This window comes from Amblyomma mixtum, chromosome 2 (assembly GCF_055824585.1).
Source record: "Amblyomma mixtum isolate Tamu chromosome 2, ASM5582458v1, whole genome shotgun sequence".
NCBI classification, from domain to species: domain Eukaryota; kingdom Metazoa; phylum Arthropoda; class Arachnida; order Ixodida; family Ixodidae; genus Amblyomma; species Amblyomma mixtum.
Genome location: NC_143013.1, coordinates 152673787 through 152735702, shown reverse-complemented (window position 1 = coordinate 152735702; position 61916 = coordinate 152673787). Strand labels below are relative to the sequence as shown.

General features: G+C 49.8%; 1 pseudogene; it reads left to right on the top strand.

Moving 5' to 3' along the window:
* Positions 1–4967: 4967 nt before the first annotated feature.
* Positions 4968–48482, top strand: LOC149361295 (uncharacterized; annotated as a pseudogene).
* Positions 48483–61916: the final 13434 nt, after the last annotated feature.

The window sequence follows — 61916 nt, the reverse complement described above, 5'->3', positions numbered from 1 at the left end:
CCAGCCAGACGAAGGTACTGTGCGTAGCGGTGTGCATCTATAAGTTCCTGTATAGTGTTATGCATTCCTAATTTTAAGAGCCTGTCCGTGCTAGTGCTCTTTGGTAGGTTGAGCTCTGCTTTTGTAGCCATGCGGATTAAAGCATTGATCGTGTCTTTATCCGCACAGGAGAGGTCCAGGTGAGGAGGGGCGTAAAGGATGCGACTGAGCACAAAGGCATGCAGCACGTTGAGATAGTCTGCTTCGTCTAGACCGGCTCGTGAATGTGAAACTCTTCTAAAAGATGGATGACGGAGTAAGGGGGCTGTTTTAGTGCTTTGAGGCTAAGTTTTTTTCCCCGTGTCCTGTAAATGCAGTCCAATAATGTGGCGGGTAAGTATTTGCGGTATGACAGTGCCATGCAGGTAAATCGTGATGGGGGAGGTAGGGATGCGCCGCGGGCGGATTATAACGAGTGCTGACTTTGTGGTGGAGCTTTCAAGCCCAATGTTTGCCGCGTGAGCAGCTATAGTTGTGGTGGCTTCCTGAAGGGTCGATTCTATGTCGCCATACGAGCCGTATGTGGTCCAAACCGTTATGACATCCGCGTAATGTGTGTCCTAAGCGTGGGATGCGGCTGAGAGCCTTGGCCAGGGGGATGAGGGTGAGGTTGAAGAGGGCGCGAGATAACAGCGCCCCTTGCGGGGTACCAATGTTACCAAGCGTGAAGGAGGGGGTCTGTATATCACATATATGCAGGGAGACGGTGCGACGTTTAAGAAGTCCCGAATATAGTTGTAGGTCTTAGGCCCAAACTGCAGCTCTTGAATACCCTGCATGATGGCGCTGTACGTAACTTTGTCGAATGCTTTGGTGAATTCGACTGTGTGCAACATGTCATTGAGGACAACGTGTGAAATATGAAGAAGGGCGTCCTGTGCCGAGAGATGGGCTCGAAATCCTACCATAGTATGGGGATATTGTCCATGGGATTCCATGTGTTACGTGAGACGGGTGAGGATGGCATGCTTAGTTTGCCCAGGCAGGAAGTCAACGAGGGCAGAGATTTTGGGCTTATATGGTTTAGGGATGAAATTTATTTTGCCGTGCTTCCATTCAGCAGGTAGCGCCCCAACTTCCCAGCACTCATTGAGGCAGTCGGTGCGGTCATCTACATTTCTGAGCATGACATTTGTGCTTTTGGTCCTCCCCAGGGGTTGAGTTTCGGAGCTTGATAAGGGCTGCTCTGACTTCAAACTCATAATGGGGGCCTAGAGGGAGGGCTGATCGGAGCCTACATAGTCGGGATATGATGCAGCTTGGCCCACACTGGTACAAGTTTATTGAAGTCGGCGTAACAGTGCTTGATGATTTTGTCGATTTTAATGGGTAAGTGTTTGAAGCGTAAGCCGAGTTCGCTTTTCGCTTCATGGGGGCTATCATATGTCGTAGAAGATGCCAGGCCCTGGTGGAGGAGAGATTACCGCTTAATCCATCACATAATTGGTGCCAGTTAGATTTACTGAGTGCGGCACTGTGCTCTTCCATTTGTTTTTGTAGCTGCGCTAATTTTAGCTTACGCTTCCGATTCTGTTTCTGGGTTTTCCAGCGTGTGATACTTTTTTGAGCTTGGAGTAGGTTCGCTAAGCGACTATCTGCAACAGGAGTCTTGAGGGTGGCGTGTAACGTTTCCGTGAATGACTTGACATCCTTTCTAGCTCTGTCATCCATGTGTGGAGGCTAAAGGGGGAATGTAATGTTTTGGCCTCTCTGTGCTTTCGAAGACTATCCTAGCTGGTAATTTGGACATGGTAGTTTTTAGCTTTTTTGGCGAAGTCAAGCTGTATATTTATGATACTGTCACGTAGTGGTGACTGCGTCTTCGTGTCTACGTGTCTACGCGTATCCCCAGTACGTGTGTGCAGTTGAAGTCACCTAATATAGTAGGGGGTCCTTTTTTGCAGCGTTGGAGGCAGTTTTAATTTGAGAGATTACATCTGAGACCAGTTGCCTCGGAAGGAGGTAAGAGTTGAGGATGAAGAGGGAATGAGATTTGTGAGTGGAAGGTCTTAATTCTAGGAATGTGTGAGCTACCGGTGAGGATAGTACATGACAAGTGTACGGTACAAAATGTTCGAGATACGTGGTAACCCTGGGGTTTGGAGTGGAGTCAGAGGGTATCAGAGCGTATACTGGCAGCGATAAGTTTGTGCCAGCATCCTGAAGTGCTACTATATCAGGCGATGTGGAGGAAGCAGAGAAGAGCTGCTGCAGCGGGTCTCGTTTGCGACGAAACCCCCTGCAGTTCCATTGTAGGATGCTTAATTGGAGATTATTGCCTGTCAGCTGGGCCATGCTGAAGGGTGGGGAGGCGAAGGATAGGAGCAGCTATGGGGTTGGTATCTGGGATATGTGAAGCCATTCCAACAATAATTTGTGTAATTTGTTGTAGAACGGCAGTGGTTACCTGACGGATAATCGTTTGTGTAAGCTTAGTGACGGCGGCTTCAATGTAATTTTGAGTCTGAGCCAAAATACTGGCTTCGAGCTGTTGGGTAAGATTTTTTAACTTACAATCCATGTCTGGAATGTCGTCTGGTCTGCGTTTCTTTTGAGGAAGGGGTGTAGAGGGTTCGGGTGTTGGTGAATAGGTTTGGGGCGTTCGTGAAGTAGTGAGTGGCGAAACGGTAGGAGGGATAGAATTAATGGCTGCCCGAAGATGCCTTACGTCTTCCCGCAGGAGAGCTATCTCTTCCTCCTGCTGTGAGGTTTGGGGTGTACTGGTTGGTTTGGTCCTGGCTCGCTGGCGATCTTGATGAGACACTAGCGGTGGAAAGTCGTTTGGCGTGGGCATTGGTTGCTTGGGTTTCGGCGCGGCCTGTCTTTGCACGAGCCTCTGCCGGTAAGGTGGGAGCCAGCACGAAGAATGCAGCTTGGCGTGCATGGGGTCTCTTGAGGGGTGTGCTTCTTGCCACCCAGCGGGCAGAATATAGCCTTCGGGACAGGGCACAAGTCTTACTTGTGTCCAGGTTTCCTGAAGTTAGTGGAGGCATCGCGGCTACCCTTGTATTTGGTGCAGCGGTGTACCATACACACATATTTAAGGGTGTGAGGCACGGGATCTGAGGCAAAGGTTATTTCAATGGAGGCTGGTTTTCCCATGCGGCGGTGCACTATAATGTTAGCCTCCAGGTTTCGGTACTTCAAGTCATTTAGGATTTGCTCTGGAGTCGTCTCATTCAAGTACGGCCGAGAAATAACACCCTTGACTGCCGCTGAAGGGGCCGCGATGTACGCGGCTACCGGATATTGCTGTCCATCTAAAGTAACTTCCTGAATTTTGACCAGTGCCAAAGCTGTTGCCTCCGCTACCGTCGCCACTGTGAAGGTGTTGTTAGTTGGATGGATTCTTGTGTGCAACTCGCCTATCACTGAACAGGTAAGCGCCGAGTGAAGTGCCTGCAGGATACTGGGAGCCGGGAACTTCTCCAGGGAGAGGCCTCCTCGCAGGCGAAAGACGACACTGATAGTTCCCGCCGGCAGTGGGCCGAGTTGCTTACTTCTATGGACGACGGCGCGCGTCATGGCGTCTCCTTGAACGCTTTCCGAAGATTCCAGATGCAGCGCCCGGTGTCGCGCCGGCGTTGCTGGCGCTCGGCTTATATTGAACGAAGGCCGATGCCGGGTGTTTTGGGGGCAAATTCAAATCTGTGGTCTGATTACGGTATGCATGGAGCACAGTTTTTCACTCAACAGGGTGGCTGTCCAACGTGTTAGAGGTCTTTCCATCCACGGCCTCCTCCATGGCTGTTGGGGAGTGAGGAACGCGGCGCGCCGGCGAGGGTCGCCTCGATGAGGCGAGGCTTAGCGCAGCGGCGTGGCTGCCAGACATTATCACCAGGTGGCTCACCGAAGTCATTGGGGCCATCCAAAAGATGGAAGCGATTGGGGCTCGTGAACCTTCCAGGATCTGTGAGGGCCTTTGTGGGTCCTAGAAAAGACTTAGCTGGGCAGAGGAACCGGAAGTTAGCGGAGCCGATAATAAACGCGTCCGCTCACTCGGGCCTCCTAGCGGCCATCCGGTAGGTGGAGTGATGGCAGATGTGGATTGCATGCGTTAGCGCTGATAACCTTGTTGCAGACAGGCGTCACTGCAGGAATAGGCCTCAGCGTTCATTGAGGGAGCAGACCGTCGCGACCGGCCGCCGCGGTGGCTCAGTGGCTATGGTGTTCGGCTGCTGGCCCGAAAGACGCGGGTTCGATCCCGGCCGCGGCGGTTGAATTTCTTTGGAGGAGAAATTCGAGGCCCGTGTACTGTGCGATGTCAGTGCACCTTAAAGAACCCCAGGTGGTCGAAATTTCCGGAGCCCTCCACTACGGCGTCTCTCATAGCCTCAGTCGCTTTGGGACGTTAAACCCCATAAACCGACCAACCAACCGTCGCGACCGCTGTGCAGACCGCTGTGCGATGTTTGTGCACAATAAAGATCCCCAGACAGTCGAAATTATGGCTGCGATCGCCGAGGTGAGCGGACGCGTTCACATCGGCTCTGTCTTCTACAGATGTTTTCGCAGCGATTTCAACAGCATTTTACCGCCAATATTTCACCAACGGATCCGTTAAGTCGAAATGCATCGACGGATATCCAGTTTTGAGGTGGGCCACCATTCTTCTCAGAGATATTGAATTATCCGCATTCCGACCACGCCGTAGCCTCGCTGGGCCTAGACGCGTTCGCCAGACGCCCGGCCTAGCCGGCACAACAGCTGCGCGCCGCCGACGAACGCGCCGCCAAGTGTACGGACTCTTTTGAACGAAGCGGCACAAGCCGACGAACGCCACCCATGAATGAACGTGCAAGTGATGGGGGAAGACATTTCCGCCGAAGAAATTACCGAAGAAGCCGGATGGAAGACCGCCGGAGAGCGGCGTTCGAAAACCCGAGACCGCAGTACGAATTCGACGCACGACATTGAGGCAAGAACGAACGCGCATGGCACCAGCCAGCAAGGTACGAAACCCAAGAATGTCAAGGGAAAGGTTATTAAAGCGGGACGCATGCCCAGACTACCGAAGGAGGAAATCAAAATCGTGGTTCGACCACAAGGCGGTCTCGACATCGTTAAGGCCGGCGCCTCGACGGTCACCGCCGCAATATTCGCAGCCGCTGGCATAAGGGGAGACGAAGGTGCAGAGGACACCGTCTGTCCCAACTCACACCAGAACATCGTCGTCGTCAGCACAGCGAAACGAACGAACGCGGACCGCTATGCCAAAATACGGCACATTGACATCCAAGGAAAATCACATGCAGTCAACGCGTATGAAACGGCACCCGATAATACAACCAAGGGAGTGATTCATGGCATCCCCATTGCGCACGAACCTCAGGCACTGGACGAGAACATCGTAAACCCGAGAAACCCACTTGCACTGGCGGCCAAACGCATAGGCACTGCGACCACGGTCGTTATTGCCTTTGACGGACTCAAGGTGCCCAACATCGTCAGGTACGGCGCAACACTCGTCCGTTGCACGTTGTATCGCAAGCAAATTGACATTTGTTACAAGTGCGGACGCCTCGGCCACCGCATAGACGTTTGCCCAAATCTCTCCAACCGCATTTGCGGGGGTGCGGAGACCGCGACCCCGACCAGGGACACCAGTGCTCGCCCAAGTGTAACCTGTGCGGCGGCGCTCACATGACGGCCGACAAGGCCTGCAAGGCAAGGTACAACACTCCGTACGTGATTCGCAGGCGACGATGGGAACGCCAAAACGCACATGCCCAACTGACACAGCAAGACTTCCCGCCCATCCAGCCGCCCAGACTGAGATCAAGGTCGAGTTCGCGTGACGGATCCCCCTGCCGCAGCCGGCAAAGGGACAGCCGCGATCAGAAAACATCGAGATCCAGGACACCAACTCGCGGAGACAAGGTGAGCTGGCCGGATACTGACCGGGACACCGCGCGGGAGGGGATCGTAACAACGCCTGTAGTCCCAGGGCAAAATCAGCAAAATCACAAAGCCGACAATGGCATTTTAGAGGCGCTCAAAAAGAGAACGCAGAAATACGGAAAGAGAACGCGGTAATGCGCGAACTAGTGCAACAGCTCATGCTGGAGATGCAAGAACTCAGACGCGAGCACGACGTGGTGGAACGAAACAAATAAATCGCACAACAGCAGGTGCCAACGAGCGTTCCGGACGCGAACGCGCCCGCCCTGAAGAAACGCGCGCTACAACAGCACGAGGGTGGTTTCGAGACCCAGCTTCCAGCCGAAATTACAGACATCAAGACAATGCTGTGCACTATGCAAAGTACCATTGAGACCCTTCACGAGTCCTCGGGCTAGCAAACAGGACCACTAACCTCGAAGGAAACATGCAGATAATAATGAATCACTCCGTATTCACGCAACACGGACACTTTCCGGCTATCTGTGATGCGGGACCGAGCCACCATATAGGGCAGGCAGACAACTCGCTTCAGCATCAACGTGGCCAATGATAACCAAGGGATAGTATTATGGCAGTGGAACTGCCGTGGCTTCGCCGGCAAAAAGGCGGTTCTACAGCAACACATCCGGCACGCAACACGTAAACCGGACGCAATATTACTCCAAGAAACACTCACCAATGCGGCTACTTTGTTTTGGCTACAAAACGCATGACAGCAAAATCAAGGGGAGGGGTGTATGCACGCTCGTTAGGAAGCGTCTCACATTCGTTGAACACGAACTAAGTGGCGTCCAGATGGAACACGCTTTCATCGAACTGATACCCACCAAGCAGAGGAAACAACGCGGCAGACACAGCATGGGGTTACGGATACATCACGACCAAGGGAAGACAACTCGGACAAGATGCGCATGAATCGACTTCATGTTACTTACGGACCCGGCGCGCCCGACAAGAATCGGTAACCCTACTACCAGAGACACGACCCCGGACCTTACGTTCGCCCGAATTACCGGGACGACGGCCACCACGTGGAAAAACACGTCGACCGACCTTGGGAGCGACCACATGATCGTCGAAATATACTTCCCGACGCCAGACAAGGAACAGGGCAGTAAGCGAAAGTTCCAATGGACCGACTGGGAAGACTTCAGAAAGAAACGAGACCAAAAAGAATCTGCAGGCGATACGATCACGGACATCGAAGCTTGGACCCGCTCGCTGGTTGCAGACGCCAAAGCGTCAACCAAGAGCGTCGAAACTGAGGTTGAAACTGACAAGATGGACAGCCGCCTGGCGCATCTCATCGAGGCGAAGAATTCGATCCTGGCCAGGTGGAAGGGTTAAAGACTCAATCGGAGACTTAGAAAGAAAATAGCGGAGATCAGCCGCAACATCGAGGAACACTGCCGAACGCTCAACCTCCAGCAATGGGACGAGTTGTGCAATGCAGTCGATGGACAACTGCACAACGGGAAATCGTGGAACCTGCTCAGGTATCTGTTGGACGAAACGAAGACCAAATCCCACCAGAGTGACTGCCTCGCACGTCTATTACACAGGGAGCTCGAGAAGTATGGTGAAGATGCAGTGACCGTCCAGTTGCGAGCCAAGTACTTGCCGCACACGTCGACTGCACAACACGGCCCTTATGATGGGGATCCGAATGTAGAATTGGATAAGGGCTTTTGTGCAGAAGAGATCAGGACGGCGCTGCACAACCTACACAGCAGATCGGCGCCAGGCCCTGACGGGGTGTCGAATCGCGCCCTGAAGAATCTTGACGACAAATCCGTGGAACAGTTAACGGCATTTATCAATGACTGCTGGCAGCGCGGCACCCACCCGCAACAATGTAAAACTGCGAAAATGATACTAATCTCGAAACTTCGCCAGAAACTTCGAGAAACTTCGCCAAAGGATGGATCTCACAGAGAGCGGAACGAGTCCTGAGGAACCGACAAGTCCAGCAGGAGGTAGAATTCCAAACCAGAATTCAATGGTTCCCGCCGCACATGGGAGAAGAATCGAGGACGTATCGCAACCGCAACGAGACGGCACACGCGAAGGCGCGCGAGCTCGCGAACCGCGCCGGCGACCGTCGTCCGTGGAATAGCACCAAAGACTGCTTGACCAGCTACAACGAAATTACCAAGGCCCTCTGCCTGGCCCGCCGAACCTTCCCTCCGCCCAGCGACAAGCTGGACAGGGCGCACGCGGTGGCCCTCAGACAACTGCAGACGCTCACGTACCCCAACCCGGAACTATAGCACAGGCTTTACCCCGGTACATACCCAACAAATATATGCAAGGTCTGCCACGCTAATGTAGCCACTTTAACTCACATGCTCTGGGACTGTAACAAAAACCTTCACGGTGCTAATTCCGGAACCCTCCCGCCGCGGTTGGCCGCTGCCTTGCGCAGCCCCAGCCTCGGGCACCAACTCTGGGCCGTCCAGCAGGCCCGCGAGGCGACGGCGAGGCAGCGCCTCGACGTCCCCACGTGGGAGACCTAAGGCCCCGTCGGCGAAAGATCTGCAGGACTATGAATAAAGTTGTTACCAACCAAAGTCGAAATTATTCCGAAACGCTCCACCATTGCACCTCTTCCTTCCTTTTTTCTTTCACTTCCTCCTTTATTTCTTTTGCCGCGTAGGTGGGGTGTACACCGAGAGATGCAAGACAATTACTGCGTGATCTCCTTTCCTAAAAAACATTTTCAATTTCTCTCCAGTGTCCGAGAACGCACTCAACGTCAGAGACGCCAAGCCGTTGTTAAGGACGAGGTAGCAGCGTCCCGCCGCTGCCACCAGTTTGTTAGGGACGAGGTAGCAGCATCCCACCGCAGCCACCAGTTTGTTACAGACGAGGTAGCATGGTCGTGCGCCGGAGTGGGAATGAGGGACGTCTGAGACGAGGCTGCTGGGAAAAGACAATGAAAGAGGACTTTATACAGCAATTTTCATATTTACAAGTGAGCTGCAGGAACGCTGCATCACGACAGCTCATCAGGAGATCATTCAAAGACAAAGAGTTCCCCGGCCGTGCCGCTGCCGGGGTTTTAAAGAGTTCCCTTCCCTAGGTTCCCTAGATGGGGGCCGGGCCTGTAGGGGAAAGAAGTTCTCACTGGCACCAATCACAGACACACACGCACTCACTCACTCCCGAGAGATCACACCGCCGTCACGCGCTGGGAGAGGGGGGAACGATGTCATCCACGTAGCGCAGACGCCAGAATGTCCATGAGCGGCGTTCACGTGCATTTCGAACGCGCGTTCACACTCGGTGTAAGCGAAACGCTCGCTCAACCGGGCAGACGGACGCGGCTTCCGTGGCAATCCAGGCGCTCACCCAACGCGCGTCTCGGGGTTTGTCGCGTTTCGCTGTGGCCATGTCGTCTTCCCAGGACGAAGGCGAGACGTAACACCGTGTATCGTTGCCCGATATGCTACAACTTTCGCTCTCTAACTAGTTCAGCAATAGTTGAACCGAGGAGGGGTCAAAATGTTTTAGTGCTGCCGGGCACATCATGTATTGGTGAGAAGGCGGAGAAGGAGCCGCTCTTTACATGGGCGAGGGTAAAGGCGATGACTATCTTGATAGTTGATTGTAACATCTTTGATGGAATAGATCGGATTAGGATCGGCTTCGTGATCGGGGGAGGAGAAGGCAGCCAGATGAGAGAGCGCGCGGGTGGCTGCATCTGCTTCCTCGTTTCCTGCAAGCCCCTGATGAGCAGGGGCGCATATAAGGTAATGGTGTACGAAGTCTGTATCCCGTATGCAATTTTGGTACATTCGATAGTCTAAGAAAGTACTGCAGCCTTGTTCGACGCCCCGACAGGCCCCTTGGGAGTCGGTAATTAAGCATTTTGAATCGGAATGTGAGGCTGCGAGAGCAATCACGACCTCTTCTGTTTGTGTTGGACTGCAGGTTCTGAAGGTGAGGCGTTAACTGTGTTGCTGTTGTGAACTATCACGGCCGTGTACCATCCCCCGTAGTGAGGACCGGAGGCGACCACGTAGCAAAACACGTGTTCTGTTGCCATATAGCCCAGCTAGGGCTTCCGCCTGTCCCAGGAGCCGGCCACTATGGTCTAAGTGTGAAATAGTTGGCTGGAAGAGGTGGCAGATTGAGGGCGCGTCTCCACAGCTCTGGGATGTGAAACCTGTCTTCCATGGGAGTGCTGTGTTGGATATGGATTCGGGCAAGAAGGCAGCGACCCGACTCCGTTAGCGACAGGCGGATGTACTGGTTTGTGAGGTGCGCCTCCCTGAGCTTCCGGAAAGTTCCGAAAGATGACCTCAAGCGCATCCTCCTCCTACTTTCGTGGGGGGAGATAAGGAGTCGAATAGAGAATTAGACTGGCTACAAAGGCGTCTGCCAGCCGCAAGTCATCCTTACTTCGTGACAACCAACGGTTGTTGGAAACCTGGCGGACCATGCGGCCCCCCTGGTCCTCCGCCTTACGGAGTTTAGCCAACGTAGTGTTTGGCCGTCTGTGTTTGTGAGTGTATATTACGAGTACCCGTATCTCTTCAGTTTCGCGTATAGGACCAGTCTCAAGAGAAAGAGGGGTTTTAGCTGTGCATTTTTGTGGGCGGCAGAGGTGGAGAAATTCCGATTTTGGAGGGGAACATTAAAGACCGCAGCAGTGGTCATAGCAGTTTACTATCGTCGCCGCTGTTTGCAGGCTAGTTTCAATGTCCCCTGTGCTGCCCTGCGTGGCCCACTGGGTGATGTCATCGGCGTGCAGCACGCCTTGTACCCAGATGGACCCAGCTGTACCCAGCTGGATTGGCAGGGGCATCATAGCAAGAGTGAAAAGCAGCGGGGAAAGTACCGCCCCTCGGAGGTTGCCCGCGTGCGGAGTAGGTAATGACAATGCTCTCTACCTTAGATGCAGATGTGGGATTCACGATATATTAGAAATTGGCATATGTATCAGAATATGTTAAGGCCACTGTTGGCCTGGCTTAGGTTAGTGAGTATGATCACGTGTGTTCAATTGTCAAATGCCCCATTAAGATCCAAGGCGAGTGCTACCCGGTCATTATGGGGGCAGCATCGATGAAGTAGCGTGTGCCAGTTGTTAAAATCGTCGGTTATAGTCGACAGGGCATGTAATGCAACAGATTGGTTGCCAACAGAAGTGAAGAATGGCAGGAGGTGGGAGAAATGTACGTATTTAGGCGGGTCAAGCTTCGGAATTTTGCGAGAATAAGGTGGATGCAGCTGGCACAGGAGAAGGTTATTAGGGGAGGTATGCGAACGGCGTTGTCCTTCAGGGGGCGTCGTTAGCTGATCCTAATAATTATATTGGTCGCACCCCTGAGATAAACAAGTGAATATTTACGCATTTCTAATCCTTGCTTGTCTGCATATAGCCTATACAGGATAGTAGTCCTTGCTGTGGAGATAATTATATGATTGGACACATTATAACTAGCTGTTATATATTAATAAATTGAAAGCCTATGTATGTCATATTCACCGACTAGACCAACTTCAATGACGAAATCAACACTGAGTGCCGGCAGTGCAATTTTAACATGCAGCCGAGATGGCGTGACACGGTACATACTCCTATCTCGTAAATTACCGTTTTCTGATTTGTAGACATTTTGTAGTGAGAGCTACACCAAGCTAGCCGCTTCGCGAAGTCAGGGTGGGTGCGCACTGAGCCGTGGCACCACGGGCAGGTCGTCGCGCCGAGCGGCATTTGGCGTTCCTTCGTAAAATTGAAAATTGGTTTTCAATTTTAGCCGCCCCACATATCTCTATGGACACCCGATCCGCGCCATAGAGGAAGGGATAAACAATGGGACCAAAGAAATGGTTCATGGTCTATGAGTGTTTAACGTCTCAAAGCTACTCGGCCTATGAGGAACGTCGTTGAGAAGGGCTCCAGAAAATTGCACCACCTGGGGGTTCTTATTGTGCACCCACATCGCGCAGTACACGGTGCTCTATTATTTAGACTCCGTCGAAATTCTAGGCGCCCGCCTTGTCCGTTGTGCGCATGCGCGGAGTGTTGTCACAAATGGGGCGGGTATATATATCACAACGATACCGAGCCTCTGGTAGAGGTTGAAATTATGTTGGGATATGAGTATCTCTTGTTTCAGCCAGCGTGTTCGCTTCGGCGGACATAGTTGTTGCGAACCGCGTCTCTTCTTTCCCTCTTTCCTCATCTTTTAACTCTCCTCTATGTGCACGTAGCAGCGGTGGTGGCTCGGCTCGAGTCAGTCGACAGGCCCGTGCACTTTCCTTTTCATTCTTCTCTCAGCCGCAACAACAACAACAGCGTGTGGTAGAAATGGACAGCTCGGGGGAAGCTGCAGGCTGCGGCCGCTTATCTGTTTTTGTCATCCAGCGTGCGCTTCGGCGGACACGGTTGTTGAAACGCACGTCTTTTCTTTTTCTGTCTACCGTTATCTTTTAACTCTCTTACAACAGTATTAAGGTTACCTGAAGCAATGGCTGCAGGATCTAATTTAGAATCGCAACGTCCACTTGACGTAAGGTTTCAATATGCAGCGGTGCGGAAAAAATTGGGGGCGCCGAATGCCAGCCTTTAAGAGTATAACAAGACAGGATTCTCGTGTCTTGTTTGCTCTCTTCCTCAGTTACTTAATTTATCACTAGCGAACTTATAAACAGTTGCGTACATATCACGACATGCCTCTAAGGCACTTCGCTCCGTCAAAACTACAACGCAGTCACTGGGCTCACGTTTATTCCGCTTCAATCAACGTGCATTCATGCTCTGGTATCCAAGTATTGCAGTAAGGTATTTGCCTGGGCTAGTCGGTACATTGTTAAAACTGAAGGGACAACGCACGAAGGACATGTCTAAAGCAGAGACGAACCCAGCGCTCTGTTTCTATCTCCCTTAGTCCTGCCCTTCGTGCGCTGCGCCTTCAGTTTAATCTGGTATCCAAGTATCCGAAGGTCCTGGGTTCAACTTGCACCCAAACACCTCGCCTAGTGGTTATGGTGCTCGGCTGCTGACGGGAAAGACGCGGTTTAGATCCCGTCGGCGTCGGTCTGATTTCTATGGAGGCAACATTCAAGAGGAACGTGCATTGTGTGATGTGAGCGCACGTTAAAAAACCCCAGGTGGTAGAAATTTCCGGAGCCCTCCACTACAGCGTCCCTCATAGCGTGAGCCGCTTTGTGACTCAGAAGGGGCTGTAATCAAACGAGTGGCTGTAATGGGCACGGTGTGGGCACGGCGAGGCCTTCAGAATGAAGCCAGCTGAACCTTTTGTCCTGTTCTTACAGGCCTTCCTGTGCCATGCTTCAACATCGGATCACGCCTGAAGTACGTGCTTTGTTGCCGACAGCTACGACGGTCATCTTTTGCGGCTGCCTGCGTGGAAAGCTACCGCATGGAACGGACTGGCGCATGCGCTCCCTGGGACGACAACTTCGTCGATGATAACGGACAGCACCGGCTATTTAAGCTCAGTCTTCATCGAGCCTTCGTGTGGGCACGGCGAGACCTTCAGAATGAAGCCAGCTGAACCTTTTGTCCTGTTCTTACAGGCCTTCCTGTGCCATGCTTCAACATCGGATCACGCCTCAAGTACGTGCTTTGTTGCCGACAGCTACGACGGTCATCTTTTGCGGCTGCCTGCGTGGAAAGCTACCGCATGGAACGGACTGGCGCATGCGCTTCCCTGGGACGACAACTTCGTCGATGATAACGGACAGCACCGGCTATTTAAGCTCAGTCTTCATCGAGCCTTCGTGTGGGCACGGCGAGGCCTTCAGAATGAAGCCAGCTGAACCTTTTGTCCTGTTCTTACAGGCCTTCCTGTGCCATGCTTCAACATCGGATCACGCCTCAAGTACGTGGTTTGTTGCCGACAGCTACAACGGTCATCTTTTGCGGCTGCCTGCGTGGAAAGCTACCGCATGGAACGGATTGGCGCATGCGCTCCCTGTACGACAACTTCGTCGATGATAACGGACAGCACCGGCTATTTAAGCTCAGTCTTCATCGAGCCTTCGTGTGGGCACGGCGAGGCCTTCAAAATGAAGCCAGCTGAACCTTTTGTCCTGTTCTTACGGGTTAGTAAACAACAAATATGTTTTAGAAGTGATGATAGGTTCATTATTGTTCTGCCGTGCCCCACAGTGTGTGTTGATCTTGTACTGGAATGCATCTCATTGTTGTTGATACTTGCTGGTGATGTTGAGCAAAATCCTGGGCCTGATACTGTCGAAAAAATGTTCAGTGACGTCTTGAAAGGACAGAAAGCGCTCATTGAGGATATGAGGCAAGTTAAAGAAAACCAGAATTTGCTTTCCCAGCAATTTGATAAAGTGAATGAGAAGATGCTAGAAATTGAGAGCAATTTATTGAATATGCGCAAAAAAGAGAGAGAGAGAAAGGAATTTTAATGAGGGGAAGGTGGAGAGGCGCAAAAAAGAAGAAAAACCTGAAGCATTGGTGCATGACCTGGGAGTAACTATCCGTTCACAGCAAGAGAAAATAGTCGAGATGGAAGACCGAGGCCGACGAAACAATCTTCTCGTATTCGGAGTATCGGAAACTGATAGTGAAACTAGCGTCGAACTTAAGAAGAAAGTATTGGACGATGTGTTCCACGAACGCCTTGGTGTCAGAGTTAACACGGTAGAACGGATACACATGCTCGGAAAGAAGGGCGTGGACAAGGTGCGCCCAATGATCGTTCGTTGCTTCGACTACAATGAAAAAATGAATTTATTTAGGAACTGCAAGAAACTAAAGGGCAGCAATACTTCTTTATCACATGATTATTCCCAGGCGACTTTACATAAGCGTAAGAAACTGTGGGCAAGTGCACAGCATGAGAAGGACAATGGCGCAAAGATTTGGCTTCAGCATGACAGGCTTTTTATTGATAAAGAGGAATTTGTCTGGGATGACGACAACCACTGCCGCTTGAGGGTAGAACGCACGCTTGCTACTGATAATAAAAACGAATGACAGTTTGGGACAGAAGAAAGAAATTTTACATTGATAAATTTGAATGCACGCAGTCTCCTGAATAAAACTACTGACCTAGAACACATTATCATGCTTTACCAGCCAGATGTCATTGCAGTAACAAAAACATGGTTGCGTCCTGAAATAACTGATGGTGTGATAGTACCACCTTCGTATCGAATGATACGTAAGGATCGTGACACGCGCGGTGGTGGTGTGGCGCTTATTTTTAAAGAAGGAATCGAATTTCTTCTTATGAAGGATTGCCCTAACACGGAGAGCATCTGGTGTGAGATAAAATTTGGTGTTTCTTCTTGTGTTATTGCCGCAGTATATCGACCCCCCAGTGCCCCTATTACATTTCTTGAATCGTTACAAGAATACGTTTCAAATAATGTACCTGGAAACGCAAGTGTGATCATTGCCGGTGATTTCAATTTGCCGAGTATATCTTGGGAGTCACTTGATGCAGGCACAACTGATGCTAAACACTGTGAGGTCATGTTAGACATTGCCTTTAATAATGATCTCACACAAATTGTCAAACACACAACAAGGATTGGAGAAAGTACGGAATCAATACTAGACTTGGTTTTTGTAAGCAGCAAAATAACTGAATATGATGTGTCCGTTAAGGAAGGGCTTTCTGATCATAATCTTGTTTTAGTTTCTTTCAAACGGCTTAGACCACCGGAAAAAACGAAAAGGCTAACTATTTCTGTTTACGTTTTTTCGAATGCTGATGATGTCAGCATCATAGACTACTTGGAAATGACCTTGGATTGTTACCACGGGGAGGATGACGTCAACACTTTGTGGGAGAGGTTTAAAAATATAATCAGGTACTGCCTGCAAAAGTTTGTTCCGCAACGTAAAAAAACGATAAAGAAACGTAACCCTTGGATAAATCGTGAAATAATCCAGCTGAAGCGAAGGATAAAGCGGAGAAAACGCAACAGAGTAAGGAATCAAAATGAAATGTCGCACCTATCTTCGATACTTAAAGAGAAGTTATTGACAGCAAAAGATACCTATTTTTCAGAAAAGCTGACCCAATTTATGAAAACTTCCCCACAGCGTTTTTGGCGTCACCTTTCACCCTCGAGGGAAAAAAATGAAGTTTCTTACAGTGGATGGTTGTGTTGTTACTGATAAATCAGAAATCGCTAACAGATGTAATGCCTATTTTCATTCTGTTTTTAGCCCTTCTAACTCTAGGCCCCAGAATTCTATAAGCGGATTATGCTCCCAACCGTATGACATACCCGCTATTACCTTGTCCCATGAAAGAATATTTTCCCTCCTCCTTAATTTAGATACAAAAAGTCTTCCGGTCCTGATTCTATTCCTAATGAGTTCCTAAGAAGATACGCGGAATGGATTGCAAAATATTTATCATATTCAACGCATCACTGAAGCAACATTCCTTGCCAAATGACTGCCTGCAGGCTAGGATAGTTCCAGTACACAAATCTGGAAGCAAGCACGTTCCCGACAATTACGGACCTATTTTCTATCACCTGCTCCTGTTGAAAGATGCTTGAGCACGTCGTGGCAAACTGCTTATCCAAATATCTTGAGGACACGAACAAACTAAATCCCGAATCAACATGGTTTCAGGCGGGAGCTCTCTACTGTTACCCAACTTGTAGAAACACTGCATGATTTTTCAAAAGGCTTAAACAACAGGGACCAAGTGGATGCAGTTTGCCTAGACATGTCTAAAGCATTCGACCGTGTACCCCATGATGAACTTCTTAATAGGCTCATTGACTTAGGCATAAACACAGATATTGTCTACTGGATTAAAGCTTACCTTACTAATAGAACCCAGTATGTGGAGGTAGACGGTGCGAAATCTGACGTCCTGGGTGTACTCTCAGGAGTCCCTCAGGGGTCTGTGCTGGGGCCCATAATATTTTTACGCTGTATTAACAACATCGCAGTCTCACTTCCTCCTCAAATTACAGTCCGGCTATTTGCGGATGACTGTTTAATATACTCAATCATATTGTTACGCGGCGGCCAGCCGAAGAATGAGACGTGGTGAACCATGGCTATGAGATGATTTAATGGCCGCTGGCCTAGCGCGGGCGCTCCGTCCCGCGCCACTGCCAGCGTCGTCTTCGTCACACTACCCGGGGCCTCCGGGCGATCGTCCCGATCGGTGACGAACAGACGGAGAAATGGCGATGGTCTTGAGTGAAGGATCGAACAATATGTAAAAGATGGTGCAGTGCTGGCCGCCACGATGAGAAAGATGAGAGAATGAATCCCGGTCAACGATGCATTCGGGCCGTAGGGTGCCAGGAGCTGACGGCCGAGGTCTCTGGACGCACCGAACGGCAGAGGCAGGGGGACGGTGTCTTCACGTTTGGATCAGTGGGGTCTTGGGTCGGTGGGGTCTTGGGTCCGTCGGGTCTTGGGTCCGTCGGATCTTGGGTCCGTCGTGTAGTGTGGTCCGGGCGGGGGACGGGGCTGGGGTGAGCGTCGAAGTCGCTTCAGGTCGAACGGGCTGGGGCACGGCCGTGCGGCGCTGACTAGGTACTCACGGCCGACGTCCACGGCAGGCCCAGGACGCCGAAGCTCCGTGACCAGGATGGCGATGAAGGGACCCCAACACCTCACAACAAATGTTACGCGGCGGCCATCCGAAGAATGAGAAGTGATGAACCATGGCTATGAGATGATTTAATGGCCGCTGGCCTAGCGCGGGCGCTCCGTCCCGCGCCACTGCCAGCTTCGTCTTCGTCACAATATCAAAGCCAGAAGACCAGCTCACATTAAATTTGGCGTTGAACTCCATTAATCAATGGTGTACAGCTTCCAGAATGAAAATTAATTATACAAAAACATCATATATTACACTGACAAACAAAACCAAAAATATTTTTTCATTTGATTATAAAATAGATGGGCGGAATATAACACGAGTCAACTCCTTTAAGTATTTAGGTGTCACTATATCATCTAATCTAAGTTGGAATTTACATATTGACAACATATGTTCAAAAGCCGAAACTAAATTGTGGTACATTAAAAGAAAACTGAAACTTGCATCCACAAAAGCAAAACTAACTGCTTATCTCGCGCTGGTACGTCCGACATTGGAATATGCAAGCGTCATATGGAATCCGTATCAGTCAAATCAAACGGATAAGATTGAAAAAGTTCAAAGAAGGGCCACCAGGTTCATTCTGTCAAAATATAGATATACTGATTCCGTGACTGACATGCTACATGAATTACAACTTCCTTCACTGTCGAAACGAAGGAAGATTCGCCAGGCTAAAATTTCTTTATCTTTTGCGCAATAATCACTTCAACTTAAACACAAGCCTCTATTTGCAACAGCGTTCGTGTCGCCCTTTAAGAAGCTCTCACAGTTACCAGGTTACACCCATGATGGCCCGTATTAACTGTTTTAAATACTCCTTTTTCCCCAGAACAATAACAGAATGGAATTCCCTGCCTCAGGCCTTTCTGCAAATAGACAATCTCCCCAAATTTGAAAATTGCTTGTACCGTCACTTACCTGAATAGACATCCCTGTAATTTTGTTTTTCTTTTCATACGTTTTGTTTCCCCACTGCTATTTTATGGTTGTACGCTAAAATATTTACCCAGCGTTTGTACTTTAGGCCTGTATCTGCAGTGCAGGACAGCTGTGTTGCGACGATTGTCGTTTTCAATTTGACTGTTTTGAATTGTGCACTGTTCATACTTGTGGCTGTGTGACATAACTTACATATGTATCTGTTTCCACCCTGTAACGGCCTACGGCTGACAGTATAAATAAATAAATAAAAATCGAAAGTGGACGATGTGAGGATGCTGCGAAAAAAATATTTTTGAAATTGGATGAATAGTTAATTAGAGACAAACATTTTCAAAATGTGGACAAGGCCAGAGGAAAAGTGGTGCTCAATTTGAAAATGCTGGAAGTGTGGGCCACGTGACCAGAAGTGTGGGCGGAGCCAACGTGTGGCGCCAAATGTGGAAGTCCGGAATGAGTACCGAGATGAAATGAGAGAAAATGTGCAGTTAATCGGGATCCAATCGGTAAATAATGATTATAGAAAGTGTCAACAAGGTGAACTAAGGTGCATTAATTTTGAATAAAGATTATTTATTCTTGAATTAAGGAAAATTATTGCGATTTAATTGTGAAATAATGGCAGATTAAGGTGAACTAGAGTTAATTAAGTGAATAACTGTGAATTAATTGTGAATGAATTTATATTTAGGGGGAATTAAAATGAATTGTTTTTGATGAAGTGGGTAATCAATGAACCAATTCAAAAACAACAAAGGAATTTGTAATGAGGAGGCCTCATTGCTTTCGCATTGCTCGAATGCGGGGTACCCCAGCGGTCTTGAATTTTGCTGGGGAAACACTCTTCGTACGAAGTACGCTGTATGTTTGGCATAATTTCAAGGGAGGAATGGAGCTTTTCATAAATTCCGCCGTGCTACCAAGCGGCCGCGCAAAGAACTCTGGGAAAACTAAGCGCCGCGGCGCCCGGGGCGCTGCGCTTGCGTCTTTTCGTCTGTCTCTCCGACTCTGTCTGATCACCGGAAAGCCTTTCTCTGCCATCTCGTCGCCATCGCTGTGTATTAGTCTTCCTGTGTTGTCTGCTGTTCCTTTGCATCGCATGACACAGTTGGATGTTGCGTTCCGCGGTCGTGGATCACCAGCCGAGCGCCAGTAGACGCCAAGACAGGCGTTCGCCCAATGTATGTATACATAGAACCATCGCCGCTCATGTGCCCATGGTAATGGTGAAAAACTTTATTTATAAAAGCCTAAAAAAAACAAAAATTATTGCGCAGCATTGCGGGAGGGCTTCAGGCTGCCGGTTGTTCCTACGTCCTCTGCCCAGGTCACCAGCCGTGGTGGAGATTCGCATGCGCCTATCGCTCCACTTCCCGCTGCTGTCCAGCTGCCCGAAATGGGTGTGCCCTTTTCGTTTGGGGCGTATTGTAGCTTCCAGGAGTGTTTTTCTTTGCTGGTGCTGTTGACAAGTCATCAGACAGCTTGGTCTTGCACTGATCGCTCGGGGTCGTGTTGTTTTAACTTCAGCAGCAACTGCATATGCGTGCAACGTTGCTGCCATTTAGTCGCAATGCAATAGTATGCCTTTTGCGACGTGAATAAGTGTCCGCGCGAGAGGAGGGAGAAGTTGTTTCGCCGCCAACGCTTCAGCCACCGCTTGGGCGTGTGATGTGACGTTGCATAAGGTCGCGTTCATATGCATGTTAGGTACAATGAAAATGGAAAGTTCGGGAAGCATTAGCAGCCGACAACCGTCTTCTCTCGAAACGAGTCTTACCCGTAGTCACAGCAGGTGTCCGTTCCACATACACTCGGTATGGAAAGATCGTGGGGAGACGATCCATGTATCCCTTGCGCCCGCTAGTGTTGAAATGCGCACCACATATTTTGTGGTATTTCGAAGGCTTCCACAGGGTAATTCGCCTTTGCGAACCTTGCCTATTTATCCTGCGCACCCATTCTAGCTTCAGTTTCTTGTCCTTGAGGAATGTGTGGAATTAAATGTTGATGTCCTTTCTAGTGTTGTTACTACAGCCGGGCACGCAGCACGTTTGACCGCCACCGCGATTCTCCTTTGCAGACATGTCGAATGTCTAAAAAAGTCACCACAGAACTGCAGAACTGCACTGCGCTGCAACCTTTTGCTAAGGGACACAAAGAGCACGCACTAGAAGACGCACAATGGCTGAACACGGTGCACAACCCAGCAACATGGTTGACAGCAGCCGACACGGGAGGCGATCGCTCCTTTCTCCCATCATGCTTTGCGCGGATCGGCTAGGGAATGGCAATTTGTGGAAAGGTCCATACGCTGGGCATAATTTTAACCAAGGAATAAAAAACGTTGGAGAAATCTTATGTTGCAGTCATAAGTTGACGCGATAGCGTATGACAGTGTATGCCATTTGCTGCATGATCGAATGCTGATGCGACTCTTTAGGTTTTTTTTTGGTATTTCCATTTTTCGAGTCTCTTGCACAAAGCAGTGACGTGGCAGTCTCTGAGAACTTTTATTTTTTTAAAAGGTTCATTTATTAGGATAATTATACGACTACACTTAGCATCAGCAAACACTGGCTGCCCATTCTGAGCAGTTTCACACCTTTCAATTCATTTTCCACTATTTTCAATTTTTTCAATTCATGATTGATAAATTATGCCCTCTAAAATTTTTAATTACCATCGTCAAGCATTGCCTTCTCATTCATGAGCAGTTTTACACCTTTGAACCCATTTTTGCAATTTTTACATTTTTCTTCTCACTTCTTTATTTAATCATTTAATCACATTGATTTCATTAACTCGTCATCATGTGTCACACAACAATCAATCGTCAATCACTACTACCATAAATTACCATGATACTGCTACGTAGCGGTGACTGCAGTCCGGCAAGAAGGAAAACATCGAGAATGGCTTCTAAACGAAACTCCTTATTGGGGTTGGCTTGCGCCCGCACAGGCCTGAATTATGGAGGACAGCGAAACGAAAACTTCAAAAACAGTCTCGCCAGCGGGAAGCAAAACGGCGACAGCCACGTGAATGGGGCTTTCACTGGCATCGGCAGCGATACGAAAGTACATCAGACAGGAACAGCTATGCACAAGTGGCAGCTAGGAAGTCTAGAGGCGATGGAGAGAAGGGCATCAAGCTAAACCCAAAGAATGAGGTCTCAGTCACTGAATAGAAGCAGCGAAATCCGAAAATTAGGAGGGTGGGAGTAACTTAGTGCTTATCGGTGGTGACTCAAACATGAGAAGGGGCAAAGGAACTATAATTGAGCGTATAAAGGATGATAGGCGGGTAGCAGTCGGTGTATTCCTAGGAAGGACAATGGGTGATGTACTGCGCGAGACGAAAAGTGAAATTTCTGAGAATGTTGCAGGGCGTATCTTGGTAGTGGTAGCGGCGGGGCTAAATGCCCTGATTGGTGAGGCTGCGCAAGTAGTGGAGAGATTAGCTGAGACAGCCGATAGTATAAGTGCAATAGCACGGCAAGTGCGGAGAGTGCCGTGTACAGTGTCGGAGATGCAAGGAAAGAATGGAGAGGTTGCCAACGACGATGTGAATCTCAATCGACATAAAGTCTAAAAGAACTAATGCAGCACTACCACAATGGGCAGGAAGACGGGCAATTCAGTATGCTACACATGGAGTGCAGCCTAGGCAGATTGGAGCAAACTCTTATCGCTGCATGCAGAATCGCTACCGACAATGGCTGGCAAAATGGGTACGGGACAGAAAAATTGGAGGAAAGGTGACGTAATCCGGCAGTGGAACTGCAGGGGTATTCTGATTCCGTGGCACGCGTTGGGGCTGCGGCCACTCCTCAGATAGATGACAGGTCGCAAACACAAGGAAAATCGAGCATTTATCCAGGCATTTACAACTTGTAAAAACGCGGTGCTGCCACAGTCGTGCAGCGCGGTAGAAGGAACGAGAGTGTCACGAGTTACGTAACATGACACCTCCGGAGGGAGGTGTAAAGAGGGAGAAAGCACGCGAGCGAGAGGGAAGGCGCGCGGGGAGAAGGAAGAGAAAGAGCGGGGAGGAGAGAAGTCCAGTGTTCGCAGATGAGGCTGGCGCCCGGGCGGGAAATTCAAACTGGACTCGGGACAGCACACTCCCCGTCTGGTTATACATATAACCACTATGTGATGTGTTCAGTCCTCACACGGAATAAGCAGGACTGTCTCAGTCACAGGACGGAGAAACGTCTTAATCACTCCCCGTGTCGCCGTCTTGATCTCGACCTTTCGCACCCTGCCGTCCGCACTCGCGATGGCGTTCACAATGAGTCCCATGGGCCACTCGTTGCGATGAATCTGGCTGTCTCTCAGGAGCACGAGGTCACCTGCCTTGAGATTCCGAGTTGTCCCCTGCCACTTCTGAAGACTCTGCAGGGTGGTAAGGAACTCGCGTCGCCAACGGCACCAAAAGTCGTCGGCCAGCCACTGAACCTGCCGCCACTGTCGCCGATACACATTCTTTTCACCGAAGGCTCGTGGCACTGTGTTGCCGCCGACTTTCTGGGTCAGGAGTGTTGAAGGAGTCAGCACTTCCCAGCACTCGGGGTCCGTTGAGACAGGAACGAGGGGTCGAAAATTTATGATCCCCGAGACTTCCGCCAAGAAGGTTACCAAGACTTCGTGAGTAAGGCGACGAGAGGTACTCTCAAGAAGCATGGAGTCCAAAATTCGCCGTGTGACTCCTATCATTCTTTCCCACACTCCTCCCATGTGAGAAGCATGAGGGGGGTTGAATACCCAAGTGCATCCTTGGTCTGACAGGAATGTTCCTAGCTTCTCGTGGTCTGGGCCACTGGTGTCCAGTTTTAGTTCTGAGCACGCTCCAACAAAGTTCGTACCGCAATCGCACCTCAGCTGCTTTGCCGGGCCCCTTATGGCGAAGAATCTCCGGAGAGCATTAATAAAACTTGAGGTGTCCATGCTCTCGATCACTTCGATGTGAACAGCGCGGATACTCATGCAAGTGAAGAGCACGGCGCACCATTTGCTGTTGGCCTCACCGCCTCTGGTCCGACGAGAAGCGACTTGCCACGAGCCAAATACATCTAATCCGACATAAGTGAAAGGCGGCTCGGTGCTTAGCCTTTCTGCAGGCAGGTCTGCCATCTTCTGCGAAAGCTGCCTTCCTCTGAGCTTGCAACACGTAACACAACTGTGTATGTATGAGGCGATGCTACGCTTAGCTCCGACGATCCAGAACCCAGCTGCCCTGACTGCTCCCTCAGTGAAATGGCGGCCTTGATGTTTTACCAGCTCGTGGTAATGCCGCAGAATCAGGGTTGTGACGTGGTGCCGTCCTGGCATGATGATGGGCTTCCGCTCTTGCTGGTCGAAATGGTTTGCTCTGTCTAGTCGGCCACCAATTCTAAAAAGACCGTCGGAATCAACCCATGGGTCCAGCCTCCACAGAGCGCTTGACTTCGGAAGTCGCTTTCCTCGTTGCAAGCTTTTCAACTCTTCTGAAAAGGCTTCTTTCTGGACAGAATAATGATTGCCTTCGCTCGGGCTAGGTGTTCTGTAGAAGGTCCTAGTTGTCGAGATGAGCTGTTATGCGGGCAGTCTGACACGTTGTGAGAGGTGCCCCGAAATTTGCTCACCAGCCGCACGAGCATTGGAACTGCGCGAGTCAGCTTAATCCAACTCGAGAAGCGCTCGAACCGCCTGCTGGCGAGTTCTTGCACGCCTACACTGGTTGCGAGACCGTTTGCCTGGGGACGCACCTCCGTGTCAGAATCAGCATCGACCAAGTCGAACTTGCCCTTCAATACCCGCGAGCAGTGTTCTTGATGATACAAAAACTCCGGGCCTGTCAGCCAGGCCGATCCTGCCATTTGGGCTGCTGGCACAGACCTTGTTCCGAGGTCCGCAGGGTTCACGTCTGAAGGAACGTAGTGCCATTGCTCTGGCCGTGTAGAGCTCCTGATGCGTTCGACCCTGTTACTGACATACACATAAAACCTCCGAGTCTCATTATGTATGTAACCTAGGACCACCTTGCTGTCAGTGTAGAAATTTACAGCATCAAGCTCCATATCTATTTCACGACTGACGAGCTCTGCTAGCTCCACTGCCAACACCGCGCCGCACAGTTCAAGCCTTGGAATGGTGTGTTCCGGATGTGGTGCTAGCTTAGCCTTTCCTATGACGAACCCAACATGACACGCACCATCTGGATATGTCACTCTGACGTAAGCCACTGCAGCCACAGCCTTGGTTGATGCGTCGGAGAATATGTGCAGTTCCTTGCGCTGTGCGGTAGTGAGTGAGGCAGGGGAATAGGTGCGAGGTATGTCCAGCTGCTCGAGCAAGGAGTCTTTCCACGTCTCCCACGCGGCCCTCTTGTCTTCAGGAAGTCGACAGTCCCAGACGCTTGTCCCAACGACCAGCTCTCGGAGGAGGGACTTCCCTTGAACGATGACTGGAGCCACAAACCCAAGTGGGTCGTACAGGCTATTCACCACTGACAAGACACCGCGTCGAGTGAATGGCTTCTCTTGGATTCGAGTCGTAAATGTGAAGACATCCTTCTTCAGGTTCCAAGAAACTCCCAGACTGCGTTGGACTGGCGGCGTGCCATTGCACAAGTCAAGATCCTTCAAATCCTTGGCACGGTCTTTTTCTGGAAATGCTTCCAACACTGTAGGGCAGTTAGAGGCTGAAGGAGCTAGACACCGCAGCGGACACGGGACAGAGAAAGAAGACGACACAGGGCGGTACTTGCAACTAAGATTTTATTTGAAACTTCATGGCTTTATAAGGATAGAGGCACGAGTGATCTTACAATCAGGTAAAAAGATGAATGAAAAGCAACAGATAACAACACGTAACTGACAACAATGCACAGGAAAGATATGCGCGTCACAATGTACAGAAATCAGACTTTAAAACGTTGTGCAATGCTCATCATGCGAGTCACAATCTACATATATCAGAAGTGTTAAAAACCGTCGACCGCATGTGGAAGCAGAAAACCACAAGACAAAGGAAGAAAAAGAACATTAAAAGGAAGCCACCCAACCTGTTACCTGTCAAGGAAACCCAGTTCTTTTTGGAGGATGGAAACCGAAGGCGAACTAACGCATTCATCCGGTTGCGAGCGTAAGATGGCAATGGCCTCCACAATCTCTCTCTCGAGCTGCCCCTTCCTTCTTCCAACAATCTGGGTCTGGCTGAAGTTGCAAGTACCGCCCTGTGTCGTCTTCTTTCTCTGTCCCGTGTCCGCTGCGGTGTCTAGCTCCTTCATGTCTCACCAACTGGCCTACACATCTACCCTCCTAAGTTAGAGGCTATTTTGTGGAGCTTGAGGTTTGACGCGGCCAACATCTGTTGTGTGCGGCGTATCAGGCTGATGGCTTCCTTGTCTGTAGAGAGAGACTTCAACCCATCGTCCACATAGAAATCCCTCTCGATGAACTGCCTGACGTCGCTGCCAAATTCTTCCTCTCCTTCTCGTGCTGTTCTCCGCAGCCCATAGGTTGCAACTGCTGGTGAAGGACTATTTTCAAATACATGAACCTTCATTCGATACTCCACCACGTCACTGTAGATGTTGTTGTTGCGGAACCACAGAAATCTCAGATAATTTCGGTGGTCGTCTCGTACCAGGAAGCAGTAGAACATGTGCTTTATGTCCACAGTTATGGCCACGGGTTCCTTCCGGAATCGGATGAGCACTCCGAGCAGGCTGTTGATCAAGTCTGGACCGGTAAGCAGCACACTGTTTAAAGACACGCCTTTGAACTGTGCACTGGAGTCGAACACAACTCGTGTTTCGCCGGGGTTTCGTGGGTGGCAAACACCAAAGATGGGGAGGTACCAACACTCTTCTCCTTCTTGAACCGGTGGAGCTTCTTCGGCATGACCATTCTTGAACATGTTGTCCATGAAGCTCGTGAATTGTTCCCTAAGTTCTGGCTTTCTCTTCAAGGTCCGTACGACAGCTGTGAGCCGCGACTCGGCCAAGCACCTGTTATTCGGAAGCCATGGCCTTGGAGAACGAAAGGGGAGAGGCGCTATCCAACTGTTGGATTCGTCCTTTGAGAACTCGTCGTCCATCAGCATCAAGAACTTCCTGTCCTCGACAGAAAGGGAAGGTCTGTTGTCATCCTCCGTTGTCTGGAACAGCGTTTCAGCGATCTCATCGTCATAGCTGTGTTTCCTAGCAGCGTGCTGAGCTGGTTGGAAGCAGTGTGTCGACCCCTCCATGACAGTGAGTTTCTCTTTGACCAAGAAATGGTTCTCACATGGCTCGAAAAGAGAGGGACGTCCATTTTCTAGGACGTTTGTTTTGAGGTTGCTGACACAGTCCGGTGTGCGACTACGACTTATGCAGACATTTCCTACGATGACCCATCCCAGATCCAGTTTCTGAGCAAATGGCGCATCAGCCGGTCCGTTGCGCTGTTGTCGAACCTTGTGTATTCTGAGGATGTCTCTCCCGAGGAGAAGTAGAATCTTGGCCTCAGGGTCCAAACAAGGAATGAATTTAGCAACAGCTCTGAGATGAGGGTGATGCAATGCCACTTCCGGTGTTGGAATCTCGGTCCTGTTGTTAGGCATTTCGTTGCACTCGATAAGCGTTGGTAAGGGAAGCTTCACGGAGCCATGAATGTCTTCTATGAGAAAGCCAGACGCTCTTCTTCCTATTGCCTCCGTAGTTCCAGCACATGTCCTTAGTGTGTAGGGGGAACTGTGACCCTTGAGTCCGAAAATGTCGAAGAACTCTGTTCTTGCAAGGGACCTGTTACTCTGGTCGTCTAAGATGGCATACATTTTTGCAGTCTTGTGAGGCTGAGTCGTATTACTGACTTTCACCAAGCAGATCTTGGAGCAGGATTTGGCACCGTTGTTTTGACCGCAGACCTCTGTGCACTTGGATGACACCTCAAGTGCAAAATCCTTGTCTAGAATTGCATCTTCAGCATCGTTCTGAGCTACAGGAGGCTTGTGGCTGACATTTCCAGCATGAAGCGCCGTGGCATGCCGATCGCTACCACAATCGTCACATTTCAGAACTGTTTTGCAGTCTCTTGCAAAGTGGTCTGTCGAAGCGCAGCACCTGTAGCATATCCCAAAATTTTTCAGCAAACATTTTCGTTCATCCAGCGGCTTTTCCCTGAATGCGCGACACTTCCGGAGGGGGTGAGGCTTCCTGTGCAGAGGACAATACTTGGTTGCATCACGCCACTTTAATGCGTTTGAGGGCGGATGGTCAGTGCTTGCTTCCACGTCCGTCATTTGCACTGAGATGGGTGCTCTTCTCGGGCTTCCATCCGATGCCCATCTGTCTGCTCTCGTGAGCCTTGAAGGGGTGCTGCTTGCGGAGCTGAGTTTGAAGCTAGGATCGTTTCTCGTTTCCGCTTGCTCCCTGATAAAGCTGGCAAAGAACGAGAAATGGAGAAAGGCGACCTGATGATTCTGTTTGTACTTGGAGCCTTTCGCGATCCACATGTCTTGCAAGCGCTGGGGCAGCTTTTCTACAATGGGGTTTACCCCTCTTGCGGTGTCGAGATAGGAGAGCCCAGTCAGGTGAGGGTCACATTTTGCTGCCTCAACTTCAAGAAGGAGGTCTCCCAGCTCTCTCAATTTCTGGGTGTCTTTGTCGGTCAGTCTGGGGAAGTTCGAAATTCTTCGAAAGATGGCCTCTTCTATAATTTCTGGGCGACCATAGCATTCCTAAAGTCTTTCCCAAACTACCTTTAACCCGGCCTCTGGGCTGTCGACGTGCACGGAACGCAGCCTCTTCGCGTAGGTTGACGATTCGGTCCCAAGCCATTTCACGAGAAGGTCAAGTTCCTCGCTTGCCGTGACCTCGAGAGTCTGAGTCATTCGCTTGAACGTAGATTTCCACGACCGGTAGTTTTCAGGGCAGTCGTCGAACTTCGTAAGCGAGGTACTCACAAGGTCGCGCCGAATCAGATACTTTGCCATGGCGGTCAGTTCAGGGGCGTTAGCTTCATCTCCCTGATGACGAGCAATGTTCTGCGTGATGCCTTGGCTGCGAGCGCTTGGTGTGCATGGAGCGCGGTCTTCAGGTGCTTCATTGGCGTTCTGACTACGTAATGCTCCCCGCCGTCATGCTGCTGCGATTGCTGGCGCGAGCCGATGTGCACGTGAGCCTGGTCAAGCACGTAGTCAAAGGTACGTTGAGCGCGGTCTTCGGATGCCTCGGAGACAGTCCGACAGATGTGATGCTCCCCGCCGTGCTGATCTACGGCAGCCTCCAGGACGTCCGCTTGCGCTTCCGCGGCGGCCGCTTCTCTTTCCAACTGTATGACTTGTAACTCTGTGTCCAGCTCGGCTTTCTTGCGTTCGATTGCCGCAGCCGCACTTTTCTCTTGTTCTTCCAATCTGGCCTTTTCCAGTTTCACCGCGGCTTCTTTCCTCTTGAGAGAAGCCTGTACTTGCGCCGCCGCGGCCTCCGCTCTTGCTCTGGCGGCCAGCATGCTTGGCGTTGTCGAGACGGCCGAACGCTCCGAACGAGCTGAGCGCGACAAATGCCGTGACTGCACATAGCTTGCTGAGTTCTCAGAGCATGCAAAATGAGACTGGTCCGGACTCACTTGAGCAGCGGGCGACTTGTGGTCCTGTGACGCCATGTCGTCCGTGGCTGCGATGCGAAAACGGAACTTCTGAAGAGCGGAGCCAGCCAGCGGAGCCTAGGTGCTTTCGAAGAGCGCGCGAGACACCGACTCGACGTTCATCGCGTTTTTACTATTCTGATTCCGTGGCACGCGTTGGGGCTGCGGCCACTCCTCAGATAGATGACAGGTCGCAAACACAAGGAAAATCGAACATTTATCCAGGCATTTACAACTTGTAAAAACGCGGTGCTGCCACAGTCGTGCAGCGCGGTAGAAGGAACGGGAGTGTCACGAGTTACGTAACATGACACCTCCGGAGGGAGGTGTAAAGAGGGAGAAAGCACGCGGGCGAGAGGGAAGGCGCGCGGGGAGAAGGAAGAGAAAGAGCGGGGAGGAGAGAAGTCCAGTGTTCGCAGATGAGGCTGGCGCCCGGGCGGGAAATTCAATATGGACTCGGGACAGCACAAGGGGATTCTAAGGAAGAAGGGGGGGGGGGGGCGGGGTTCTTCAGCTGATAATTTAATCGAAGGAAAAGCCACCCTCGGAAATTGCTTTGCAAGATGCCAACGCCAGACAAGTTGGCCTGAAGGGATACAAGTGTTTCCGCAGCTCGCGAGTGGACTCGGCTCAGGTGGCCACTCTTGTTGAACACAGTACTGCACTTACGCAGCATGAGGTTTACGGAGACATAAAGGCGGTTTTGGTGGAAATCCATTCAGAAAATAATAAAAAACAGAATCTCTTTGTGCTCAATATATACAGCCCACCCAGACAACCTAATGCGCAATTCTCGCCCTTATTCAAAAAAGGACTTAGGGTTGCCGGCTTCGAACCACTTCTAATCCGCGGGGACTTTAATGCTAAACACCACAAATGGAGATATAATACACAATGCCGGAAAGGAATAACACTGCTTGGATTTATATTATCCAATGGGATCTCTCTAATAACAGATGCGCGGACACCCACGCGCATGGGGAACGGCGTCTGCAAAGACACCACGCCGGATCTTACACTAACTCACAAATGTGGCCCACTTGAATGGTGCAACACAGGAAAAAACTATGGTAGCGAAGATATGGTCATAGAAATGCGGCTCAGATTTATTCTTCGCGACTCAGTGTTACGAGTCAAAATCATAGATTGGGATAAATTTAGGTCCATCAGGGAGGCTGCGTGCAATAAGTCCTGGCCTTCTCTGGTTGGTGGAAAAAAATTTCATCGGCACATAAAGGAGGCCACGGAAGAACAAGCGATGAATCTCCAAGTCCCAAAATTAGGCAACCACCTTTTAAATCTTATTAAATCCAAGAGAAATTTGGAGGACAGGTGGAAAACGCAAAAATAGAACAGAAATCTCACAACAGGGATTGCTAAGCTCAATAAGGAAATTCAGCAGTACGCAGCCAAGCAGTCCGAAAAGAGCAGGGCCGGGATGTGCGATGAAATGAGCTTAAACATGAGCCTTCCCAAGACCTGGACTATCCTCCACTACCTCATCAATCCCAATCACACCAAGAGACGGACCATACTAGACCAGATTAAGATGAAGCATAAGTTCGAAGGAGGAAACAAGGAGCAGCTGGATATAATCAGGACAACATACACATGTCAGGATTCCGTATGTATCAGCAGCGCGAACACATACCAGGAAGGAGGAGAAGATGATAGTACTGAGCGCTGAGTCAGCGCTCAGTACTGTCTTCTTCTCCTCCTTCCTGGTTTGTGTTCGCGCTCCTGATAGATACGGATACACAACCAACTAGCCCGGAAGATGGCGTTATTCAGGATTCCGGCCCTCTACCTTGCTATACTGGGCCCGAGAATGAGGTCATAGATGCTCCAATTCAAATGGAGGAAATTAGGGTGGCCCTGCAGGATCTCAAAAAGAGATCTGCTCCGGGACCACACAATATCAAAAACACCATGCTTAAAAATATGGACGATGACCCCGTATGCTTCCTTTGCGAACTAATGAATAAAATTTGGGAAGAATCTGAAATCCCACTGGAGGGGAAAATCTCCGAATTGGTCCTTATTCTTAAACCGGGAAAGAAACTTGAACTATCCAACCTGAGGCCCATATCTCTCACCTCTTGTCTGGGAAGGCTCATGAAAAAGTTGGTCAGACTCAGATTCTCTCGACATATAGAAAACAAGGAACTCTGGCTAATGGAGATGGTAGGGTACAGGCCAGGATTAAGTACCCAGGATGTTATGCTCAGATTAAAGCGCGACATCCTGGACGCTCCCGAGGACAACAAATCATATGGAGCAATCCTGGTACTTGATCTCACTAATGCTTTTGATAATGTTGAGTGCAGATAGGTTCTCGAAGCCCTTAACTCGGCAGGAGTGGGTAGCAAGTGCTACAACTATGTCAAAGATTTCCTCATCTGCAGGAAACTGAAGTTAGCTTCGAGGGACTCAGATCCGAGCCCATCAGTACCGGGGGCAGAGGGACGCCCCATGATCTGTCCTCTCCCTCCCCCGCACTTTTCAATTTTGCAGTGAAAGGTCTGTCGTCCCAGCTGAAGACTGTAGAAAGCATCAAACATAGCATCCATGGAGACGACAGCACAATTTGGACAGAAGGAGGCTCCAGCGCCAATATTTCGCATATACTGCAAGACGCGGCGTCTATATTTGAGAACTACGCCCTAGATAGTGGACTATATTGCTCTCCTCAGAAATCTGAACTGTTCTGTGGGAGGGAGTACGGTACCACGAGTCAGCACCATTAGGGTTCTGGGGTATTTCCTACAGCGGAATGGGAAAAACGTCACTGTCCTTAAAAAAGCTTCAGGCGTATATCGACCAAGAAACGGGGATATTCAGGCGAATCTCCCTCAGGAATAAAGGCCTCAGAGAGCATTGCCTAATAAGGCTGGTTCGTGCCTTCATAATCAGCAGCATAGCTTATGTCACTCCCTTTCTCAATCTCCATCCTGCAGGAGCGGAGAAGTTAGACTGAATTATCAGAACGTCATTCAAAAAGGCTTTAGGCATCCCCCCCCCAACCCCTCGACAGAGAAGCTTCTAGCTATGGGAATGCATAATACCTGGGAAGAGATTGCCAAAGCGCAATTGCCAAAGGTGCAGATCGGGCGGCTCAACTCCACTGTAGTTGGCCGAAAAATTCTACCAGGACTACGGCTTCCGTCAGGAGTACCACCTTATGTCGCTGAACAACTGGAGCTGGAAACACGAAAGCTATTCAAAATTGCACCGATTCCTAAGAATATGCACCCTATCCATGACAAAGAACGAAGTGGGCATGGAGCAAAATTTATTCAAAGTAAACTAATGAAAGGCCGTCCTCAGGATTTATCCTATTGCGATGCTGCCTGCAGGCTAGAAGGGGCCGCAGTCATAGCTGTGGCAGATGGGAACCACTCACACAAGTTAATTGCATCCATTAATACGCGTAACGCTTTAATAGCTAAAGAGGCTGCGATAGCGCTAGCATGTACAGGTGTCGGAGCCAAACCTATTCTCGCAGATAATAAGGCGGCTGCTCGGAACTTCGGAAAACGCCTAATTTCCACGCACGCGGACAGTCTACTCAGGAAGCACCCGCTAAACCGGGAAGTTTTAGTCATCTTGGTTCCAGCTGATGAGGGTCTACCAGGCAAAGAGGCTGCCCACCGCCTCGCTCGAAATGTATACACCCGAGCGGCTGTAGAAACCCCGCTACCCGGAGAAAAAGACCCCCTCACCACCTAAAAGGAGCTCTCTCAGACTTCCAGACAAGGCTGAAAGATCTATTCATCACCAGATAAGTCCCTAACACCGTCAGAATGTAGGGCCTGGCGAAAAATTTATGTCAATCTTTTAGGTCAAAAATTTAGGTCAAAAATTTAGGTCTGCATAATGGGCTTACAGCCGACCCGGAGGCTTGCAATCTCTGCAATGTACCTCGAGTCAAAATCATCTAACCTGGCAATGCTCCGAATCTCCGGAAGCTAAACAGACTGATCCCCTTGAACAAGTTGCCTGGGAGTCCTACATCCGCAGCCAAAATGCGGATGTACAAAAGATTGTCCTACGCCTGCGGAGGAGGATGACTCCAACACCTTCTCTGCGGTAACGGCGGCGGAGGGCCGGCAAGGGGAAGACCCTCCCTCTGGCCCCTCCCCCTGCCCCGTGGCCCAAGCCGGTGTGAATAATGTCGTCTCTCTCTCCCTCATGAACACCAAGATGGGTGTTAAGGTAGAAGCCTACGGCGCCAGTGGCTCCTTTCCCCCCCTCTCAGCGGTAACTACCCTCGGAAGTCTGGAGGGGTTAGGAATGGTGACTGTGCGTTGCGCGCTTCGGACGCTGTTCAAGCCCGCGGCGATTGTGAAGAAAGACTGCGAACAGCCTTGTCGGGGTCGCGGGGGGCCGACGGCCGTTTCCCATTGAAAAGAGATTAGACTTCAAGAGAGGGGGGGGGGGGGTCAATGGGGTCGGCGACTTCTGAAACGAACAAGCGGTGGACATTACTGGCGCCTTGTGAGAGTGCATATTCCAGGAAAAGTGCGCGGTCCGCCGAGTCGGGCTCTTGCGAGCAGTGGGCTCCGCCCACTTGTATGTACAGAAAGTAGATTGTGGTTTAAAGTAACCTCGCCCGCTCCACTAAAGTACCGCGGGTAACTTGTATGTACAGTGCCATCGCAGCATTATTGGTTGAAATTGGGCGAGAGCAGATATAATAAAACTGCACCCAATTATCGAAGGTATGAAAACTCGCTGCAAGAAAGAGTGGAGACGGCGCGCCGAGTCCCAGTCTCAGACACTTTTCTACAGCCCTTTCTTTAAAAAGCCTTTTTTTTAACCGCCTTTTTCTCTAAGTTCTTGCATTCGGCCCCGTCTTCAATAAATCAGTTTTGTCTATAAAGAAGTTTGGAGTGGCTGCCCCAACCGGTAACGTGTCGCTGGACGAGTGGAAAAGACGTGAAATGCCCAGCGTTCGATCATACCAACCGGCTATCGCGATGACGAGCCGGAGGAGAAACTTAGCTGGTGCCGTGACCAGGATCACTTTTGAAGTTAGCTATGGGCAATTGATCAAGCTTGATTAAGTAAGGCAGTTATTTGTGGTCTCGATAAGGTATCGCTAAATGATCGATAACTGATCGGTAACTAATGGATAACTTATCGATAAAAATTGATAAGTGATCGACTTCCGGTTTGATGGCCTCGACTTCCGCTCACGAGTATCAGTCGAGGTGAGAAGTGGGGAAGTGTTACATCGACGTCTTGGTGGGATGTCATAAGGTGTGACGTCACGCTTACGCATTTCTCCAGTGAGGGTGCCGCAGTGATCTCTAAAGCATTTGGCAAATGCGCCGTGTGGGCTGATAATTTTGCAGAATCCGTGCTGCTCGCGGGGAGATTCTTCCTGACGTGTAGTTACGCATCGCCAATTTTGAGGCGCTGACAAACGTTCGTTCGTTCGTTCGTTCATTCATTCATTCATTCATTCATTCATTCATTCATTCATTCATTCATTCATTCATTCATTCATTCATTCATTCATTTTATTTTTACTCTTGCCATACAAATTATGAAAACACTGAATGATCCTTTAGCCAGAGGCTAGTGTGGGGCTCAGAAACAAGATACATGATGGCAATGATACTCGAGGATGGGTTCGGTTGACAATCCCGTAATGGCTCGTGCAATTGCTGTTTCTTCTCCATCTTGTGTGTGCTGAGTGCGTATATTGCCTCTAGTTAGGAGTTTACCATGTTCCGTGGTCACCACAGCTACCATCTTGTCAGCCAAAGAAACTGCAGCATCTACGTATACCACAGAAGTATCATTAAGAAATCGTGTGCCTAATGATTTGGCTCTCTCTGCACGACGTTCAGCGTGGGAGTTTGGGTGTGTGTTCCGAGGTATTGGTGGAGTGATCAAAAGCTGACGCATATGTTTGGAAGGGTCAGTCGTTGGTCCACATTGTCTTTCATATGTTATGCCTAGTGAGGACAAAATGTGTCTGCCAGTTGGTGTGGCAGCTAGCAGTTCGTATTGCGGGACGGTGACCGCTTCTATAATCTCACTTAGGATGTAATGAAGACCGATACCTAACACTTTCTGATTCGCTGTGTGCATGGGTAGCCCAACTGCCTGTTTGACGCATTTCCTGATTATGGCCTCCACTATCTCTTTTTCCGCTGACTTGAAATGTAGGTAAGGGCATATGTAAGCTATACGGCTGATTACAAAGGCTTGCACGAAATAGAGAGTATTTCCTTCCCCCATGCCCGAGTGGCCAGTACATATGCGGCAAACGAGTCACATAATTTGCTGCGCGGTTCCCTGAAGCTCTGGGGTTGCGTCACTATTGAAGCCGTGCTGTAGCATTAGGACAAAGATCTTAATTTTGGGGTTGCGCAAGGGATCTGGTTTTGTATAATATGAGAAATTCAGATTTGGCTGGAGAGCACCGCGACCACCTGGGGTCTACATCGTTCCCCACGATATAGATGGTACGCTGGGGTCTCCCCTCGATTTTGGCATCATTGCCATCGGCGGTTCACAAGGTGATATCATTCGCATAGAGACAGTGGTAGAATTGCAGGATCAGCGCTAATTGGCATGGAAGTGTCAGCATTGCAACATTGAAGAGAAAGGGTGACAGGACCGATTCCTGCGGAGTGCCCTTGTTGCCGAGGGGGAAGTCATGCTAGTGGAGACTTCCTACTTGGAAATACGCCTTTCTACCAGAGAGGAAGTCGCCGATATACTTCAAGGTGCGAGCTCCCACCTCGAGTTCGTGTAGGCTCTCCAAGATCGAATCACGTCTGGCATTATCAAAGGCCTTCTCCAGGTCGAGTCTGAGAACTGTTCTGGTATCACGTGTTTTTGCCTCAATAATCTGATGTTTGAGCTGAAGTTTCATGTTTGATTACATCCTGCGTAGAAAGTTTTGGTTTAAATCCAGTCATGGAGGAGATTTACAGCTCGTTCTCCTCCATAAACCGGTCGAGGCGGGTATGAACTACGTGGTACATGAGCTTTCCCACACAAGGTGTGAGCGAAATTGGCCTGAGGCTCTCAAGGCTAAGAGCCTTGCCTGGTTTTGGAATGAAAATTATCTCTGCCGGTTTCCACGTTTGTGCGATTGAGCCCTCCGCCCAGCATTTCTTGGAACTAGGAATGCCCGCCGCTCGCGGCATCGCTCTATTTAAAGCGAGCAAGGAAACTTCGAGATAACAGGTCAAGATCATCTACAGTAGTCTAGAAAAACGTAGATGCAGCCCTTCATGGCTGTGATCAATCAAGATTAGTCCGGTCGCTTCTTGCGTCAAAAACAAGAATGATAACACCCCTTTTCTGCGGCCTTGAGCGCGAACGAACGGCCACTATAGTGATACGTGGCATTATCCCCCTCTCAAAGAAGCGTCGCCTCGATGCTTAAAAAATGAAAATAAATACGGAGAATGTAAACATCGAGCCCATTAGCGTTAATAGTAAGGTTTAAGCCGTACGACTAGCACGACTTCCGGCCGTGTGCGTCGTCGTTCAGATGCTGTAGTGCCGTCGGAGATGACTTCATAGTCGAGGTCACCGATGAGACAGAGAACCCTGTACGGGCCATATAAGCGTGGAAGCAACTTTTCACTCAATCCACGGCGGCGAATTGGCGTCCATATCCAAACGCGATCACCAGGCTTTTCAGGTAATCAACTCGGCTTTGCAACTCAGGATCCGAGCGCTGCTGCTGCGCGAATCTGCTGGCACTTACCGGTCCTAAGAAAGCGTCATCGTCTTCTTCTTCGCTTTGCTGCGTCGACTGGGGTTCGCGACAAGAAGTCTGCGTCGGAATGCTTGCGGCCAGATTTGTAGACTATAGTTATGGCGAATTCTTGAAGACGCAGGCTCCAACGAGCAAGGCGGCCGTAGGGATCTTTGAAATTGGCTAGCCAGCGCAGAGCGTAGTGATCGCTCTCAACCTTAAGTGGTCGTCCGTACAGGTATGGGCGAAATTTCGACGTGGCTCAGATAACGGCTAGACATTCTTTCTCGCTCGTCGAAAAGTTTGCTTGGGTTTTCGACTGTGAATGGCTAGCGTACGCGATAACTTTTTCCTCTCCACCATTTTTCTTAACGAGCACCGCTCCTTAGCCCACATTACTTGCATCGGTATGAATTTCGGTTTCGGCATTTTCATCAAAGCGCCCAAGCACAGGAGGGGACTGTATGCGCGCTTCAGCCCCTTGAAAGCTTCCACTTGCGGGGTTTCCCATTTAAAAGGCACGTCAGCTTTAGTTAGTTGGGTCAAAGGCTCAGCGATGCGCGAGAAGTTGTTGACGAATCGCCGGTAATAAGCGCACAATCCAAGAAATCTGCATATAGCTTTTTTCTCATATTAGGCTGTGGAAACTCTGCGATCGCAGACGTCTTCTGAGGATCTGGGCGAACTCCACATTTGCTTACGACGTGACCAAGGAACAGCAGCTCCTCGTAGGCGCAGTGGCACTTCTCTGGTTTCAGTGTTAGGCCTGAAGACTTGATTGTTTACAGCGCTATCCGAAGCCTTGTGAGGTGGTCTTCAAAGCTAGTGGAAAAGACAACAACGTCATCTAAGTAGACTAGACAAATTTGCAACTTCAAGCCTGCGAGCACTGAGTAAAGTTCAGGTTCTCTATCTTCATCGCTGCAGGGTTGCCCCGCCAGAGACGGTTTGTTTAACTCGACGACTGGTTTTAAGACAGGAAGACTGGTTAACTGGTTCTTCGCATCAGGGGTGCTCCGTCAGAGACGGTCTTGCGACAAGTTGAGACGCAGGGATAAAGGAAATACTCCAAGATTTATACACAGATATTTACATCACATACAAATTTAGGCACTGGAGACAAATTAAACGGCAAAAAGAGAAAAGAACAAAAGGCGGAACTGGCTAACACTAAGGGAGGCCCCTACACGGCATAGCGGAAGATGCATAGCACGTGACCTTAGCTCAGAACCTTTTTTCCGCCTCCGAGGCCCGGATTTAAAGACCTAAAGCCCCGGCCCACATTTGGTAGCTTCCGATCATTTTACACTCTTCATATGATTAGTTTATTGAGAGCATGGCCAGCCCTCCAGCTTCCGTAGGGTACACCACCTTCTCCACCGGAAAATAAAAATTAAAACAAACACAAACGCACAGTCGTGCCAGCACGTGCGATCGGTTTCCTCCGATGGCGTTCCACTTTGGCGTCGTCCCGAATTTAGGGATTATCGGGCTTAAACGAGCAGTTACCACTGTAACTGCCACTGCGAACTTGGACCTGCGTTCCAAGGCGACTTAGCGTTCCGAAGGCTGTTCAGTCGGCGCCTCACCGACACCCGCTCAGTAGCGTCAACTCAGGCCTTCGCTGTTCCCGGCTAACCGCGCAATCACCGGCTATTCCTCATCTTCATTGCCCCCCCCCCCCCCCCATCGTCAACTGCACCCTGACACGGTCCCGTCTGGCAGTGCTTAATTTGCAGAAGGTCCGCAGACTTTTCGAACCAGACGTTCGTCGCGAGTTTGTGTCGCATATCTGGTGTCCGCCAAGACAAGGGGGCGATCAGCGTGCGGCGGCTCTCACCGCTCACTGAATAGCCGGCGCGAATCAGCCCCAAAGGGCGATGGACGCCCTACCGGTCCCGGCGCCTTCGCTCGCGCGCATCGTTCCACGAAAGGTCACACTACGCTTCGAGCGCCCTCCTCCATCCCCTCCCGCCGGAGGGGGCGGGGGTTCATTGAAGACGCCGGCGGCGGGGTCCTAATAAAAGAATTAGCGGTACTAATGACCCCGCAAGCACTACTGATCTCTTACACGCCCTTCCCAAGATTCTGCAAAGGGCCCAAATGGCAATTTTAGAATTACAACAACAAGGGATTGGTCGAACTCATGAAATCGCCGCGAAGGCGACGTACATGGAGCAGTCACATATCGTGTCAGCACAGGCAAACAAAACCTGACGCAAAACACACATGCGCACCAACAAAACACGCAAAATGTTCACTCAAATACACACGGTGGCATGCTTGCTGTGCGCCGTAAAACGGAGTCCAAGCTGATAGGCTGTACCCAGTTCCCTTGCATGCACACCGTCGTCCTGCTCGCGAATGAGCACACATACACACAGACACTCGCGACTGGAGCGTTCACTAGCACTTGTGCGATGTCCGTGAGCGTCCACATGAGCCAGTAGCCGCTCTTCAGGTCCATCGATGAGAAGTATTCAGCCTTGCACAGCCGATCCAATGTATCGTCCATGCGGCGCAGGGGGTGGACATCATTTTTCGTAATGCTGTTCAGGCGGCGGTAATCGACGCAAAAGCGAAGGGTGCCGTCTTTTTCACAAGGACGACTGGTGCTGCTCAGGGGCTCTTCGATGGCTGGATGACGTCGTCACGAAGCATTTCCTCAACTTGCTTGCGTATAGCTTGGCGTTCTAGCGGCGATACGCGTTGGGGGCTCTCTGGCAGTGGTTGGGCGTGTTCGTCTGTGACAATGCGGTGCTTGGCAAGCCGGGTTCGTCGCACATTCGATGCTGATGCGCAGTAATCTCTGTACATTTGAACAAGACTGCGTATTTGGTCTTGTCTGCTCCGTGGTAATGATGGTTTGATATCAAACGCTGGTTGATGGCCTTGGTCAGATGGTTCTACGGGTTCATCGGGTAGTGCAAATATGCCTCTGATCTCTGCCAGCTCGTCGAGGAAAGCGATCGTCGTACCTTTGTTTAGATGCCGGTATTCTTCGGTGAAGTTGGTTAGCAACACCTGTGCATGGCCATTTCGGATTTGAGCGACTCCTCGATCCAGGACTAGCTGGGTATACCCCTCGATGACGCTTTCGGCAGTTTCGATGCCTCTAGTACCTATGCAGGCGAGGACACTCGATCGGGGCGGCACGCTCACTGCTTCGTCGAGGACGTTTAGGGCAACGTGTTGTGTTGAGCTCATCGCAGCAGGCATGGCTTTGTCCGTGGAAAGCTTGATAGATTTAGATCGAATAGGATTATCGCCCGATGTTCATTCAGGAAGTCCGTCCCCGAAATCACGTGTCGCGAGCATTTCTATAGGACCAGGAAGGTTGTAGCATAGATTCTTCCATTTACAGTAACTTTCGCGGTGCAGCGTCCTGACGGCGTAATCAGGTAACCACCTGCGGTGCGGATCAGCGGGCCATCCCAAGTTGTTGTTACTTTCCTGAGTGGGACAGCGAGTGGCCCACTCATGGCGGAGTAGACAGCTCCGGTGTCCACCAAGGCAGTAACTGCGTGACCGTCGACCATAACTTCAAGGTCACTTGTTCGCGTTTTCGTATTGCACGTTGTCTTTGGTGTACGATGTCGGCTTCGTCGGGCAGTGAGACTGTAATGGGTGTACTCCGACGTTACTTCTCTGGACGGTGGTATAAGGTTCAAGTCTGGCCGCGTCGTCGCCGTCGTCGTCGGTGTTGTGGTCGTAGTTGAGACATTGTCTTGCGTTTTCGTCGATGGAGGATCTTTGTTCTTGTGCATGGTTGAAAAACAGCGCACAAAAGAATGCTTGTGCTCAGAAAAGAGTGCCTGTGCTCAGAAGCAACCTCACCTCCAGAGGATGCTTTAATCAGTTTAACCTTCGGGGGTTGGGGGAGCGTCCACGCATCGCGTAACATTGGCTAGGAGATACAAAGCACGGTGAAGATGATGACGGGGGACGTGATAGGTGGCTCGGCTATGAGTAGCCTTCCGGCGAAAAAACTCCTCGTTTTCGGCTGGTCGCTGGCCGGGTGGGGGTCGTGGAACACCGTAAGAGTACCCTAGGATGCCCAGTCCTCTCTATGGGCAGTGCCGGAGGACGTAAGCGGCTTCCCCACAGTGGAAGCATAGTGGGCGGCGCTGGTCCGGAGTTCTCCACTCGTCGCATTTCGTCGGTTGTGTGCGACGCTCGTAGGACGGGCGGGTTGGGGCGGGAGGTCGGCAGTCCAATGCAGCTGGCTGAGGGCCATAGGGGCTTGGGTCCCGTCGTCGAGGTGCAGGACGGCGCACAGCTGCGGCGTCATTCATGGATGGGAGCTACAGCGGCTGCGTGGGTGTCGGCGTCACACCCAAGGCCTGTTGAGCCTCGTCCCGGATTGCATCAATGAACGGTGTAAGCGGCAGCTGCGTTCCTGCTGGCAGGAATCGTCGGAGCTCTTCTCGCACAACTCGACGTATAACCTCCCGCAGGTTATCGTTGTTCGCTGTGTCCAGGCAGATTGCTGAGAAAACGCGCTGCTGGCGGTCGTACTGCCGGGCTTTGGCATCAAGAATTTTTTCCATGGCGGCTGCCTCTCCTACCAATTCCGCGACGGTTTTCGGTAGGTTCCGTACGAGGCCGGCAAAGAGTTGCTCTTTGACACGTCGCATCAGCAGCTTTACTTTATCTTCTTCCTTCATGTTTGCTTCGGCACGCCGGAAGACACGCTTCATTTCCTCAGTGTACATTGGAACAGTCTCGTTTGGATGTTGTATCTGAGACTGTAGCAGCTGCTGGGCTCTATCCTTTCGCACAACATTCGTGAAGATCTTCAGATGCTCCATCTAGAAGGTTTCGCAGTTCGTGAGTCTAGCATCCTCATTCTCAAACCAGATTCTTGCTGGTCCCTCCAAGGCGAAGAAGGCGTGCCTCAGTTTCGTGGCATCGTCCCAGTTGTTGAAGATAGCCACACGGTCGAACTGTTCCAGCCATTCTCCTGGGTCGGCACCAGGCGAAGCGTCCAAGGTTGATCGCACCCGGGGCTGCTGAAGAATGATTGGAGTTGTCGCCTGGGGCAGGCTCATGGTGGACGTTCTACTTGCTTTCGCTTCCGGCTAGGCTCCCGCAGAATCCCGAACTCAGGTGCGTCCCCTTCGAGACGTCGGCTTGTGCGGTGGACTGGAGTCAAGTCCTCCGGTGAATGACTCGAAGGGCTGGCGTCGCGACTTGCTGGGGGTGTCCGGTACATGGAAGGCTACCCAGCAGCTACACCAGATGTCACGTTAAAGTGACAGCAATCCAGCAGTCAGGAAGAAAGCAAAACTTGGAAACGAAGCTCTTTATTTGGGCTGACTTGTGCCCGCAAAAGAACTGAATCACTCGCCGGCGGCGTAATCAACAACCGTACTCGTCAGTAATCGAACTACGAATGCCCGCCGCTCGCGGCATACCTCAATTTAAAGCCAGCAAGAAAACTTCGAGATAACAGGTCAAGATCATCTACAGTAATCTAAAAAAAACGTAGATACAGCTCTTCATGGCAGTGATCAATCGAGATTAGTCCGGTCGCTTCTCGCTTCACAAACAAAAATGATAACACCCCTTTCCTGCGGCCTTGAGTGCAAACGAACGGCCACTATAGTGATACGTGGCAATATATTTTTTAGTGACATAGCTAAGGTACTGTGAACTCGTGCCCTATGGTTAACAATCGATGACTTTTTCTTCCATTCAGCGTCTTTTCGTATATTGACATAGCCGCGACTGAAATAATAACAGAAGTAAATGCCCTGCAGTTATGCACACGAGCGGACACGATGACGTCTTCCTCGAACTAAAGGAATGTATTCATAATTTAGCCTTTCGGATGAAAATATTTATTCATTAGTTATATCAAGAACACATTCAGGATGTCTGTAATTAGCAAAAGTGTTTGCTCAATACAAAAATGATGATCGCAATCATCTTCAAAGGCCGCCGCGGTGGCTCAGTGGCTATGGTGCTCGGCTGCTGGCCCGAAAGACGCGGGTTCGATCCCGGCCGCGGCGGCTGAATTTCTTTGGAGGAGAAATTCGAGGCCCGTGTACTGTGCGATGTCAGTGCACGTTAAAGAACCCCAGGTGGTCGAAATTTCCGGAGCCCTCCACTACGGCGTCTCTCATAGCCTTAGTCGCTTTGGGACGTTAAACCCCATAAACCAACCAATCATCTTCAAAGCTGTCTCCTTCCATTTTCTTAGCTGCATTAGCACAGAGTTTGAAAAGGTTATTGCGGCGGGCGTTATTGCCTTTGTGGAAAGCGAAGCTATACTCTCTACAATAACTTTTGACTGAATCAGCCAGTACTAGGAGTCGTTCTATTAAATCAGTCAATAAGTAAAGAACCAATTTATATTTCAAGATTTCATGGCGATTTAATAGACAATTCATACGAAGATTACAAGAACACAGTGCCCAATTTAGTATGTTCTGGTTTTCGCTGGATCACACTCGAATTTTTGGAATGTATTTTAGCAACAAGTAATACTGTGTTCCACTGCTACACTGCTACACTACAGTAGAACACAGCAGTGGAATACTGCTGTGTTCCACTGCTGAGGGTGCTGGCGTCCCTCAGCGGCCGGTTCTTGGGCAAATCCGATTCCGCACATCGTTAAACACTTCTATGCAAAAAAAAAACCGAGGAATTTGAATTCGAGCGACACTGACATTATCTGTGCCGTTCATCGAACCTCTCTGCAAACTGTCAAGCCGGGTCTGCTTCACAATGTTAAGATGTTAACAGAATTATGATGTAGTGGCTACAAGAACAACATATAACCAATGTCACTGTGTTGAATCTTCGGGCCATCAGCATCGAAGTTACTATGAATGATCCGGAAAATCTTAAAGTGAATAATTCTGTGCACCTTTTCTAGTAGTTCAAGCCACTTACCCCAACCCTCATCTGACTGTTTCTTCGCAACATAAGTGAAGGAGTTTCGCAAGAATGGAGCTAACCAGTCCAATTAGCAACCATCTTTACAGCAGAAGAATATTTCCGTGTGTCGGAGCTCTATTTGGCAATAAAGGCCTAATTCATATAAGCAAAATAATAATATATGTGCATGGAGAAATAATAGTATTAAATAATTTTGGTTTCATTCGTTGCAACGGTAAAAGTGTCACATGATCTCAAAGTCGGTATTCTACCGCATATGACCAATATTTGCGTGAATCCAACCTAGGTTGTGAGCTAGTGATCAATACACTTGAACTGATAATGCTTGTGTCCATTTGGTTTGTCACTGTATAAATTAAATAAAAATTAATTATTTCTCAACACGAGCATACGTAAAAAAAAATACTTTTTTCGTATCGCGGTATGTCCTGTTCTGTAGAAATCTTTTGCAGCCCATTGCGAAAACTGCCCTCAAAAGGATCCTCACAGATCCTCACACTGTCTTCAGACTGTTCTTTAACAACACAGCAGGCAGAGGTACTATTGGAGATGATTGTTCCTGACCTCAGCTCGATCGGGGGCACGTGCCATTTTTTTGGTGGCGCCAAAGAGGTGCAGCCCTGGCTTGCGGATGAAAGGGACTGCTAAAGCAATGATTAAAGGCTAGGATCCCATAACGAGAACGCGAGACTGAAGGAGGCGTCGAGGGATTCGGGTCTGTTAAGCTTTGTTGGGGTAACAAATCAGCTATTGCGTGTAAGAGCTGCAAATGTCGCCGACTAGTACGAAATCTCTCGAAATTGCCACGACTCCGCACTTTCAGCAATCTGGTGAATAAGGTACCAGTCTGCTCAATCTCGCGCTCGTAGGGATGAGATGCGGCCTGCAAAATGTGCGCGCCGTATTGACGGGGCGAAAAGCGACTTCCGAGTAGTTGAGGAGCGTGGTCGCGGCGGTACTAATAACGTTCATTGTCGGGATGCGAAGCCCAAGATGCTAGTGGTAAGGAATATGATCTGAGAATGCGTGTTAGACAGCTTAAGAGCCTAAGTATTATACGTGTGTTCGGACCATTGATCCAAGATCCTTACTTTCAGCATAGAAAGCGCAAGCTGCAATGATGACAGTAAATGAAGGCCCAAAATTGAGTAAAAAACTGATAGGCGCTAGGTAAAAACTACTAGAGTAAAAGATGCTGCTATGTAAAGACGAAAGCTCTTTCTGGATGTACTGCCTTCGCGCGCGAAAAGAATTCATGCCTTATGATTCTTCCCATTCGAAGAATGTAAAGAGCGCTATTGCTCAGATTAAGCGAGCGAAAGCTTTCAAACCCAGGTACGTAAGTTGGAACAAGTAGGCTTTCCAGCGTCGATCTTAAGCTCAGTAGTAGAAGCTTTGTTGGGAAAATTGTAGAAAGAATGTATTAAAAAAGGCAATGAAGATGAGGTCACCAAACCCAAAAGTAGACCGGCTATCATCCGGTATACCCATAAGGTGCCGCACAATTTGAAGCATGTCGCAACAAAGTACAGGGTTCCTGTGGTTTATTCCGCCCCAAAAAAACTGCCTGCCTTGTGCGTTAAAACTGATCGCATCAAGGCAAACAAAGCTGATAGTAAGAAGAGACATGCAGCTCCGTTTGTCAAATGTCGCGTGGGATTCATCTATCCGATCACTCTGATGTGCGTAAACAAGTACATCGGCCAAACCGTCCGCTGTATTAACGACCGATTAACAGAATATATTTTGGATTTACAAAATGTCACTGGATCACATTTGCCCCATCACTGTAAAGCCTGCGGTGAAGAAAGAAAGATTAAGTGTGCAGCAAGGCTGAAAGAAACAAAGGTTTTAAACAGAAGTAAGGCCCAGACAGCCCGTGAACTGTTGCGGCTTTCTATATCAGAAGCAATGGTAGTGATTGTTTTAGTACCCCATTGATTACCATATGCAAGAATTAAACTGCTTTTTTAGATACACAGAGATGAGACACCTGTGGGGCTCACTTAGGCTTTTTCTTCAATTTTTGTGCAACTCTCGCGCGCATGTGTTGTTCTTGCTACCCCTCTTGTTTGCTTGCCTTATATTCGTTCGCATTCGCTGTGAATAAACAGTTGGAAGTTGCGTCTGTCCCTTCTCGTTTCCTGTGTGTTTCGGCGCTATAAACCTTTTCTGTAAAACTTCTAGGTGTAAAATCTTTCAAACGTCCCGCATATATTATTAACGCCAGATGACGAGGCTAGCCTAATCATAATTGCAATAAAAAGATAATTTATCGCTGCATATAGAGCACTCCAAAATTGTCTTCTTCCAACACAGGCCTTATAACGATGCTGGAGAACTCGTGCAAGTTTACTGAGGCATCTCAACCTGTCAAGCATGATACCCTTCTTTTAGATCTTTGTTTCTAAGAAATCCAAAGCACTTGATTTTATCCACAAACTGCTCCGCGTTGAAAGCGGGACTTTGGGGGCCGCGAAAAGAAACGGTACGCCTTGCAGATCGAAGTTATTCTTGACTAGTAGCATTGTTTGGTCCCAGTGGTTGAACTTGCTGATACGCTATAATACTTCATCCAGACATCCATATCTTCATACCAAACTCTGGAAAACGTTCTGTTCGCAAGCTTATCGGCCAGATAACGGCTGCTTAGGGGAATTCTCGACCTTGGCTGTAGCTGAGTCTTTCTTCCACGCAACTCGCTTCGAGTGGTACAGCGGCCAAAGGCGTCATCTGTCAATGGTTTGCGGGAACCATAATGATTAGCCCGCACCGGCGCACATTTCAGAAGACAGTGAAAATGAACTATTTACATGATGAAAGAGGCCTTTGAGGAGCGAAATCAACGGTGCGCTCATCGAAAATTTAGCTAAGTCCTCAAGTGCTTTCATTTTTCTCTTCCGCTTCCAAATAGAGGGTGGCGCATTAGTATCACATGCCCTTCCGTTAAGCTCAGTCGTCTGCTGGCACACCTGTCTGGATTCTTCTTGTGAGTAGGTGTGAACCCCATCTTCAGCCCTTCACCACTGCTTCACCACTACTTCTGCCACTGTTACTAATCTGGAAACACTTGACGCAAATTTGTCACTGCTGTTAACGGGTGTGTTTAATGAAAACCAGTTTTAGTTGGCTTGGATATTCGCTGACATGCTACTGTGCACCGGGTAGGGAATGAGTACAGGCGCGGATATGAGTAAACGGAGCACGCTATTGCGTTCGAAGTGAAATCACTCTTTCTGCATTGGTAAAGTAGAAGCGTTGTTTGTCTACCAGAAAGCCCACCAACCTCCGCTACCAGCATGCGCGCACCACTGCTGGAAATTTCAATTAGGTGACGTGTGAAAAAGATTTCAAGACAGTTGCGTGCTCCGTTTACTTTTGTCCGCACCTGTACTTTGTGATAAAAGAAGGGTGCTATAATGTTCGCAATCACTGAAGAGGGTTGTAACGCGAAAGTTCACTGCATGATGGCTTCTTGGAATGAGACCAAAGCCAAATTCTGTGCATGTACAGCGGGGTGGTCAAGCGTTCGGGCAGTTTAGAGTTTGTCGAAAACACCGATAGCGTCTAAATAGGCAAATTAAAAAATCACTGCACGTCGTTTCTGTCTGTAGCAGCCTAAATTACCTAATATAGAGTCCGCTGTGAGTGGCACTTGCGTGACGGACTGCATGCATTGTTCATAGTGCGAACGTTCGTGGGCGCACTCTGGACAGTCGTAGAGAATATAACGTACATTCTCAATTTAGCCGCAGGCCTCACAATATGAACTGTCAGCTTGCTAGAAACGGGATCGTAGACTGTTCTTAAATGCAACATTAAGACGTGGCTGGAAAGAGAGAAAAGCAGAGATCAAAGCCGGCGCGAATATTTGCTGGCATGCTACTCAGCGTATGGGGAGAGAATATGGCAGTAAATTTGAAAGAAAGGTGGTAGAAAAGAGTGAGGTCATTCAGAGGGTTGCAGCGCAGTAGTTCACTGCATGATGGTTTCTTTGGATGAGACCGAAGTCAAGTTGTGTGCATGTGCAAAGGGGTGACCAAATGTTCGGCTATTTAGAGTTTGTCGAAAACACCAATAGTGTCTATATAGCAAAATAAGAATATAATTAAACGCCGCTACTGTCTGTAGCAGCCTAAATGAACTAAAATAGAGTCTACTGTGAGTGACATTTGGGTGACGGACTACATGCATTGTTCACAGTGCGAACGTTCGTGGGCGTACGCTGCAGTTGCGAAGAGAATATGAAGCACAGTCTCAACTGAGCTACAGATGTCACAATGCGGACTGTCAGCTTGCTTGAAGCGGTATCGTTGACTTTTCGCAAATGCAACACTAAGGCGAAGGCTAGAATAAATTGTTTCCAGGTGACGCGGAAACCCGAGTGGTAGTCTTGTCTGTGGGTGGATGGAATGGTGAAAGGAGTAATGATGACTTCGCGAGTTGCAGAGACGGTTCTTTTCATCCTGGGTGTGTCGTTTGGGAAGCTGGAACGCAACTGCGGTATGAAGAAGATGTGCGTGTAGTTACGGTGCTGTAGACCTTTGCGGGCCACTTCGCCTGCTCTCTGGTTCTCCGTGATGCCGCAGTGAGCCGGAATACACTGAAAAATTATATAGCGGTCTTCAGCAAGAGCCAGGTCTTGCAGGTATCCGATGTCATGAAAAATGGGCTGGTGACTTGTTCTCTTCACTAGGTAGGACAAGGTTTGTCGCGGTCCTTGCGAGTCCGTGAAGGTTACCCAGCGTCCTGAGTTATGGCCAAGATATAGGAGACAGCTTCTTTCATTTCGTATTGCTCTGCTGTGGTGGAGCATGTCCTAGGCTGTAGATGACCTGGAAGCATTTGACTTTGTGAGGGCACATATAGACCGCGTGATGAGGAGTCGTGAGAAGGTGAACCCTCAGTGAAAATTTATCTTGTGAATACGGCTGAGCTAAGTAATTCAGAGCAGCTTGTAGCAGTGCAGCTTGCGGCATGCCGTTCTTCACTGTGACGTGGCTGGTTTAACTGCCAACTACACCGGTGTGCTTTTGTTAAGGCGGAAGCCTTTAATGTCTCATCGTTGTAAGCAGCAGTTGTCGACAGAACATGTCACGCTTTTCAATTGGTGGAAACGGTCGTGACGTCACAGTGCGCGAATTTCAAACGGGGCCAATTGTACTTTGGCTAGTAACCATGCAACCAATTGAAGGGATCGTATAGTGATGCTCCAAGTAAGTGGGACTGAGCTTAGTTAATTGCTTAATTCCCCAATTAGCCTAATTACCTTTACTAGTCAGGCCATATAAATAAATAAAACCGATTAAGAAATTAGTCGAGCTCAGGAATCGAACCCCGGTCTTCGGCGTGAGAGACGAGCATGCTATCCACTCCGCCATGCCAGCTCGATGGTTTGGAAAGAACAAAGGCGCGTCTAGTGAATACGGTGTCTTCACTCACTCTTATCCTCCTCCATTCTCTTCCGGCGAGGTTTAGGTGTCCACCGACAAATGAGAGACAGATACATTTCCTTTCCTCAAAAACCAATTTACCGACGAGCGAGGCGTAGAACCGAATGGGCGATGGCGTTCTATGGACTCCTTGGCAGCGTTGCAAGACGCTGTCGGGTTCCACTCTTAGGGGCGAAGCTTAACATCTTAACCACACATCAGTGACCACACTTTAGGTCAAAAAAGTGCCCCCCTGAATTTTGTGACAGAGTTACTGCGTAATTTCCTTTCCTCAAATACAATTTTCATTTTCTTCGTTACGGCTCCTCTTTATCTATCTTCTTTCACTCCCACTTCCTCCCTTCCTCTACGGTGCGGTTCAGGTGTCCACCGAAATGACAGAGAATTACTGCGCCATTTCCTTTCCTCAAAAAGCGTTGCGTTCAAAGGGCAAGGCATCGCGCCGAACGGGTGGTGGCGTTCCGTGGTCTCCCTGGCAGCGCTACAACGCGCTGTCGCGCTCCACTCCTAAAGGCGAAGCTTAAGCGTCATTAATTAGCAGTTAATTAGTATTCAGGCATTAATCAGTAATTAACCATTGATTAGTGATTTGTCATCACTTAGTAATTAGTACTCAATTACATGTGACGCCACCAGTGCCACAGAAACAGCGAAGGTGGTGCGGAAAACGCTTCCGCCTCTACCCATTTTAGACAGTCAAAGTGCCCCCTGAATTTTGATTTTTGTTGCTTCAACATAATTATGATTTGCGTGACGTGTACAATACTCAGACCTCCTAGAAAAATTTGTGAAGCAATTTTGATGGGAGAGCCGTTCTGTCCAACGTCTTCGTCATTTTAAAGCGCGCAAAGAGGTTTGCGTTTTTTTTAAAGATGCCTTCCGGATTTCCTGTGCCCCTTGTAGGGGTGCAGCTGGCATGCGGTAGTGACAGCACCATTATGCGATGCTTTTGCCGCTCGGGATATTTGTCTGGACAATGCTGCATTGAAAATACTTTTAAAGAAAAAACAATAAACTCTTGAGAATTACAATCTCGGAATACACTCCGTTTTCGATGTAGCAAAGTGTAGAAAGTTGTTACTGCAATTGAAAGTTGTTTTTTTTTTTCAGGTCAAATGTCATCTTTAGAATTTCGGGTCTTAGCAACATAAAGACTGGTATACGCATGATGTTCAATAAAGACATCGAGATATTTGAACACCAATCCGAGTATAAAAGAACCCTTGAAAACGTGGGAGATCTGCCTTCAGAAATTGTAATCCAGCTCAGGATTTCGAAGCAAGGCAGCGAGGTATGAAAAATGACTTTTGCATTACATATCAACCGCAGGCATGCAACAAGTACAATGGCTCTGAATCTTCCTGTGTATCAGTGTACAAAGGAACTGTTAATTGAGATCTATGCTGTGAAGATTTTAAACTGGGTGGTGCGCACTAATCAGATGCGCATGACGAATATTACGCTTCCGCATGCGAACCTGTCTCAAAAGAGCCGCAGTGACTGCACAGCAATCTTTACTGCATGCCTGAATACGAAGTAAAAATTTGAAGTGCATATTAATACAGACCTATATGAGTAAAGTGCCTACGGACCCTTTCAAAATTTTATCAGTTAGCTAGCTTTCAACTTTATTCGCATTTTGGATACGCTTGGAAGGTGCTATAAAATGGTAATTTTCTCAAGCGAGCTTTCTTTGCCCAATTATGACAGCAGAGCACTATATTACCTCGCTTTTATTGGTGATTCATATCAGAGAAAATTACTTGATGGTGTGACGAATTCAAAACAGGGATTTTAACCAATTTCCTGCACGGCCACCTTGATCACGTGTTTGCTCCGCTTGTGCCCATTAACCCTTCGGGTGGAAGCGAGTGATTGCAGCCTACTTTAGAGATGTTCTTCCGCAATGCGATATAGTTTTCTCCAAGTACGTGCGCTCGCTGCGCGCTGCCTCATCCTCATCTGCATCCAGATGTTCGAGAACAACAGAGCTGCTGAAACTAGGTTGAAAACATGCATTCACAATTCAATACGAATTTGTGATTCGCCAGCACACAGTATGCCATTCTTGGTCTTTAAAGCAACACTCCGGAATATTGAAACCGAGAGGTAGAAAACCTTCTTCAAATGGTTTTTCTTGTTTTCACCATCGCCACTCAAAATCTGAATCAAGTGAGTGAACTGAGTGACACCTGTTTTCCTCCCAACGGTATGCGCGTACGTCGTTTATTCTGAGTGCGTGCCCGGGACACGCTGCATAAACCTCTTATGCAATAAAGAAGTAGATCATTCTACGGGGAAGGTACCGAATGAAAGGCAGATTCCGAATGGAAACTCAAGCTTATGTAGTACTAATGTGCGTCCAGCTCGCAAGGAGCCTGGCCCGCTCTGCTTCCGCATCAGGTATTTGTAACAAATTTGGGGAGGAGTCGTTCGTTCGCTATCCGAAGACTGTTACACGGTTCCGGAAAGCGACGATGACTGTCCTTATATTGTGTAGTGGTGTCTTTGAATGCAACTGTAGATTAGATGGGCTCAGAGAAGGCTTCCAGAGCAAGTGTGAATGCCCGGGCAGAGAGCACGCGGGCCATGGAGGCCCTGGGGGCCGGGAGCCCAGATGAGGTTGCAGTTTGCAGGATCGTTGCACCGGCAGCAATTTTGTAGGATGCGCCAGGCGAGACGAGGTATCCAACGCAGCTCACAGTTCCCACGGACCCCATTCGAGCCGGTAATGATATGTTTCACTTCCGGGAGGGAGAGGGCGAGCGCAATCGCGATTTCCATCGCATGTGTTGTGGTGCTTGTGGTGCTTTGAATATGAATGCAAATCATAAATAATAGTACGTAACGGATTCACATATTACAAATTAGTGAATTGAAAGAATGCAGGCAAGCCGGTAGGTTCACCACAACTACAGCCATTTAAGGACTATCTGCGGATATGCATCGGCGTCCGGATTTTGCCTTTCCACCTTTTTCCCGTACAGAGCCCCCATTTGAGTTGTTCTCAACATAAAACCGATGTGGACTGCATGTGGACATGACTGCTCTGCAGCTCCACCATGGCCGATATGGGGCATTAGCCCATTTGTGTGTGGAGCCCAAGTTATGCTTGAGGATGTTCTCGCATAATGTTTACGTTTGCGTTGCATCTGCCCTCGAGCACCTTACGAGGTACCAGTTTAGGGAGCATGTAGGAACGCCCTGCTGAGCCCCTCACAACCGACCTGCAGTTATTTTGGGTGTGCACCACAAAGATTGGGCTTGAATACGTTCCCCCATTGAGCCCATATTTATGGTGCACTTGTCAACATGTGCCCTGCAAGGAACCGATGTGGCAGCATTTTGTCGCACACATTTTGCAGGCCCGCCATGGCCAATTCGTAACGTGCAGCGCTTATGTTCTGGTAGAACCAGTTGGGTGACGAGGTATTTTCTGGAAGAGTCCACCATTATGCCGCATCTGTCTACATATAACCTGCAAAGGACCGACGTGGGCAGTATTTTGACACGCGTATTTTTTAGGGCCGCCAGAGCCGGCGTGCGACCTGCAGCGGCTTCGTAGGGAAAGCCTAATTTGAGCTGGGAGAGGCTTTTAAGACCAAAGCCCCCAATTATACTCTGCCTGCCTTCAAAAATTCGGGACAGAATTTACGTGGGCTTGGTGTAATGTGATTTGGGTACGCCATTGCAGCGCCTATATGCGAACCACGTAGGAGCAATAGGCAAGTACAATTGAGTTGGCGCTCGTTTCCCTGCAGGTTGCCAGCGTAGGTATTAGATGGTTGCCCCAACCTTATTTGTTCACGTTGGACGCACTGAGGCTCCCATCGTGTGCTAGTTTGGAAGTGATTAGCTGCCGATCAATGTTCTATCCTCTAAAAAGGACAAGAGACGTGTGCAGCAGGACTTACCGCGCAAAATTGATTTATATAAGCATTATTGGCTCCCAGGCGTAGAAGATTATTTCGGTGGGGCGGTTAGGTTCAGCGCTCCAGTCTTTTTTTTAATCAATTTTTTTTTTCATTTCGGCAGGGAACTTTCCACCTGTCGTTTGCTCTGACTGAACTTAGTTTCTTTTTACTTTTTTTTGTCCCACGCTGTGGCCTACTGCCGTGCGCTAGAATGGCCCCGTAATGAGGTATTCCACAGGGATACTGCCCGCTATTGCGATACGGGTTGTGCCAGTTGGCTTCTACTAGTGGATAATAACCTAAAGGTTTAAAGCATGAGCTCAGGCAAGAAGTAAGGCAGGTAACACTCGTGCAGCCGTAAAGCCCGGGATTGTTTTTCAGTTGTCTACCAGGCACATATATTAAGAGACGCGAAAAGCAAAGAAAAAGCAACGAAACCGCCCCGCCAGGTTACACAACGGGCTTGTAGCAAGGGGCAATAAATTAGTAGTTCACAATGCATCCCTCTGCACAACCCGGGTGGACATCAGTGCAGGCAGGCGTTGTAGATGCCGTGTTAGGTACGCGGGAGCATTTAGGCCCTAAATGACAACCACTCTGTTAATCAGTGAATATATTTCTTTACTTGAATGATTTTGTAATACTTCCTGTTCTCAGCCATCTCTCTCCTTTGGCCAACTCATGATGGGTGGTGCAAACATGCGCACTTCTGCAAGTGACACCTGAGGGCTCGAGTAACATTGAACGTTCTTAAAACTCTATAGTTAACCTAAACTGAAGAAATTAATCGAAAAGCCGGCGTCCGCAGCTTGCCAGCAACAGCAAACAGCAAGCGGGAGATGACGCTCCGCGGGTATGTATCTCTGGAACAAGCTTTCACAGGGTGCCCGTAACCAACCTGCCTGCGAATGAACCGAAAAAAGTTTAGATATCTACCGCAATAAATTAACTCTCATTTAGTGCCTAGTAAACTGTAGGCTAACCTAGTAGACTAGTAAACTGTCTCATGAGGAATAAATTGCAGTTAAGCAGTGTACCTCCGAAAATTAGGTACCAGAGCACTAACATGACACTCCATTTCCAATGCAGCAAAAATGTCGGATGAAGTGGGGGCGCCAATGCGTGTACTTCCGGCTGACCATATGAACTTACTGTGGATGGATTTAATTTCGATGAGCAGGTAGGACTGCGCGATTAAGGCAGGATACGACATATAGCAACATTTGCTCTCCTGCGGAGTCAATCCATATTTTAAGAAAACTCCGTGCTGGGCTAGTTGGTGGGACATAGTTGAAACTTGGTTCTCCGTGTGTGTCGTTTCCTTTGTTTGTGTTCGTCTTTCGCGCTGAACCAAGTTTCACTCAATCCATATGTTTACTACTTTGTGTGTGCCATGCGTCCATCATCCCGGCCCCTGCGCCTCGTAGGTGGCCCGCAATCGTTTTGTTTACTGCCGAATGTCGGAATTCGGCAGTCTCCTTTGCATGGTTCCTGCGCTCAGACAATTCTGAATCTTTAAAAAGCTAAATTTGATTGCTAGAAACGTTTTTAGGTTTTTCAGCACTTTCATAACCACAGTGATATTGTTCCAACAAAAAATTGCCGACGATTATGCTACTCCCTAATACGAAATTTGAGCGCAGCTCATCAGCTGTTCTAGCTTTTCGATAAATTGAGGCACATAATTCAAGCAAGACATATATGTACAGCCTTTGTCAAAAGTTTAGAGCCCAGGAGGTCTGCTTCTGGGCCACATTGCTTTGCTCGTAATGCGTCCTCAGCGTCCCAAATCTCCTGAAGGTAAGAAGATTTTTGGTCCTGCTCCGTCCGATGTGTAGGACTTCCATTAGTGCTACAGGAACGCCACAATAGTGCTTAGAAGCAAACCCTCTGGGCTCTAAACTTTTGACAAAGGCTGTACTTTTACATATAACTTGTTATTTTATAGCGCAAATCTTTGGCGCCCGTTTCTTCGTTTCGCGGCCTCGCCGTCGCCTGTGTCCGTTGCAACCAGCAGTGGAGACCCTTCTAGCTGCGAGGAGGAGGATACACTTTATTTCCGCCGGCATATGTAGCCGACGGTGTGGGGTTAGAGCCCCATTAATTGGCCATAAGCCCGTGTCGTTCGGCGACTTCTAGGGCTCTTGTCACAACCCGCATCTGTGTGTACGAGTCAGAAGTGAGCAATGCGGCCTTGCGCTGGTCTGGATTCAAGAGCTGCAAACCTCGAGGAGGGGTGTCCCGAGGCAAAGCCCAGAGTATGTGGATTAATGTGGCGTGCTGGCCACATTGTTGACAGGGAGGGGAGTAGGCCCGAGGGTATATGCGGGCATATATCGCGGGGTTGGGGAATGCGTTCGTTTGCAGTTGCCTCCACGCATTCTCTTGGGGGTTGATGAGAGAACAATGTGCGGGGGGATATAGAAGTCTACATAAGCGGTAGTGCATGGTTATGTCATAAAATGCAACCATACGATCTCTCGCTGTCCGCAGGAGGGGCGACACCACATCCCGGTCGACGAATCCTCGGGCATAATTGTGGGCAGCCTCGTTCTTAGGATAGGATGAGTCCGCAGGGACCCAGATCAATAGGATCGGACGGAGTTGGAGGTTGGTGGACTGGAGAGAGGGGTGAAAGGGGAGACCCGGCATTTGGCTAAATTACGAATCGCACATTTAGAGTCGCTGAAGATGGTTTCTGCAAAGGTGGAGACCATCGCCAAAGCTATGGCCGCCTCCTAGGCCTCTTCAGGCGATCTGACGGGAATGGAGCACGCAACGAGCGGCCGTCCACAGCAGTTTAAAGCCGCGAGCGAAAAAACTGGAGTCGGGGGCGAGGGGGGTGCGGTAGGCGGGTATTCGGCGGCGTCGACATAGACCGATGATCGATCTTTAAAATACATTTTTTGCAGAGATTTAGCCCTGTCCTTGCGGCGAGCGACATGAAACTCTGGGCGCATGTTTTTAGGAAGAGGGGTAACGGTAAGGTTGCTGTGGATATGGTGCGGCATCTGGGCCTTGTCAGCGACGGTCGTTTCGAAGCGTATTCCAAGCTTGTCGAGTATGTGACGTCCCGTGGAGGTATGGGTCAGACGCTCGTACTGAGAAGAGAGATGAGCTTCCGAGAGCTCCGTCACAGTGTTGTAGACCCCTAACGCCAGTAGTGTGTACGTGGGGGTCCGGTGGGTGAGATGAAGAGCCGCGTTATATGCCTGTCTAATAAGGCAGGCAACGGGGTCCCGTTCCTAGCAGCTAAGATAGAGGTAAGGCAGGGTATATATGAGGCGACTGATAACAAAGCCTGAACAAGATGTCGGCTGTCAGCCTCTCGCAGGCCTCTATGTTTATTCGCAATGCGACGAATTAGTCGAATGGTCTGCGAGACAGGGACTGTAGGTTTAGCCAGAGTGTCGGCGTTTTCGTGATTGCTCTGGACAAGGAGCCCCAATACCCCAACGGTGGATACTTTGCGTATGGCCTGGCCGCTAGCAGTAATGGAGATGGAAGGATGGCCGTGAAGGCCGGGTTGACCACGGATAATTAGCAGCTCGGATTTCTGAGGGAGGCAAAACAGGTTGGCTCCGGCTATATGGCGGTGAATGACATCAACCGCTTGTTGAAGTGCGTATTCCACCTCAGCATTGTTGCCTGTTGAAAGCCTGAGGGTAATGTCGTCTGCGTATAAGGTATGGGATAGCCGGGGGATAGCGTCTAATTTAGAAGGTAGCGTGAGCAAGGCAACGTTGATCAGAAATGAGGATAGAAGAGATCCCTGGAGGGTGCCATTTGCAACGGAGGGTTATAGGGTCTGAGAGGAGAAAACACAAGCTAAGTCTAGCTGTACGACCAGAGAGGAAAATTCGTATATACTCGTAGGTACGGCGACCAGGATTTCGTAGGGAGAGGTTAGCAAAAATAGCTCAGTGCGAAACCCTGTCAAATGCTTTACCTAAATCAAGCCCCAGAATAGCCTTTGTGCCCGCTCTGGAAGTGGGGCACAGTATCTCTCGTGAAAGCTGGAGCATAATGTCTTGCGTAGAGAGATTTGAGCGGAAGCCAAACATGGTGGAGGCAGGAGATGGTAATCTTTAACACAATGATACAAACGATTGTGAATGACGTGCTCCATCAATTTCCCAGCCCAGGAAGTGAGGGAGATGGGGCGGAGGTGTTCGAGAGATAGTCGTTTGCCTGCCTTCGGTATGAAAGCCACGGGTGCATGTTTCCATGATGCGGGGATTTCATCCTCTCTCCAGCAATCATTCATAAAGCAGCGAGGGCCTCAAGGGAGGGGTCATCTAAATTACGGAGAGTTTTGTTGGAAATGCCATCCGGTTCTGGAGCAGAGTTAGGGCGGAGCTTAGTCAGAGCGAATTTTACCTCAGCCTCCGAATTCTCCGCATCGAGGGCAGGGTTGGCAATGCCCAAGTAGGAGGGAGAGAGTTAAATAGAAAAGAAGTCGCAATGGAATGGCCGGTTGGTCCGATCGTACGTTGGTCAGCGGTACTTTGTCCGCTCGTCCGGCGACACGTTGCCGGTTGGGGCAGCAACTCCAAACTTCTTCAGACAAAACTGATTTAATCAAGACGAGACCGAAATACCAACACTTAAAGAAAAGGCGGTTTAAAGAAAGGCTGTTAAAGAAAAGGCCGTCGAAAAGCGGCCGAGACTGGGACTCGGCGCGCTCCCTCCGCTCTTTGTTTGCAGCGGTTTTTATCCCCTCGATAATTGGGCGGAGCTTTAATAAACCGGCTCTCGCCCAATTCCAACCAATACTGCTGCAGTGGCACTGCGCATACAAGTAGGCGGAGCCCAGTGCACGCCAGGGCCCGACTCTGGAGGCGCCACTGCTTAGCTAGACAGTCGGGGGTTTAAGGAGTCGTCGACCTTATTGTCCCCAGCTCCCACTTCTATGTTTGTCAAGGGATCCTTTCAAGGGGTCGTCGGCCCCTTGGTCCCCGACAAGGCGGTCGCGGTCTTTCCCGCATCCTTGGACGGCATACGAAGCGCGCGACCCGCTGTCGCCATTCCTAACCCCTCCCGACTTCAGACGGACACGGTAGGGGGGGAATTAGCCTACGGGCGCCGTAGGCTTCTGCCTTAACACCTCCCCACCAAGAATGTTGGGTGGACGCTCGCCGTACACCCAACATACAAAAGGGCGCACAGGCACAAAAGACCCGGCCGTGAACAACAAAAAAAAAAACGCCACAGCACAAGGGACAGGACCGTCAACCGGACGCTGCACCAACAACATAAAAAAAAGGAGCGCTTCTGCGTCCTGCTAACAATTCCAAGAGAAAACCTGCTCAGGACGCTGTCTGCATGCAGATTCAAACACAATGCTCAACTAACACATTTCAATTCCAAGCAGAGAAGCACAGATGGAACCCTCTGGTAAAATCGTGACAACACCATACATGCAACAACATGTCAATTCAAAGATGAAGAAAACATAACTGCACAGTTTTCATGAACTTGCATATCACCGCAACTTGATTCCGACGAGGGCAAGACAGACATGATAACACGTCGCTCATAGTCAGGCATGGGCTATATGACAGCACAAAGTAAGACAAAAAGTAAACAGTCCACATAAGACAAAATCAGCTCAAGCACCCGAGCATGGCTCTGTCCATTCATTCTCAGAGCCTATAGCTGTGAACTGTTCACGTTTCCCCACTCTCACCCACTGCTTCATTGTGTGCTCGAGCCACAAAGCATTTTTGCGCGTATCGCGACCTGGCAGTGGCAGAGTGGGCTAAGGCTGTGGACATTAATTGTTTTTCGCTATCCACCAGGATCGAACACGTCACCTGTTCGCATGACAGTGAACATTACGTGCCGCAGCGTGCACAGACGTCGCATTCGTCCTTTCCAGTTGTACAGCTCGTTTTCTACATCGGCGGAGCCGCCGCCCGTGCGCGCACATGAGGCGCAAGCCTCCGCGAAAGGCTGTAAGTGCTCGTTCCTGGAGTGCCACGTAGGATGTGGGATGACCAGCTGAGCGAGTTCATCATAAGCTACCCCTAGGTTAGCGGTCCGCCTGTTGCGCAGGCCCGCCTGAAGATCGCTGCATGGATCGCGGTACGCCCCTATCAGCGGCGGTGTAACTCCGCTTCCCTGAGGGCATGGGACAAATTCTCCGTCGCCCGTGCTTTGATTCCACTTATCTAGCACCAAACTTTTCGCGATGCTAGATGAGTCTGAGTTTCCCGGGTCGGAACAGCCTGGCTTGCCCAGCTGTTCTTCCGGCTTCTCTGAAGTCGGTATGAGTGCTGCGCATGCTGTTTGACCGCCCATGCCGCTTTCGTCAAACCCAGCTTTGCATACCGGCGTTTCAATTGCCAACAAAAGGTCGCAGTGGGCAACCCGGCCGGCCGAGCATTCCATCTCGTCGCGCTCTTCAGTGCCATTAGTATCACTAACAGCATGCTCGGCTGCCTCGGAACATACGACCTGCACCGTCTGATCACTGGCCGAATTCTTCCCAGGCACATCCGTAGAGCTCACCTCCACCTTGAGATTCAAAGACTCCTGGTCTTTGTCAACAATAATGCCTGACTCCACAACTCGCGGCTCCTCGACGCTAGTGATCGCCGCCCTGTCTGCAGGAACCCGAGGTTCCTCTTGACTGCTCTCTAACGGAACCGACTGCATGCCGCTGCCGCTATCCGCTTTACTCACTACCTTGATCAGCGTTTGATCAGCGTCCCATACAATACGGTAGGACGGCAACTGTGACGTCTCCGTCAGTGCACTGGCCGCTCTCCGTGAGCGTTCCTCCTTCAAAATCCTCTTCTTCTCCTGCCGTAGCTTCTCTTCGGCTACCGCTAGCTGACGCTTCAGGTCAAGAATATAAGCGTCACTTTTCTCTTTTGCTCTGGCTCGCTCAGCCTCTGACATTGGGGCTCGCTCGTGGCCATCCCAATACCCACAGCCATATCCACTCCGCCAACCTAATGTTGCCATTTTGCCTTGGTTGATAATAACCCTGCGGCTTAAGCACTCCCGAGGCAATTAGAATGAGACTGGGGAAACTCACTCCGTTCTAGGGCTGTCCATCACGGCACTTGCAGGGCAGCAGCGGCAGGTTTCGTCAGTAGGCGCAGATGTGTGGCCGGCTTCCAGAGCTCGCAGATTTGCTCCCGGCAGACGAAGTCGGCAACCGCAGGTGCCGCCGAAGTCGCGGCGCTTCGCTCCGTCGGTCTCGCTTCGCTCGCTCCTTGGCGCTGTCGTGGAGTCTTGGCTCGCAAAGATGTCCCCTCAATTGGACCTTGGTCCGCGGGGCTTCTCACCAAGATATTGCCCCGCCAGGCTTCCGGAAGGTAGTGCCTCCAACCGCTCGCAGAAAGCCGCTCGGACTATCCTGGTCACGGCACCAGTTAAAAGAAAAATGGTGGTCGGATTTGGCCGGTTGGTCCGATCGTACGTTGGTCAGCGGTACTTTGTCCGCTCGTCCGGCGACACGTTGCCGGTTGGGGCAGCAACTCCAAACTTCTTCAGACAAAACTGATTTAATCAAGACGAGACCGAAATACCAACACTTAAAGAAAAGGCGGTTTAAAGAAAGGCTGTTAAAGAAAAGGCCGTCGAAAAGCGGCCGAGACTGGGACTCGGCGCGCTCCCTCCGCTCTTTGTTTGCAGCGGTTTTTATCCCCTCGATAATTGGGCGGAGCTTTAATAAACCGGCTCTCGCCCAATTCCAACCAATACTGCTGCAGTGGCACTGCGCATACAAGTAGGCGGAGCCCAGTGCACGCCAGGGCCCGACTCTGGAGGCGCCACTGCTTAGCTAGACAGTCGGGGGTTTAAGGAGTCGTCGACCTTATTGTCCCCAGCTCCCACTTCTATGTTTGTCAAGGGATCCTTTCAAGGGGTCGTCGGCCCCTTGGTCCCCGACAAGGCGGTCGCGGTCTTTCCCGCATCCTTGGACGGCATCCGAAGCGCGCGACCCGCTGTCGCCATTCCTAACCCCTCCCGACTTCAGACGGACACGGTAGGGGGGGAATTAGCCTACGGGCGCCGTAGGCTTCTGCCTTAACAGAGAGGGTCCGAGGAAGTAGTAGTGAGATAGCGGAGACGAAGTTCATCGAGAAGATCCTGGTCTGAGGTTGATGGACTATGCGGGAAATGTTGTCTCGTTGAGATGTTTGGCAACCGTCTACGTCTAGAAGGTGTCGGAGAAGGTGCCAAGTGCGGGTTAGCCAGAGCTGTCCACGCATGTTGTCACAAACCTGACCCCATTGCTCGGTAGCGCGATAGTGTGCGCCTCAGTCTGTTTCTCTATCTGTCCGATTTTAGAAGCGCGAACACGGTTAGGAAAAGACATGGATTCCCACCAACTAGCCCACCAGACTGTGTTATTCTCTATCTGAGCTTCCGAATCGATGCCGAATCGTTCTATTGTGGCGCTGTTTTTTCAATTGGTTTTGCATGTTTTCACAGGCCTGTCATAGGTGGAGGAGACGGCTGTCTGTATCTGGTTGACCAGCCGTGGTAGCTGATTCTCTAGTAGCAGCAGAGATATCGGCCTGGAGGTTGGAGATCCACTCGCCCAGGTTATTAATCCGGGTAAGGGCGTTCTGAGCACGTAGGCAACGAAACTTGTCCCAGTCCTTGATTAGGGTCGGGTGTCCTTTTTGACGAAACAACGGTGACATGCTGAGGGTGGTCGCGAGGACAGAGAGAGAAAAACTTTATTGTCAGAGGAATTTGGCGCACACCCCATAGTCCCCGCACGACCCCACTGCACTCAAGTGTTTATGTTCCTAAGGTCCATAACACTAGCAGCCCGGCCGGTGCCAGTGGTCTGCACGGCCG